The sequence below is a fragment of the Dendrobates tinctorius genome, unplaced genomic scaffold, assembly GCF_039654945.1.
Source record: "Dendrobates tinctorius isolate UK_male_01 unplaced genomic scaffold, ASM3965494v1 ptg000064l, whole genome shotgun sequence".
NCBI classification, from domain to species: Eukaryota; Metazoa; Chordata; class Amphibia; order Anura; family Dendrobatidae; genus Dendrobates; species Dendrobates tinctorius.
Genome location: NW_027361732.1, coordinates 6126343 through 6198431, shown reverse-complemented (window position 1 = coordinate 6198431; position 72089 = coordinate 6126343). Strand labels below are relative to the sequence as shown.

At 44.7% G+C, this 72089-nt stretch overlaps 1 protein-coding gene across 1 annotated transcript; it reads right to left on the bottom strand.

Moving 5' to 3' along the window:
* Nucleotides 1-33203: 33203 nt before the first annotated feature.
* Nucleotides 33204-52069, bottom strand: LOC141094600 (type-2 angiotensin II receptor-like). Its single transcript, XM_073580466.1, has 2 exons — nucleotides 52009-52069; nucleotides 33204-34368 (listed from the first exon to the last, which is right to left on the bottom strand). Exon 2 carries the CDS (start codon nucleotides 34336-34338, stop codon nucleotides 33334-33336), a length of 1005 nt encoding a protein of 334 aa, XP_073436567.1. The 5' UTR covers nucleotides 34339-34368; nucleotides 52009-52069; the 3' UTR covers nucleotides 33204-33333.
* Nucleotides 52070-72089: the final 20020 nt, after the last annotated feature.

Below are 72089 nucleotides of genomic sequence, written 5' to 3'. Positions count from 1 at the left end.
GGTACACAGGAAATATGTATTTTAAATCCTTGTTATCTTTGGGTCAATGTCAATATATTTGGACATTGGTATAGTATTATTTTATTCTTGAGCGGTCACTTGTGCATGTGGTGTAATTTTCTACCCATTTATTAATAAAGGTATTTTAACCTTACAATTATTCTGGTTGTCCTATTTTATATATCTCTTTTTTTGATCATTGATCCAGTACTTTTTCTTACTTGTTACTACCGAATGGTCTGCCATTCAAATTTTAAGTAGATATATACCACTTTATAAACATAAGTATATTGGATCTTCTGGTATATATTTACTATTGTGTTGGCCAATTATGGAAAATATTATTTAGGAAAAAAAACAAAATTAATGTGTTAGTGTGTTTAGTGTAGTTTATAAAAATGAATTGTGATGATGTCTCCGCATAATAATACTGTTACACCCGGGCCCCGTCCTTGCGCTGCGCCCAGGTCTGTCGCTGTTACACCTGGCCCCCGTCCTGGCGCTGCGTCCAGGCCTGCCGCTGCTCTCCGTTCTGAACACTCACCTCGAGCCTCTCATGCTGCTGCTCAGCGTTCTGTCCTCCCTCCTGCCTCCTCCTCCTGGCATCCTGTGAGGAGATCTGTAGCTAAGGCTATTAGGGCACGCCCGCCCGCTCTCTTGCCTTCTTAAAGGGGCGGCGCGCATTATTCAAAAAATACAATTAACCAATGGCAGCTCACTGGCTGCTATTTCTGGCCTCTCCTCCATAGGGAGAGCGCCGGAGCAACGAGTATCTATCATTGCTACATCCTGTTCTCATGCTAACCTGTCTGCGCTGCATCTGCAGTCTCTGTGCATTGTCTAATGCTCTCTGTTTCCACAGCATATCAGTATCCTGTGTTACCTGGTTATATCAGCAACCATCTGGGCCTAAGCCATCCCGTTCCGCCTACAGCCATCCGAGTCCAAGGACTGTGTGAAGGTCACTGGAACCGACTCCTTACCAACTAACCGGATCCAGAACCCAGCGCATTATGGACTCTGCTGTAACTTTTGTTATCCCTTTTGGTCCCGCTGGGACAGCTGCCACGTGTTTGGGGTCTAACTGGAGGTAGCACCTGTGTCCTCTGGGTATCCCATTCTGGCTCTGCCTGAGGGGCTTTACTACGGGTGCCCGGGGCTCACTAGTCACGCCCCCTTCGGAGCCCCCCGGACCGTGGTCCCGAGGTTCCACTTAAAAAATAAAAACGAATGTGAACTTCACTATCTCTGCCTCCGCTTCCATTCGTTACAAATACTGTCACGTTATTGCCAGAAACAATGGACACCTACCCTGTCCCGTGAGCTAGGGAAACCGTAGGCAATGAAAAAATGGTAGTTTCCAACTCCAGTTAAAACTAAATCCTTCTATTGAAACATATTAAAAAAGCAACTCTATGATTGGAGGGAAAGTGGAGGCAGTAAAGATGTTTAATGCACAGGTGCATCGTGGGTTTTTTTTTGTGAGTCTCCCCTGGACTTGAACCCACAACCTACAGTTGAAATCAGAAGTTTACATGCGCTATGTAAAAAGACACATATGCACATTTTCTCAATATCTGACATGAAATCAGAATAATACACCAACAAGCCTATCCTCTAAATCTGAAGCTGTGACTTCAAAAACACAATCAAGTGTTAAACATGCAACCAAAATGTGAACACATATTCTACTAAATAGATGTGACTATGTAGAAATGAGATCACTATGAGGAGATTTTATATCAATAATACAAAATTTATTTAGTTAAATACTAACAATATCCATGATAATAGGTCATAACAATAATTTATATGAGAATTTGATACACAGATTGAAACATCATCACAATAACATTGGGACTCACTAACATAGAACACCCAAAATGGCTGGAGGTTCAAAAGTCAAACTGACTATACAGTTGTGGCCAAAAGTATTGACACCCCTGCAATTCTGTCAGATAATAGTCAGTTTCTTCCTGAAAATGATTGCAAACACAAATTCTTTGGTATTATTATCTTCATTTAATTTGTCTTAAATGAAAAAACACAAAATAGAATGAAGCAAAAAGCAAAACATTGATCATTTCACACAAAACTCCAAAAATGGGCCAGATAAAAGTATTGGCACCCTCAGCCTAATACTTGGTTGCACAACCTTTAGCCAAAATAACTGCAACCAACCGCTTCCGGTAACCATCAATGAGTTTCTTACAATGCTCTGCTGGAATTTTAGACCATTCTTCTTTGGCAAACTGCTCCAGGTCCCTGATATTTGAAGGGTGCCTTCTCCAAACTGCCATTTTTAGATCTCTCCACAGGTGTTCTATGGGATTCAGGTCTGGACTCATTGCTGGCCACCTTAGAAGTCTCCAGTGCTTTCTCTCAAACCATTTTCTAGTGCTTTTTAAAGTGTGTTTTGGGTCATTGTCCTGCTGGAAGACCCATGACCTCTGAGGGAGACCCAGCTTTCTCATACTGGGCCCTACATTATGCTGCAAAATTTGTTGGTAGTCTTCAGACTTCATAATGCCATGCACACGGTCAAGCAGTCCAGTGCCAGAGGCAGCAAAGCAACCCCAAAACATCAGGGAACCTCCACCATGTTTTACTGTAGGGACCGTGTTCTTTTCTTTGAATGCCTCTTTTTTTCTCCTGTAAACTCTATGTTGATGCCCTTTTCATTCAGATGCTGACGGATAGTACGGGTTGACACTGTTGTACCCTCGGACTGCAGGGCAGCTTGAACTTGTTTGGATGTTAGTCGAGGTTCTTTATCCAACATCCGCACAATCTTGCGTTGAAATCTCTTGTCAATTTTTCTTTTCTGTCCACATCTAGGGAGGTTAGCCACAGTGCCATGGGCTTTAAACTTCTTGATGACACTGCGCACGGTAGACACAGGAACATTCTGGTCTTTGGAGATGGACTTGTAGCCTTGAGATTGCTCATGCTTCCTCACAATTTGGTTTCTCAAGTCCTCAGACAGTTCTTTGGTCTTCTTTCTTTTCTCCATGCTCAATGTGGTACACACAAGGACACAGGACAGAGGTTGAGTCAACTTTAATCCATGTTAACTGGCTGCAAGTGTGATTTAGTTATTGCCAACACCTGTTAGGTGCCACAGGTAAGTTACAGGTGCTGTTAATTACACAAATTAGAGAAGCATCACATGATTTTTCGAACAGTGCCAATACTTTTGTTCACCCTCTTTTTTATGTTTGGTGTGGAATTATACCCAATTTGGCTTTAGGACAATTCTTTTTGTGTTTTTTCATTTAAGACAAATTAAATGAAGATAATACCAAAGAATTTGTGTTTGCAATCATTTTCAGGAAGAAATTGAGTATTATCTGACAGAATTGCAGGGGTGTCAATACTTTTGGCCACGACTGTATATAATAGCAGGTGTTAAAGCAGTGCAAACACAACATGAACCAACATTATTTGATGTAAATAAGAACCTCAGACACCAGTGTTGATCACAGGTAAGTGTACATATATCTAATCCATATAAAGTTAATGGAATAAATCTAGTATAATCACCACTAAAGATATATCATTAATAGTCAGTCTACACATATGTTTAAATAATAGCCCAAACAGACTTTATAAAAATCCCTTCAAATAAGGGGGGAAAATTATACCTGAAGTCATGGTGCCAACAGCAATAGGTAGGTGCCCCTGTAGGAGTCCCACTCAGCAGCCTCGACGCGCATTTCTCCCTAAGCAGCTTCATCAGGAGGCGTGGCTTCATGTTAATTAGGGTACCTATAGCTGGTTAGAATTGGACGATATGGAGCAGCTGAATAGAATCGCTCAGTGACCGGCAGCCAAATGATGTGATCAAAAGAATAGACCAATTTTTTGAAAGAATATTTTTAATTTGTCTCCAATTTGAATTGAAAGTAGTATGTCATGGAAAGCCTTTTAATTTAAGGTATCTAATTATATATTCATGCAGCTACAGCCGACCAGACGCTGAATGCAGCCTTTGATCACATCATTTGGCTGCCAGTCACTGAGCGATTCTATTCAGCTGCTCCATATCGTCCAATTGATTATATCTCTCACATGTTCCTGAATTCTGACCTTAAGAACTCTGGTAGTCATACCTATATATATCAGGCCACATGGGCATGTGAGATGATATATAACAGCCTCTGTATTGCAGGTAACATGATGGACAATATTATATGTCCTGTCACCCCTATCATTTAGAAATTGTGTACATTTGGGGATAAATTTGCATACAGAACAAGAACCACATGGAAAAGATCCCCATGGCGGGCCCTTACTACCAAAGAGAAAAGGGCTCGCTCTAGGTGGAACATAATGACTTTTCGTTAACATATCGCTTAAATTGCGTGATCTCCTCCATGTAATAGATGGAGTAGGGGATAAATGATATTTTAAATCCCTATCTGTCAAAAGAATAGACCAATTTTTTGAGAGAATATTTTTAATTTGTCTCCAATTTGAATTGAAAGTAGATATGAAACGTGGTTTTATGTCACAATCATAAGATCTATTAGGAATAGATTTAGGTTTATGCGATAAAAGCAATTGTCCGTTTTAGTGGCTCTATTATAACCTTTATTAATATCCCTGAGCTTGTAACCTCTTTCTAAAAACCTACTAGAGAGATCTTTAGCCTGTTGATGGTAAATTTGCTCATTAGAGAAAATGCGACGTGTCCTCAAAAATTGCCCTGTTGGTATAGAGCGGATCAATTGAGGAGGGTGAGATGACTCTGCCTGTAGCAGTGCATTGATTGCTGTACTTTTCCGATAGATATTGGTAACCACCATACCATCTTGTCCTTTGGAAATCAGGATATCCAAAAATTCAATCTTGTTCTCACTGTATTTCCAAGTCAGATTGATATTTTGATCATTGGTATTGAGGTTACCAAGGAAAGTATCAAGGTGTGACGTGGAGCCCTGCCAGATAAAAAATATATCATCAATATAACGAGACCACGAGATGAGGCTGCCATACCCCGGTATGTCAAGGACCGTCTCCCTTTCCCACAGCCCCAGGAACAGGTTAGCATACGAGGGTGCACAAGTCACCCCCATAGCTGTGCCCTGGAGCTGTAGGAAGGGGTGGTCCTTGAACACAAAGAAATTGTGTGTAAGTGCAAAATACAATAGAGAGATAATGAACTCTGTAAGTTCACCATCAAGATTCATCATCTCAAGACAGAATCTTGTAGCTCTCATCCCGTGGCTATGGTCTATTGAAGTATACAGGGACTCCACGTCACAAGTGACCATGATCATATCATCTTCTAGATGTATCCCATCTAGCTTCCTTAACATGTCAGTTGTATCCCTAGTAAATGAGGGCAGGGTCTCTACACATTTCTGAAGATAAAAATCAACATATCTGCATATAGGTTCACAAAGACCCCCAATTCTCGAGACGATGGGTCTACCCGATGGGTGAAGGGGGTCCTTGTGAACCTTCGGAAGCAGATAAAACGTAGGTGTAATAGGGCATTCCTGAAGTAAAGAATCTCTTAATTTGATATTAATAATGCCCTTTTCAAATCCCTCATTGAGAATGGCCCGTAATTCATCCTTAAATGTATTCATTGGATTACAATCCAAACATTTGTAACAGGTTGATGAATTTAATTGTCTGAAAGCCTCTAGTTCATAGAGGTCAGTGGGCCAAAGAACAATATTGCCACCCTTGTCTGCCCGTTTGATAACCAGATTTTTCAAAGATTTTAACTCTTTGATGGCATTTCTTTGAGCATAAGTAAGATTGTCATTCAATATTTTAGCATCAAGACGTCGAAAATCTTCTTTAACTGTTTTTACAAAGATTTCAACTTGTGGACAGGCAGACAAGGGTGGAAAGACTCTAGAGGACTGATATAAATGAGTAGGCAAAGATGGGCAAGCAGGGGAGGTCTCTTCATTATGCTCTCTGGCCAGCGATTCAAGTTCATATAGAGCCTGAATTTCTGCCTCAGAGGCACAATGTGATGTGTCTAAGCTAAAATGCTTCTTAAAGATTAATTTTCTGGCAAAAAGTTCCAGATCTTTAACAACTGTAAAGTAATCAAATTTACCAGTAGGGGAAAACGATAGGCCCTTAGATAGAACTTCAGACTGTGATCTAGTTAGGAGATGATTTGAAAGATTAATTACCTTTACTGTTTCTTTCTCTGTTGTAATTTCTTGTCTCTGAAGTTGTAGACTTTGTTCCTTTTTCCCATAGGAGTCATGGGATGTAGGTCTACGTTGGTATTCTCTGGGAGATCTTCTTCGCCAGATCTTAGGCGTTTCCCTAAAAAAAGACCTCCACATTCTCCTTCAGAGTTGATAGGCAAGCTAGATCGTCTGAGGAGGCAAAATTGCAACTACAAGCATGCTTTGAATGCACGGACTGGGAGGTATTCCAGGAAACATGCTCGGGTCTGGATGAATGGGTTGATGCAGTGTCCTCATATATCCGTTTTTGTGAAGACACGTTTATTCCATCCAAATCTGTCCACTTTCGGGGAAACAACAAGCCGTGGTTTACAAATAAAGTCAGGTTGATCCGTAAGAGAAAAGAGGAGGCTTATAAAGCAGGCGATATTACTGAATTCAAGACACTTAGGAACTCGCTATCTAAAGAGATCAAGTTAGCCAAACACGAGTATGCAAAGATTCTGGAGGAAAGGTTCTCATCAAAAGATACTAGATCTGCATGGAGAGGATTAAGAGAGGTCACCAATTATAAAAGCCACCCCACTATAGTGAACCCCAGCAGAAGTCTGGCAGCAGAGTTAAATGAATTCTACTGCAGATTTGAGGCAAGCTCTACACACAGTGGCTATTCATCTCTAAGCTCCTCAGTCTGTTCATATAAAGATCATTCATTGTGCAACACCCAAGTAGTGATCTCCGAGGCAGAGGTGATACGCATCCTAAAGGGACTTAAGGTCAAAAAGGCACCTGGCCCTGATGGTGTATCTCCAATGTGTCTGAAAGTATGTGCTACCCAGCTTGCCCCTATGCTGACAAATATATACAATGTGTCACTGAAAGAGTGCGTTGTACCTCAGTGTTGGAAAAATTCCACAATTATCCCTGTCCCCAAGAAAGTGGGATCCTCTGAGTTGAACAACTATAGACCAATAGCACTCACAGCTGTAGCTATGAAAGTCTTCGAAAGAATTATGGTGTCCCACCTGATAAAATTCACGCAGAAGCTATGGGACCCGCTTCAGTTTGCCTATAAGGAGAATCGTTCGGCAAACGACACTGTCAATCTGGCACTGAAGTACATTTTGGATCATACAGATGAACTGCACTCATATGTCCGGATTCTTTTCATGGACTTTAGCTCAGCGTTCAATACCATTGATCCGAATTTACTTCATAAGAAAATGGTAGCTCTTGGAGTCCCTCTCAACTTATGCTTGTGGATTTATAACTTCCTGACAGCCAGGATACAGAGTGTGAAAGTTGGACCATTCACTTCGGACACCTTGGTCACAAACATCGGGGCACCTCAGGGGTGTGTTTTGTCCCCGTTACTGTTTTCTCTCTATACGAATGATTGCATCTCTTCAGCAGACTCAGTAAAAATCTTGAAATTTGCCGATGATATGACACTGATTGGTCTCATCAGGGGAAGTGCTGAAGACTTGTATCGGAGTGAGGTGGAAAGAATATGTGACTGGTGTAAAGCCAATAATCTTGTACTCAACACTAAAAAAACTGCTGAGATGGTTGTGGATTTTAGGAAAGATCAACATGAGATACTTCCAATCTACATCCATGACGAAGTGGTGGTTCTTAGGGTCACAGAGACCAAATTCCTTGGTGTTATCATCTCTCATGATCTTAAATGGGGGAAAAACGTGGATGCTGTTATAAGAAAAGCACAACAGAGGATGTTCTTCCTGCGTCAGCTGAAAAGATATGGTTTGTCTAAGAATCTGCTGATCTTTTTCTTTAATGCTGTCATCAGATCTGTGATTTGTTCCTCTCTGATAGTCTGGTATGGGGGAGCCACTGCGCATGACAAACTCCGCTTACAAAGGACTTTCAGAACAGCAGAGAGAATTATAGGTTCCGCCTGCCTAAAATCCAGGATCTTTATGATAAGAGTATTCGATCCCACGCATTGAAAATTTCATCCGATCCCTCTCACCCGGGACACTCCTCATTCCAACTACTCCCTTCAGGACGTCGCTTCAGAGTCCCCAAATGCAGCACCAACCGCCATATGAACAGCTTCTATCCACTCTCTGTTCAACAATTAAATCGTCATGTGTAGACTATATACTGTATCTGTCTTGTTAGATGTTACTTGTTGTATCTGTTGTTATATATTATGTTGCCTCTTTGCCACAAAGAATTCCTTGTATATATGTAATATGTACTTGGCGATAATAAATTTGATTGATTTGATTTTAGATACAGATACCGAACAGTTTCTAATCTATTAGGCCTGGTATTCCAACGATAAACTTTATTGGATTGATAATCGTTTAGATCTCTTTGGAACTTTTTTGTTTTGTTTTGTTGGATCTCTACCTCAAATTTACTCAAATCTTCCTCCAACTGAATATCAAATTTTTTTAGGTCCTCAACGGATAATTTTTGTTGCAATTTTTCACAAATTTGGTCAATATCTTTTTCAAGATTTTCTAATGTTTTTTTATCCTGACCAATCAGCAATTCTAGAAGTGTACGGGAACACCTAGTGAGTGTATCTTCCCAGAGCCGTAATGGGGAACAGCTGAATTCTAAGGCCTCTGGGTATAATTTTTTTTTGCAAATAGTTTTCCAGTGTGAGTGTAGAGTCGGTGGGCCGGGCTGGGGGGTGGTCCCTCTGGATACCGCGCAGTGACGTATAGACACAAGATGGAGGCAGATTCGGGTGCAACAGGTCCAAGTTTATTCTTTCTCTCGCCATCCGCCAGTCGGCCTCACAGCACACCGCACTTTTCTTCACAGCTTCCCGGTTACAGAACACATTATGACACCGTACTTTCTCCAGGGACGTACATATACGTACCATCCCCGTTGCACTCAATGATGCTCTGACAGCTCCGTCACTGTGGCTGCCTTAGGCCTATACACCAACAGTAATTTTACCAGTCTAACGTCATTCTAATACGGTGTCCCAGATCCGGAGCCTCGTCTATACCGCGGTACGTTGTGTCAGGACCACCCCCCTAACTTTCTCTCTCCTCAGTCCCCTGGTTGGATTCTCCTCACAGTGCACCAACTGTCGCAGTCTTCCTGTCACTTGAGCTCCCCCTGGGGACTGGAACTTTCTGGAACCCTCCTGTCAAATTTATAGCTTTCCCGGTTCCCTATAACTCTGCCCCCATGACCAACGGTTTCTTAGCCCTAAGCTGATGTCAAGTCCTATGCTCACACTCCTCCCTGCCCTCTAATGTCAGTTCAAGGTACTGCACATCACCTACACTTTCCTAGCTGTTTTCCCTTCTGAAATCTAACCAGTCAGTCTGTCCATCAGGTCACTTTCCCTACACTCCCCCTTCCTTTGTCTATTGTCATCCTCTACAATTGTCGTCCATACGTTCTGAGGCTTCTACTACCATCTGTTGTCGGACCAGTTGTTGGGCCAAACCCGCTATCCGTGGGGGCCAAACCACACCGGGAGCACCATGCTCCGAGCGGCCTACTGCCACTCGCCAGCGCGCACGCCACATGACAACGTCTTTCAAAACTGGGCTAGGTACACCTGGTTTCTTTCCCTCCAGCGTGTACCTTCCCCTACTCTCCACCTTCTGTCACCTTCCACAATCCGGTAAGCCATGATCGAGGCCTTACACCTACCAGATCATTACCAGCGCCTGACTTCTTCTTTCTGGGGGTGTCTGTGGTGTCAGGGACCTGACCTGGGACCCCTGTCCGGTTCAAATTTTCCATCTCTTTGTCTTTCTCTTGGTTATCAGTCATGGTCGGCGTCTCGGTCTCCCAGACCCTCTCAACTCGTAGACCCCTTTGGTCTCACACTCCCTTCGGTCACACAGACCTTCCCATACCCGGACCTGTTACATTTTACTTTTGCATATTATATAACAAAACAACTCTATAATAGCACAAGTACCCTTGTTTCTTTTTTTTTTCCTTTTACTATTGCTTTAAAACCATCACACACAAAACAATAAGTCATTACAGATTTTCTCCTTCTCCCCCTTCCTTTAACATAGACACTTCTTCTCTCCTTACATCCCCACTTTGTCAGGCTTAACACACTAAAAAAAAAACTTCAATTTTTATATTAACTTTTTCATTAACTTGAACGCAAACTGTCCTTATGACTTGCACAACGGTGCAACGAAACTTCGAAAGTTCAAACCACCTCCAAGTGGCCGGCAGAGAGGGGCCCCACAGCCGTGGAGATCCCGGGATGTAAGGAGTGCCCAATGAGTTCTTTCTACAGGGGCTTGTGACCTTCAGATTCAGCAATCACAGCTACCGTGTAGTAGCCACGGGGACAGTACTCTTTGTAGTACGACACCAAGTCCCCCTCATGTAGAGCCCAGCGGTGGCAAATAGAGGCCACATTAATATAAACCTTCTGGCCGGTAGCCAGATCGCATATGAACCCATACCCACTAGGTATATTCGTATACACGAGCCGTCCCAAAGATCGTGTCGCTGCCATGCCAGCCTCCCCCTTTGCATGAAGCAGGTTCCATACTTCCTGCTCCCTGGTTTTCTTCTTTTTTACCACTTCTGCGACCCAAACGGAGGGTCTGGAGTGAGCCCGAGAGTCAGGTAGGCGGGACTTGGCCGGGGATGAAAACAGGGCAGAGGCAGCTGATGATGTCTGCGGCCCAGCAGCCGCTGGGGCCGAGTGGCAGATAGGGGCAGACAGGTTTTCCGGATGTTGGGCCACAGGGCCTGACAAATAGGCCGCAGCCGGTTCCAACGTTGGCATAGCCGCGGCCATAGGGTGGACTGCATCCGAAGCTTCAGCCGGAGCCGTCATAACCGAAGTAACAGCTGGTATCGGGGAGGATGTCACAACTTGCAACAGCGTCTTCTGAAAATAGGCTCCACACCGGTGACACCGGGCGAGGCGTCACCGGGCGGGGTGTCTCGGGGCAGGGAGTGGAGGCTCTACTCAGCTCCGCATAGACAGTGGGGTCTTCCGTGGCCAGACTTTCAGGATCACAGGAGGCCGCGTGCTGCACCTGAGTGGTGGGGGCCGCTTGCGGAACCGCTGGCAGAGCCGGAGGAACTCTCACCTTCCCCGGCGCCGTGGTCTCCGTCACATCTTTCCGCGGCTGCTCCTGCAGTCTCCGCTCTTCACTCCACCATCCGGTGGGGCTGGCCTCCAGACCCAGAGGTTCCGTGCAGGGGCTCTCTGCTGGTATCTTGGGCGGCCGCCCCCGTGGGATCCGCCATGGCTCTGCTCCTCCACCCAAGACCGGACTGGCTGTTCGTGACTCCAAGATATAGATCTTCTGGCGGAGCTCGACCTCCCGCCGCCATCGCCACTCCAGGCGGCCGATGCCTCTACAACCGCAGCATCGCATCCCGTCCAGTGGGCAGCAATCGAATGGCGCCAAACAGCCACAGACGATCTTTTCCTCTGTGCCACTCCCTCTGCTGGGTGGGCCGATGGCAGGCCTCTCCACCCACTTGTCAGGGTCCAGTATGTGGGAGCGTCAGCCTCCTGGTACATATTGCTGTTCCCAAGGGTACGTAGGAGGAGGCCCCAGTCCACTGGGGACAACAGCAAACACCTGGAACTCTCCTCTGCGCTGAAGCAGCACTGCCATCTTGCTTCGGACCTGGTACCGCCCCGGATCCTCTGCTGGCAACGCAGATACGCCACAGCACTCCCAATTTGTAATCCATAGGTTGGTAATTTGTAATCCACAGGTGTTTATAATCCACACAGTGCAGTCCAAGTCCGTTCCCATTCCTCAGAAGCAGGTCTGCCGCAGAAGATATTGTATTAGCGGCGTTGATCCTGCTGACTACGCCAAGTGTAGAGTCGGTGGGCCGGGCTGGGGGGTGGTCCCTCTGGATACCACGCAGTGACGTATAGACACAAGATGGAGGCAGATTCGGGTGCAACAGGTCCAAGTTTATTCTTTCCCTCGCCGTCCGCCAGACGGCCTCACAGCACACCGCACTTTTCTTCACAGCTTCAGAGGCTGTTATATATCATCTCACATGCCCCTGTGGCCTGATATATATAGGTATGACTACCAGAGCTCTTAAGGTCAGAATTCAGGAACATGTGAGAGATATAATCAATGCCAAGAAAGAAAAGGACTCTGATAAATTGAAAAATGTCCAAAGACATTTTTATGATTTTCATGACTGTATGCCTAAGGGGTTAAAAGTATGTGGCATTGACCTTGTCTATATGGGCATAAGAGGAGGAAATCTTAAGCAAAAACTGTTGCAATTAGAAACAAAGTGGATGGCTACACTTAATACTGTTAGCCCACACGGGCTCAATGAGTCTATTAGCTTCAAGTCTTTTTTGTAACTCAGCCTAATGTGACATATAATCGTAGTCACATTTAGCGCTTTTTAAAAAAAAATTTCTAGGGTCCTGTTTTATTTTTAATTTTGTATTATATACTAATGATGATTATGATATATGTCTTTTCCGTTTTTGTTATTATATTACACATACCTTTCTGGCTATAAAGATGGACGTGACGATGCTGCCTATTTATGTCTACTTAACAAGATGGGAGAAATACCATTATGAAAGCCCTCTTCCGGAGATATCCATGGGATATTGGATTGTGTTAACATACCTTGCAATGTATTGGTTTCTTGATATTTTTTGTGATATATTGGATTGTATCCACTATGGAAGCTATTTATTGTTGTAATTTAAATGGATGTATACCCTGATTTTTATTATTCAATTATACTGATTCTCGAACCCATATACACTGCACTTTATCCATGGGAGTGCTTTGCGCTACTGGTATGCCCATTCAGACGCGTTATGGCTGTGCGCTGCCGTGGCCTGCGGTGTTGACTGGGCGTCCTGGTTGCCTCAGTGATCCGGGAGATGATGTCATATCCTCCTCTCGATCACGTGGTATGCCGGTAGCCTATGCCTATGCAGCCAGCTCATATATGCCATGGAAAGCCTTTTCATTTAAGGTAACTAATTATATATTCATGCAGCTGCAGTCGACCAGACGCTGAATGCAACCTTTGATCACATCATTTGGCTGCCGGTCACTGAGCGATTCTATTCAGCTGCTCCATATCGTCCAATTCTAACCAGCTATATAAGGTACCCTAATTAACATGAAGCCACACCTCCTGACGAAGCTGCTTAGGGCGAAACGCCCGTCGAGGCTGCTGAGTGGGACTCCTACAGGGGCACCTACCTATTGCTGTTGGCACCATGAATTCAGGTATAATTTTCCCCCCTTATTTGAAGGGATGTTTATAAACTCTGTTTGGGCTATTATTTAAACATATGTCTAGACTGACTATTAATTATATATCTTTAGTGGAGATTATACTACTTTTATTCCATTAACTTTATATGGATTAGATATATGTACACTTACCTGTGATCAACACTGGTGTCTGAGGTTCTTATTTACATAAAATAATGTTGGTTCATATTGTGTTTGCACTGCTTTAACACCTGCTATTATATATAGCTAGTTTGACTTTTGAACCTCCAGCCATTTTGGGTGTTCTATGTTAGTGAGTCCCAATGTTATTGTGATGATGCTTCATTCTGTGTATCAAATGCTCATATAAATTATTGTTATGACCTATTATCATGGATATTGTTAGTATTTAACTAAATACATTTTGTATTATTGATATAAAATCTGCTCATAGTGATCTCATTTCTACATAGTCACATCTATTTAGTAGAATATGTGTTCACATTTTGGTTGTATGAAATCAGAATAAACCTTTCCCATTTTAGGTCAATTAGGATTACCATAATTATTAATATTTGCCAAATGCCAGAATAATGAGAAAGAGAGAACGATTTAAGTAATTTTTATTACTTACGGCAAAGTCAAAGGTTACATACAGTAAGATTACTATGCCTTTAAACAATTCTGGACTGCCCATATGATGATGTCATGTGTTTGGAAGCTTCAGATGGCAACATCTGAGTTAGGCTGGGATCACACATGCGAAAAACACAGCCGAGTGTTGCATGTTAATACCTGGCACTGCCGCCGGCACTCATGAGCGGAGCGTTCAGCTGCATGTATTGCTATGCGGCCGCACACTCCGCTCCTGAGTGCTGGTGGCAGTGCCAGGTATTAACATGCGAGACAGCTGCGTTTCTCGCATGTGTGATCCCGGCCTTAATTAGAGACACACCTGTGGATGTATTTTAATGTACACCTGAAACACTCTGCTTCTTTGTGTAGCATCATGGGAAATTCTAAAGAAATCAACCAATATATCAGGAAGAGAATTGTGGACTTGCACAAGTCTGGCTCATCCTTGGGTGTAATTTCAAGATACCTGAAGGTGCCTCGTTCATCTGTACAAACAATTATACAGAAGTACAAACAAGATGGGAATGTCCAGCCATCACACCGCTCAGGAAGGAGACAGGTTCTGTCTCCCAGAGATGGATGTGCTTTGGTCTGACATGTGCATATGAACCCAAGGATAAAAGCAAAAGACCTTCTGAATAAAATGGGCTGAAAGGCCACTCTGCCAGGAAGAAGCCATTACTCCAGAAACATAAAAAAGCCAGATAAATGTTTGCAAATGCACACAGGAACAAAGACCTTAATTTTTGGAGACATGTCCTTTGGTCTGATGAAACTAAAATTCAACTTTTTGGGCATAATAACCATTGATACATTTGGAGGAAAAAGGATGAAGCTTGGAGGCCCAAGAACACCATCCCAATTGTGAAACACAGAGATGGCAGCATCATTTTGTGGGGTTGTCTGGCTCCAGGAGGGACTTGAGGGAAGATTATGTGGCAATACTGAAATTGAAGCAACATCTCAAGACATCAGCCAGGAAGTTATAGCTTGAGCGGAAATGTGTCTTCCAAATGGACAGTGACCTGTAGCATACTGCCAAAATGGTAACAAAATGGCTTAAGGATAACAAAGTCAATATTTTTGAGCGGCCATCAGAAAGCCCTGATGTCAGTGCTATTGAAAATTTATGAGGTAAGCTGAAAAGTTTAACGCTTGCACCCTGACTGGGTGGCGCAAGCGTGAATTGTGGCCCCACTGTGCCACAAACCAGACTACCCTGGAGGGGTGTGACTAAGCAGCTACCTTGGTGTTCACTAGAGCCTCTTGTCATGATCCAGGACGGGGTTTCACTTTGGCCGTCCTGGTCAGACTGGAGGTTAATTATTCTGCCTCTCTCTAGCAGAGGGCGGCTATTTAATGCTCACTGGACCTAGGTCCAGTGTCAGTAATACTCCTGCCCTCGACTGAGTTAGTTGACCTCTTGTATACGTGTGCCTTGTGCCTGATTACTTGTTGCTTGTTTGGTTGTGATCCGGTTCTTTCCCTGTTACGAGTTCTGCCTGCCCCTCTTGTACCGCACCGCTCTCTCTCATGTATGACTCTCTGCTTGTGACCCGACTGCTCTCTGCCCATCCCTTTAGTTTTGTACCGCCCTCTTGTGTATAACCTTTGGCTTTGTCTGACCTCCCGTCTGTTTATCCCTACTGTACCTTGTTGCCTGTACTGTGAATGACCTCCGTTTTGCCCGACTCTGAGTTTTCTACTTTCTCTGAAAGCAGGATGCTAAGCCCCGCCCCCTTGCAGTCACATGACCGTAGGTCCTGTGCCGGCTTGCTAAACTTCAGCGTTCAGGTCCTGTGCATCTGTATTTTCCGGCTGTTCTTGTCCCCAGGGGTCCCTACAGTACTGGTGAGTCACTGATTAGCGGAGGCTGTACGCCTGCGCTGTCAGGACCCTGATACCTCTGATGGTGAGGTTAGACTAGTACGACAGATAGCTGCCAGGTACTACTCCAGGGCGGTGTCTGGCTGTAGCAGCTGATTCCACTGGGGGACTGAACACTAATGACAGGTGCGGGCAAGTACAGATGGGCACGACTTGTACTCTGGCGGGCATGGCTGGCACTCTTGCAGGTGGGCATGGCTGGCACTCTGGCAGGCAGGTGGACATGGCTGGCACTCTTGAAGGCAAGTGGGCACGGCTGGCACTCTAGCAGGCAGGTGGGCATGGCTGGCACTCTGGCAGGCAGGCACGGGTAGGATAAGAGAGCCGCAGGTTGCGGAGCAAAGAGCAGAGCCGCAGGATGCAGAGAAAAGAGCAAAGCAGGACCGCAGGATGCGGAGCAAAATGCAGAGCAGAGCCACAGGGTGTGGAGCAAAGAGTAGAGCCGCAAGGTACGGAGTGAAGAGCAGAGCAGAGCTGCAGGGTGGGAAGCGAAGAACAGAGCCGCAGGGTGCGGAGCGAAGAGCAGAAGGAGTAGATACAAGGCTACACACTGCTGAGTCGGGAAGGAAACAGACAGGGACACGAACATGCACAAGAAACGGACTTAGTACAGACAAGGACGGATATGGGAACAAGTATAGGACAAAGGATACAGGCATGGGCATGCAGCAGCCAGGGAAGCAGAACACAAGACATAGAGCACAGAAATCGGTCTGTATATGCAGCCCCCAGAGAGGCAGAACACAAAACACACAGAGCACAGAAATAGGTCTGGGTATGCAGCCCCCAGAGAGGCGGAAAACAGGACAGGACCTGGCAACTCAGCAGCAAAGTAAAGACTGACAGAGTTTGCTGCTCAGGCATCTCCCTATGGGTGGAGATGCCTTAAGTATCCGATACCTCTTCGCAATAGGCTGGGGCCAATTTAGGGGCATGCATACTGTCTCTATAAGACCCAGGAAGTGTCAGCACCGCCACCCTAAGCATACAGCCAGGAAGTATGCAGCAATCAAGGACATGAGGCCCACTGCATGGAGCAGGCAGAGGACAGAACTCACAGCATGGCCCAGAGTGGTGAGTAAGATGGGAAGCCATGCAGTGATGCCAGCAGGGATGTTACAAAAAGGCAGGTGCGAGCAAGGCGACCTACAAACCTGGATTAGTTACACCAGTTGTGTCAGGAGGAATGGGCTCAATTTCCATCCAACTATTGTGAGAAGCTTGTGGAAGGATGTCCCAAATATTTGAAACAAGTCATTCAGTTTAAGGGCAATGGTACTAAATACTAATGAAATATATGTAAACTTTTGACTTTGCAGTGAGTAAAAAAAATGCCTTAAAACATTCTCATTATTCTATTTGGATAATATTAATAATTATTTTAATCCTAATTGACCTAAAACGGGAAAGGTTTATTCTGATTTCATGTCAGAAATTGAGAAAAACATGCATATGTGTCTTCTTATATAGTGTATGTAAATTTGTGGTTTCAACTGTATATTATTGAAGACTGGAGCTAAAGCTATGAGCCACAGGCAGAGCTAACAGCATTTTTGTATACTTGATCTGTAATGCAGGCAGTGACCCCCACAGGCAGATTATATTCATACATAGAGATGCATTGTATATAACAGTGCATTTCTATGTCCCCATATTATAGAGGGAGAATAAAAGAAATATTTTTTTAATCCTATAAAATTACTAAAAAATAGTAAAAAAACAATTACAATAATGTCATTTTTGCTGTTGTTTTTTTTTTAAATAATAAACATCACAAATCAACTAATTACATAGACATATTTGTAATGTAATATTTGTAACTAGATGGCGGCCAAATGCTATCGCATTGGGAGGGAGATAATGTCACGATGGGGGCAGGCTTTGCAGCGTTAAGAATCTCTCCCCATGTGCTCACCCACCTATCCACTCTCTCTTTCCCCATCTGCTGACGTCTCCCATCTGTGCTCTCTTATTTGACCTGTCTACCCCATGTGCTATCCCCCTTGTCTGCTGTCTCTCTCCTTCCTGTGCTGTGTTCTCCCCTCATGTGCTGTCTCATTTGAGCTGTCTCCCCCTGTGCTATGTTTCTCTCACCCCTGTTGTTCTGACTGTATACAGAACATACCACAGCTCCTGAGCAGGGGAGGAAGCAAAATACAATACTGACATTACAGCAGGGGATCGCAGAGGATACATTTTGTGAGGTAAAATATTGTTTAATAACAGTCAGTGAAATATTTTACCTTACAAAATGAATCCTCTGTGATCCCCTGCTGTAATGTCATTATTGTCTTTTGCTTCCTCCCCTGCCCAGGAGATGTGGTATGCGCCATACACGGACAGACACAGACAATTTTTAAAATGAACTTTTGTTCATGGGAAAACCCCTTTAATGTGACTGGCTTCCTCTGCCTGTAGACAAGTCGCGCATCTGCCACCGGGATTAGCCAAATGATTCACTGCGCCTGTGCGGAATTCACGCAGGTGCAGTGTGATGGTGTTCCGCTGATGGTACTGCGCAAGAGGCTGTGTGAATGTGAGTGTAAGTGTGTGAGAGAGAGAATGTGAGAGTGTGTGAGGCCGGTTTCACACGTCAGTGTCTCCGGTACGTGTAGTGACAGTTTTCTCGCGTACCGAAGACACTGACACACGCAGACCCATTCAAATGAATGAGTCTATGCAGATGTCAGCACTCAGCGGGTTTTCACGGGCCGTGACTAAAGCCGACAGCTGAGGGCTTATATTCTCAGGCTGGTAAGGGGCCATTGATCTTGGCCCACCCCAGCCTAAAAACAGCAGCCCCCAGCTGCCCAGAAAAGGCGCATCTATTAGATGCGTCTAATTTGGAGCTTTGTCCGGTTCTTCCCACTTGCCCTGTAGAGGTGGCAAGTGGGGTAATAAGGGGTTAATGGCACCTTTCGATTATAAAGTGCCATTAAGCCCGGATTAGTAATGGAGAGGTGTCAATAAGACACCAATCCATTACTAATCCTACAGTAAAGAAAGGGTTAAATAAACACAATCACACAATAAGAATAAATTATTTTAATGAAAAAATATAGCACACACATTTTTATTATCTTTATTATACTGGTAATTCCTTAGCGAAGCCATCGATCTTCTGAAAAAAGGTTGAAAATAATAAAACAAATCTATACATTACCTGTCCGGCGCTCAGTCATGTCCCACGGTGTAAATCCATCTTGGGGGTTAATACATTACAGTGGGAGCGCTGCTAATACATCCGATACCAACTGTAACTGACTGGGGAATGAATGGAGCAGAGCGCACTCAGTGATGAGCGGTGACGTCACCGCTAGTTACTGAGCATGCGCCGGCTGCTCCATTCATTCCACAGTCATATACAGTCGGGAGCGGATGTGCTAGCAGCGCTCGCTCCCGCTGTAAATGTATTAGCCCCCGAGATGGATTTACACTGTGGGACATGACTGAGTGCCAGACAGGTAATGTATAGATTTGTTTTATTATTTTCAACTTTTTTTTAGTGTAGAATCAAAGCTTTTCTGTAGTATAAAAAACACATTGGACAGAGATCGAACATCAAGCTGATGAGTGGCTAGTGCCACTGAACCTCAAGCCCAGCCTGGTGGTGTGGAATAATCTCGTAGCATCTCTGGGCCTAGCCTATTTGACGCACATCTCTTGCCTGGTGCATGTGTTGAATTTGGTGGAGCAGTGTTTCCTTAAAAATTACCCCGATCTATCAGAGCTGCTGCAGAAAGTGTGGACTGTCTGTACATTCTTTTGGCATTCTCACACTGATAGTGCTTGCCTGTCTCATGTCAACAAGGTGGTACTCCATCTATTATAGGCTGGAGAGACTGTGCAAGCAGCAGGTAATAGTGGAGTTCCATCTGCAGCACGCCTGGGTGAGTCACTCTGCGGAATAATATCACTTCATGACCAACGAGTGGGCCTCCATGTGGGATGTGTGTTCTGTGCTGCGCTGCTTTGAGTACTCCACCAACGTGGCTAGCGCTGATGACGCCATCAACAGCATTACTATTCCTGTCACAGGTTTACTGCAACAGAGAGGAGCCAGAAGACCACTGCGTCTGATTTCTCCTACTCCTGCACTGAATAAAAGCACTTCAGCTTCATATTAAATGGTGCAGGTTTCTTTTAGCAGTGCAGGGGTTAATACTGTATGCTCAGTTGAGAGCTCCTGGACGCTTTCCTGCATTAAGGCTCAGCTGTTCACTGTTAGCCACTCCCATCTCCTATATAATCTGGGCCCTGGCAAGCACTCATTGTCAGAGCAAGCTTTTTCTGCATGGCTGGAGGCTTTTGGTTGGTGGTTGCTATTTGACAAAGCGTTTGGTGGATTTATCTGTGACTGCTGCTAGGTTTTTGGTGTGTGAAAATTCCCCTCCTACTTTACGTTTACACCATCATCCACTCACCAGTAAATACCGCTGTTGTTTGTGTGAGTATATTTGTATGATTGTTATTTTCCTTTTTTAATGTTCACATTATCTTGTTTTTCTGGTTGGTGTATTATGGTACACTACTCCCCTCTTCCCTGGGTGGGGGAAGGGTACAGACTTAGGGCAGATTCAGGAGCTAAAGCAAGGTACGTGGCCCCGGTGTCTTCACCATCAGAAGTAATCTGACAGGGAAGGAGACCCTGGTCCAGGAACACCGACAATAGAGTCGTTACAATTCCACTTCTCTGCCTCCTTGAAAAAACGCTGCAGGCAATAATAGATGAGGAGGTGGCTCAAGAGGAAGAGAAACAGGAACCATTCCCACAATTATAAGGCCAGTCGTCCAAACATGGCTCGGAGGGTGGGTTCCTGTACCAACAGTGGCCAGGTACACAACTGTCCAGCCAGGGCACAGTTTTGGAGAATGAGTAGGAGAAGGAACCATGGTGGCAGCTGGGTGGCAAATAAAGCAGCTCAAGGGAATCATTGGAGCATGGCTGTGGGAATACCGAGAAGCCAGACTATACACTTCCCACAGAGGACAGCTTGTCATTGCCTCTGGGCAGCCTGGCACACGTGAGCCAATACATGCTGCTATGCCTGCGCAACGACCCACAAATTGCCCAGATTGTTACCACTGCTGATTACTGGGTGGCCACCCTGCTTATCTCCGCTGCAAGGACAATGTACCATCCTTACTTCTGTCACTGGAGCTGGATCGGAAAATGTGAGGATATATATAATCACACACTGGTAGTTGCACTACTGACAGCATTCCCACCTGACAGCGGGGTCTCTGTGGAAACACAAGGCTGAGCTGCAGGAGGAAGTTGTCAACGCAGGTGGGGCATCAGCACCACCTTGGAACAGAGGGCTAGCATGGCTGAAGTGTGGATAACTTTCCTCAGCAAGCCAAAATATAATAATAATAACAAATTTTATTTCTATAGCGCCGACATATTCCGCAGCACTTTACATTTCAACATCCGGCACCACCACCTTATACGGTCTGTATTAACAGGAGGCAGCGTTTCAACAGCGTGGTGAAAGACTACATGTTCACACGTCTCCACGTACTGAGTGATGGTTCTGCCCCATTTAACTTCTGGGTCTCCAAGTTGGACACATGGCCTGAGCTTGCCCTTTATGCCTTGAAGGTGCTGGCCTGCCCTGCAGCAAGTGTACTGTTGGAGCATGTGTTTAGCCCGGCAGGGGGTGTAATCACAGACAGGCACATCCGCATGTCCACAGCTAAAGTGAGTAAGCTCACATTCATGAAAATGAGCCAGGCATGGATCCCACTGGTCTTGTCTATACTTTTGGCTAATTATAGAAGCAGACCAGCTGCAACCAACCATGGTTATACTCTATCTCATCTTGTTTTTCTTTATATTTGTTTGTTCTATTAACCCATTAATGACCAGAAGTATTTTTGGTTTTGCATTTCATTTTTTGCTCCCCTTCTTCCCAGAGCCATAACTTTTTAGTTTTTTTGTCAAAATGGCCATGTGAGGGCTTGTTTTTTGCAGAATAAGTTTTCCTTTTAAATGACACCATTGGTTTTACCATGTCTCGAAAACAGGAAAAAAAATCCAAGTCTTGAGAAATTGCAAAAAAGTGCAATTCCACAGTTGTTTTTTAGTTTTTTTGTCACCATGTTCACTAAATGTGAAAACTAATCTGACATTATGATTCTCCAGGTCATTATGAGTTCATAGACACCAAACATGTCTAGGTTCTTTTTTGTTCAAGTGGTGAAAAAAATTCCAAATCTTGTTAAAAAAGCGCCATTTTTTTATTTTTCAGGATCTCGGGTTGGGTGAGGGCTTATTTTTTGTGTGACAAACTGACATTTTTAACGATGCCATTTTGGTGCAGATATGATCTTTTGATCACCCATTATTGCATTTTAATGCAATGTTGCGTCGACCATAAAAAAGTAATTTTGGCGTTTTGAATTTTTTTCTTGTTACATCATTTAGCGATCAGGATAATTCTTTTTTATATTGATAGATCGGGCGATTCTGAACTCAGCAATACCAAATATGTGTATGTTTGTTTTTTAAAATTGTTTTATTTTGAATGGGGCAAAACGGGGTGGTTTGAACTTTTATTATTTTTTTTTAATATTTTTAAAAATATTTTTTTTATTCTTGCCATGCTTCAATAGTCTCCATGGGAGAATAGAAGCTGCCATAACCCGATCGGCTCTGCTACATACAGGCGATGATCAGATCGCCTGTATGTAGCAGAATTGCTGACTTGGTATGAGCGCCGACCACCAGTCGGCGCTCAAAGCAATTTAGCATTGACAACCATAGAGGTCTACAGGAAACCGCTGGTTGTCATGCTGACCCATCAGTGACCTGCGATCACGTGACGAAGTCACCGATGGCAGGAATTCCAGTGCGATTGCCGGAATAGCATGTTAAATGATGCTGTCAGAGTTTGACAGCAGCATTTAATGGGTTAGTAGCACCGGGTGGATCGCAATTCCACCCGCGGCTGTTCTGGGAACATGTCAGCTGTTCAAAACAGCTGACATGTGCCGGGAAAGATGTGAAATCACCTCTGGAGCCCACATCAAAGGGAGGGAGTCCGACATCAGCGTACTATTACACGTGATGTCAGAAAGGGGTTAAAAACAAAAAAACACATAAACATTGTTGGCTACCTCCTCTTCCACCTCCACTTGGACTTCAGCCTCCTGGTTCCAGATTGTTTTTTGATTTTTTCAGCATTTTATTAAGTCAGTTCTCTCTCTAAAAAAAAGAACAGTGTTGGCTATCCTCTGCCTCTTCCACCTAGACAGACAGGTCCACCTCTACTGGGATCTCTGCCTTCTGGTTGTACATAGCTATTTCTCTTTTTTTATTCTACATTCTTTTAAGTTATTTCTCTAAAAAAAACTAACAGAAACAAAATAACACAAAAGCAGTGTTAGCTACCTCCCCCTCCGCCTCTTGCGCCTACACTGCCACATCCACCTCCACTTGGACCTGGAGTGCCCGCCAGGGTAGTGGGGATACTCGGTACCAGGCCGCTTCTTAAAGCAACAGTGTCACGGCAGCGGTGACCTGGTCCATTGCCCTGGGCGTCCAATAAAAGGGGAATATTTACAGTGGACACAGTTTATAAAGTTTGTAATAAAGTGTTTGTGACACCACCAGTGGTTTCTGGTCAGAGGTGACCAGCGCTGCAGTGCAGATCCTCTGGGACTGATGGTGGGATGCAGCAGAGTTATTATAGCTCTCCACAGGCAGAGTTTTAGTCCCAGGGCAGTTGTTGTAGTAGAGATGTTGTGTTTGATGTTGTTAGATGTAGCAGAGTTGAGTAGGTGTTGCAGAAAGAATTCAGAGGACACAGCTGAGTGCATTTCCAAAGCTTTACTCACTGTTCAGTTGCATGCGCCTGCCCGCTTGGTGCTGCGTACTCCGGGTGAGGGGCCCAGTCAACTCCCAAGTGGATGGAGAGCACCTTTCCAGCACTCCCTTCAGTGTGCCTTTCCTGGCTGTCTCACTGTGTTTATTTCTCGCCTCTTCCTTCCCAACACCTCACAGTCAGTGTACCAGGCCAGCAGCAGTGGACCTTGTCGGGTAACGTCCTCGCTGCGTTACCTTGCTCCCTTATGACTGCCTTTCTGGTGAAGAAAACTGTGGCTTGTGACTGGGGTACCTAAAGGTGCCTCTACCTCCGACTTGCTAGCTGAGTCAGATGATATCTCCATTAGGCTGCGACCCGATCCCTCCACCTGACGTCAGTCGGCGTGGAACGAGCCCCACGGGCAGTATGACCGCTGCTCCATGCCTCTAAGATCCCTTCCCTCTTTCAGGGAGCTTCCTTCTGTCTTTTTCCTTTCCAGCAGCTCCTCAGACCAGGAGCTGCTCCACTCACGTCTGTCCACTTCTTCCCCTATGGGAAGACTTCTCAACTCTAACTCTACTCTCCTGCTCTGAACCTTCAAGCTCCACCCAACTCCCAACATCCTTTACTACGCGGCAGGGTTGAGATTCTCCTCCCTAAGGGTCTATCCAGGGTGCTCTGCTGCTATAGGTTGTGTGTTGGGTGCAGGTGTTAGAGTACTGTCATGTGCCTCCACCTTACCTGAGAAGTGGGATACCACACCTCTGGGTGAGGTGCAGTACCTTTGTGGCGACTGAACCATCAGGGGCACCACAGACCTCCACATGCTGGTTCTATATTCTTATTTTTTTATTTTATGTTCTTTAAAGTAATTTCCCTTAAAAAAAAAACAGTGTTATCTGCCTCTTCCACTTACACTGCCACATCCATCTCCACCTCCTCCTCCACTTGGACCTCCACCTCCTGGTTCAAGATTATTGGTTTTTATTTTTTTATTCTATGTTATTTTAAGTCATTTTTCATCCACTTTTGTTTGTAGGGCAATTGTCCTGCGCTTACTCCCATTTTGCTTTTTCATCCCTTAAGCTCATACATACTATGCACATTTTACAGCACCAAAGTTCGGATCCCCATTGACTTCTATTAGCTCAGTATCAAGATCGGGTCAAGTTCTGATGCCAAAACCAAACTTTGGACTACAGTTCAGCCGAACCTGACAAACACAAACATCTACTGGTCCGCTCATCCCTAGGCATCAACTTTCCCTATCCTGATCGCTTATCTAATACTCTGCAATGATTTTGCATTGCAGAGCATTAGATCAGCATTTCGCACAGAGGGAGGAGACTTATCAGCTCCTGCGCTGAGCAGGAGCTTACAGGCCACTGCAACTGGGTTCGCTGGCTGCCATCATTCGGTCTGGGGTCACCATGGAAACCATCGGCACAACGCGATTAAACCACGTTGTGCCAATCGGAGCAGAGAGCACGCTCCCTCACTCTGCAATGCCGTTCAATGTCGCTGTCACTATTGACAGCGGCATCAAAGGGGTTCAAGACCCGCTAGCACCAATGATGGGCGGTGCTGCAGAGTGTCACCTCACTATAGCACTGACATCTGCATTTGATTGTACTGACACTCGGAGTGAGCCCACAAGATTGTCATGCCGTGCATGTACAGGGGTTTGCGGGAACACACCTCCCGCAGTGACGTACAAGTACGACGGATGATATGAAGAGGTTAATGGGAGGGAGGTGAAATCCTCACATATCTAATGGCAACTTATTTTCCACAAGAACAAAATAATTGGCTGTTTTACTTTGAACTGACTGATCCATTCCGTCACTGATATGTCAGGGAAGGAAGTAAGCACATTGTGGCAATTTTTATATTCCATTATAACGGATTTTGTCCACTTATTACTGCGAGACACATGTTTTAAGTAGCTCAAAAAGTCTACTAGACACCGATCCACAAGACCAATCAGACAAATTTCTAATCTAACGTGAAAAGCAGTAACAGGTAATATTAGTTAATTGTGACCTGGAACAGATATGTACCTTATCAATGGACTTTAGATCATGGACCAAGTTAGAAATCCAGAATGCAAATTTGATAATTTAGCTTCATTCAAAATGACAACCAACAAAACAATCATGAAAAACAAGTTCAGAAATCTCTAATGAATGTCCACGGTTTAAAGGGTTAGTCTCCGGTTATGTCTTGAGCAGCACACGGTCTGCACATAGCTCTGCAATCTTCTTACATCCTGGCTGCTGGGGGTTGTGCACTCCTCCTTAAATGACAGTTCTGGTCAGTATTCTTCTTCTGTGCTTATGTTACACATTAAGTTTGTGAGTACTTGTCCTGGAGTCTTCTCTGTTATTACTTTATTTATATACAGTATAATGATAGCAGTGCCTTGGATCCAGGAGCAGTGATTAGGAGAACTGCTTTGGAAATTGCTGAGGGGCTGGTGAATTTGCAGGACTAATAACAGCAGCTCAAGAGCTGAGAGGGAAGTGAGCAGCTAACTGCTGTACAGAAATCAATGGGCTGGTGAAAGATGACTGGGATCTTATGTGTTGACTCCTCAGCCTGGAATGTAGCTAATGGGTATTCTATGTCAGTGTCCTTGGAAACAAGTTAATACTCTGTAAGATAAAAGCTCTCACAGTAGAAGAATAACCGCAGATACAAAAATAAGTAAATTGCAAACTTGCTAATTTTCATGCTGTCTAGCTAACTAAAGCAATTTAATAACATGACATTAGCCCATTAAGGCATTGTGTTCTACATAGGACCTATTAGAGATCTACTATTACCCTATCTACTTTAGGTGTTAAAGGGTCAGCTGGTCCCGTAAATCAGGCCTTTAGAGGAATCACCATTATACTGGGGAACAATTTGAAAAAAAATTTCTGTTGAGTTAGGTTTTTGAGCTGATTTATACTAAAATTGGCATGCTGATTCCAAAAATGTAGTCAGTTTTTTTCTATCACGTCAAGTTTTTCCTCCTCAACTTACCTGCCATAGAAGCACAATTGCACTGATTTCTGTAATAAGACTTGTTATCTGAGTACAATTCGACTCATATAGAGCTACGTGGCAACTTGTAAGAGTAGTCACAACTGAGACAGTGTGGTGAGAGGTGTGTACAGCTCCCAATACGTCATAATTATCAATATCTTTACACAAAAAATGTATCATAGTAGGAATAAATAGGATTTGTGATAGCTTTTCTCTTTACATTGGGCGCTTAGTTGTAATTTATATATCTTTTATGATTTTTTTCTTTGTTAGTTTTCAAAGCTTGTAACTTTCCATCTCAGTGTTTTATTTACTTATGTACATATTTCCTTTGTTTCAGATCATGTCTGCTCCTTCTTCCTCTCGTCGTAAATGCCTAAACAACCCTGACTCCTTCTGCTATATTTGTGGTGTTTTCACCATTCCAGTTCAAAGGGCAAACATCAGTGCATTTGTCAAACAAGCATATTTTGCATATTTTAAAGTAAAACTCGGTGATCAAGATAAGCCATGGGCCCCTCACATAGTGTGCAAGCAGTGTGTCGAGAGTTTACGGATGTGGACCAAAGGAACACGTGAAAAGTTGGCATTTGGTATCCCCATGGTGTGGAGAGAGCAAAAAAGTCATTCCACAGACTGTTACTTCTGTTTAGTGAAAACATCAGGATTTAACAGGAAAAATAAAAGTAAAATAGAATATCCAAATCTACCGTCAGCTATCAGACCAATGCCTCATTCAGCTGAAATTCCAGTGCCAGTTTTCGAACAGCTACCATCTCTAGAAGTTCTGAGTGATGTTGACGAGCACAGTGACAGCAATGATGCAGAATTTGAAAGTCACAAGGATTCAGTTCGTAAGGGATTTGATCAGCACGAGTTAAATGATTTAGCACGTGAATTGGGCTTATCAAAAAAAGCTTCAGAAATACTAGCATCAAGGCTGAATGAGAAACAGTTACTTGAACAAGGAGCGAAGGTATCATACTTTCGTACTAGAGAAAGTACATTTTTGCAGTACTTTCGGTGTGACAGTGGTTTTGTGTTTTGCCATAATATTCCTGGTTTACTACAAGAATTAGGGCTTTCAATGTACAATCCAAATGAATGGCGACTGTTTATTGATAGCTCAAAGCGGAGTCTTAAGTGTGTCCTTCTACACAATGGCAATTTATTTGGTGCAGTCCCTATTGGGCATTCTGTCTCTCTTCGTGAAGAACATGGAGATGTAAGGAGTTATTGAGTTATTGAAATATGACACACACAATTGGATCATCTGTGTTGACCTTAAAATGGTTTGCTTCCTTCTTGGTCAGCAACGTGGGTACAGAAAGTATCCCTGCTTTCTCTGTATGTGGGATAGCAGAGCTCGAGAAAAGCATTGGGTTGAGTCGAATTGGCCTCCAAGATCTGGTCTTAAACCTGGAGATCCTAACATTCTACATCAGCCACTTGTTGACCGGAAGAATATACTATTCCCACCTCTGCACATAAAACTAGGTCTCATGAAGCAATTTGCAAAAGCATTGCCAACTGACGGCGACTGTTTTAAGTACATCATGCTGGCACTTCCTGGACTGTCCATTGAAAAAATCAAGGCTGGTGTGTTTGATGGTCCACAAATTCGACAACTCATCAAAGATGAACATTTCACCGGGACTATGTCAGATCTTGAGAAGAATGCTTGGTTATCATTCAAAGACGTCGTCAAGAACTTTCTTGGAAATACACGTGCAAGTAATTACAAAGAAATTGTTCAGAAACTATTGGAGAGCTACAAAGCGCTTGGTTGCAACATGAGTATTAAACTACATTTTCTGCATTGCCATCTTGCCAACTTTCCGGAAAATCTTGGTGCTGTTAGCGATGAGCAAGGTGAACGATTTCACCAAGATTTGAAGGTTATGGAAGACCGTTACCAGGGTAGATGGGATGTACATATGATGGCTTACTATTGCTGGAGCATCAAACGTGATTGTCCTTAATTTAAACACTCCAGAAAAAGCTATAAATGTACATTTTTAACTTAAATACTTGCATATATATATATATATATATATATATATATATATCCTTTGTAAAAAAAACATGATAGTGTTAAAAAACATATTTGTCATGCCTATTTCTTATATATTTCATTTTTTGTTCATATTTGTACTATTTAAAAAAAAACAACTTTTTAGGTACAGTAGTTTACATATTTTTGAGAAGACAAAAATCCTATAGTTCAAAAACTTGACGTGATAGAGAAAAACTGAGATCATTTCTGGATTCAGCATCCAAAAATTAATTAAGAACAGTTGTCTGACCTAACTCCTAAAAAATTGCGTTCCCTTTTGGTATAGAAATCACAATTCCAATATATATTTAACTATGTTACAGTTCTTATTGTTTCTTAATATGTACATCAGTTATTACAGGATATTAAATGTATTAATGATAAAGTGTGCAAACTGTAAAGCGCTGAGGAATATGTTAGCGCTATATAAAAATAAAGATTATTATTAAAGATTATAATAAGTAATGAAAACAGAAGGCAAGATACAGAAACTGAAATAGCACTATTCTCAAGAGTATAATTTATATTAGTTTATTTCAGGGTAGTCATTGAAGTAAATATTACAACAATATTTATATGTTATTTGCCATACTCTATGCTATGAGAAAAAAGGCTACAATTGTGCAGAGAAGAAAACTGAACCTATACAAGTAGGTATGCCCCTTTAGGACTTCTGATTTTCTAAGAGGGCTCTGGAACAAAAATATGCAAAATCGCATACATATTTCACCAATTATAAGTACACAGTGCTAAATGAAATGATGACTGTAATGTATTAAGAGGATTAAAACTTTGATGGGAGGAGTGCTCCTTTAAGTTTGTGGGTGTAACATGGAAAACATGGAAAAGTTCACGGGGTATGATTTTTTCTCACAGCAGTGTATAGCATATTTTTTTTTACATTGTCTTCTATAGTAACTATCAAAAGTCCACTTTAGGAATCTTACCAACCTCAGACTAATCATAATATTCACCATCCCATATCATTAATAGGGATAAAGAGGCATAGGCAAAGATTCAAATAAAAACTAAATATTTTATTATCAATATTAAAAAATAAATAAGGCATAAGATCGCAAGGAATATTCTCAAACAGGATAAAAATGGCTAGGGGCTGAAAATAGGGGCCAGTGATAATACCAAAAGAAGTAGCAAATGCAGTTACAGACCCCATATTAACACGTGACCTTAACAAATTAATATACTATGGTATATTTACAATAGCAGCGAAAAATTAAAGTGCATAGTGCCAGTTCTGCTACATCAAAAAACATATAAGTATTCCATTTCCTATGGTCACAGAGTAATATATGTGTATGATCAAAACATAAAGTGTATTAGTGCATACCAATAATCACTGCTACGTTGATGCATGCTCCTGTTTGAGCAAGCCGGTCAGGCAAAACAGCACTGTCAGGGTACAGCTGGGACCTGTCAGAGGCCATGAAATACATCCTTTTTTAGGTAATAATGATTAATCAACGTAGCAGTGATTATTGGTATGCACTAATGCACTTTATGTTTTGATCATACACATATATTACTCTGAAACCATAGGAAATGGAATACTTATATGGTTTATTGATTTAGCAGGACTGGTACTATGCACTTCAATTTTTTGCTGTTATTGTAAATATACCATAGTATATTAATTTGAAAAGGTCACATGTTAATATAGGGTCTGTAACTGTATTTGCTACTTGTCATGGCTCAGGACGGGATTTCCTTCTCCATCCTGGGTTTGTTGGGGTTAACTCTGCATGCCCTCACTTTGGTTTGGGGAGGGCTATTTGTACTCTCTCTGGTGCTGGGCTCTTTGTCAGTGATACTTCCGTTTTTGTCTGAGCAGCTGACCTAGTGACTCTGGTGCATACCGTTTGTACCTCTGTGTGCTTGTTCTGTGTATGATTCAGCTTGTCCCACATTCTGTGTCTGCGTGATGATTCTGTACTGCTGTTATGTCTCTGGTTCTGACCCTTGGCTAGTTCTCTGACTTCCCTCCTGTCTAAGCCCCTGGTTACAATGTTCCTGTCTGGTTTTTGACTTTGGCTTGTATTGCACCATCCTTCTGTCTCATCCCTAGGCTCCTGCGTTACCCTCCAGTTACTGATCTCGGCTTGTCTGACCACGCTCCCGGCTCCTGCTTTCATTTTCTATCCCATACGGGAGTTAACTCCACCTCCGGCCACTCCCCCAGTTGTCATATATCTCAAGTCCTGCTCTCCTGCGGCTCGCACACTCTGACTCTAGCCTACTGCTCCCTCCTTGCTCTCCTTCCTCTTTTAAGGTAAAGGAGACACTGCAAAGAAAACAAACTTTGTTTCTACTGTGGGGCTCCAGGACACTGGAGAAAGAACTGTCCTTCTTGCCCTCCATCCTACAAGGTGTCGGGAAATGTCTAGGTCTGGGCATCGGTCACGGAAGTTGCCCAGTCCTTCAGGTACACTTTTCTTCAATTCCTAAAATTCTGCTCCAGGTGGAACTGGGGGTGGACGATGGTCTATTCCCTACTACGGCATTTGTAGATTGTGGTTCAACCATTAATTTGATTGACTCCAACTTGGTGACTTAATGTAAGATAGGGACATTTAGGCTTGAGACTCCATTGAAAGTTGTGGCCATTGACTCCACTCCGCTCACCAAGTCAGGTATCATTTATGTTTCTGAGGTGTTCTTGCTCAAGGTGGGCCCTGTACATATGGAACGTATCACTTGTTTTGTTTTGGACAGTGTCATGATCCCAGTGCAGGTTTTTACCTGCACGTCAGGGGTAAATGTCTTGAGCCCAGTGCAGGCTTTGACCTGCATGCCTGGGGTTAATTATTGTGGCCTCTCTTTGGTTCAGGGAGAGCTTCTTATAGCCCTGGGAAACTCCAATCCCCGTCAGTTATACTTTTGCCTTTGGCCGAGTGTGTTGACCCCTGTGGGCCTGTGCCTGTTCGTTGTCTTCTAGCTTGCTTATATGGTTCTGACCCCGTTCTGTCCCCCATTGTGAGTTTGCCTGTTGATTCTGTACTGTGCTACCCTCTCTGTGTATTCTGTGTATGACTCCTTGCCTGTGACCTGACTATTCTTTGCTCGTCTCTCTTGTACTTTGCAGCTATCTCCGTGTATGACTCATTGGCTACATCCTGTCTCCCCATTCTGGCTATCCTCTGGTTTTGTCGTGCTATCTCGTGCTTTGACCTCAGCCTGTCTATGCCCCTTGGTAACTTTGTCTCGTAGTTACCCTGCTAGGAGTTTTCCTGCAGCTCCTAGCTCTCTGAGGTTTAGGCCCCCCCCCCCCAGCAGTCACGTGCTTTAGGTCCTGCTGGTCTGAAGCACGCACCTTCTCTGCTGCTGCCCGCTCCACAGGTATCGCTGAGCAGTTTGTCTTACTCAGGACACACACACTGGTAGTGTCATGGCTCACGATGGCATTTCCTTCTCCGTCCTGGGTTTGTTGGGGTTAAACCTGCATGCCCTCCCTTTGGTTTGGGGAGGGCTATTTGTAATCGCTCTGGTGCTGGGCTCTTTGTCAGTGATACTTCCGTTATCGGCTGAGCAGCTTAGTGACTCTGGTGTATACCATTTGTTCCTCTGTGTGCTTGTTCTGTGTATGATTTGGCTTTTCCCATGTTCTGTGTCTGCTTGGTGATTCTGTACTGCTGTTAATTCTCCGGTTCTGACCCTTGGCTAGTTCTCTGACTTCCCTCCTGTCTACGCCCCTGGTTACAACGTTCCTGTCTGGTTTTTGACTTTGGCTTGTATTGCACCATCCTTCTGTCTCATCCCTAGGCTCCTGCGTTACCTTCCAGTTACTGATCTCAGCTTACCTGACCTCGCTTCCGGCTCCGCTGGCTCCTGCTTTCATTTTCTATCCCATACGGGAGTTAGCTCTTCCTCCGGCCACTCCCCCGGTGGTCACGTGTCTCAGGTCCTGCTCTCGTGCGGCTCTCACTTACCGTACGGCTGCACGCTCTGACTCTAGACTACTGCTACATCCTTACTCCCCCTGGTGTTCGTCACACTACTTCTTTTGGTATTGTCAATGGCCCCTGTTTTCAGCCCATAACCATTTTTATCCTGTTTGAGAATATTCCTTCTGATCATATGCCTTATTTATTTTTTAATATTCATAATAAAATATTTAGTTTTTAATTTAATTTTTGCCTATGTCTCTTTATCCCTATGAATGATCTGGGATGGTGAATATTATTATTGTCTTCCATAGGTAAAGATCTGAAGCTACATGAGAAACCAATGCTTATGCATGCTTTGAGAGCTGAAGCTAAAATTTAACAGCACTATTATCCAGATGGAGTCAAGAAAATCTGTCCACCCAAATGTGTTGGTGTGAAATATACCTTTCTATCATTATAGACTTTTTGTTAAAAACTTTTATAGGGGTTGTCAGAGGCAAGGGATGGGTAAAAAAAAAATAATAAAATGTTGTATACTTAATTTAAACACCAGAGCTACAACATACAGTAGATAAAACTGGGGATCTCTTGCAGGTTACTGGAATTATGAATCATCAAAGGACAACCACTTTATGTACTATATGACCCTCTTAATGTTTTTATAAGTTGGCTTCGGAATCTGTTGCTGCCAAAATAGTAAAGGATGGGATTGATACAACTATTGGAAAAGGCAATGCTAATTGTGAATGGTATAAAAACATTGAGATTATTAATAGTCCAACAGTCAGTAATAATTCCAAAGCGAGCTAGCAATTTGAAGATGTTCATAATGTGCAGTGGCAACCAGCATATCAGGAAGGCTAGCACCATAGACACCACAACCCTTAAAATGTTATCACTTTTGGCTTTCTTTACCTTATTCTTAGCAGAATTCAGAATGATTTTATATATCATATAATAACAGATGCCTTGTATAATAAAAGGTATCACAAACCCAACCACATACTTCATTGAGTCCAAAAATATTGGCCAAAACAAGCTGTTTGATGGGTACCTCATGGTACAGACAATGTGGTGAGAATAGTACGAGTAGTACGTCTGTCGGAAGTACATTGAAGGGATGCTCATCACAAAAGCTGAAACCCAAATGAGAAAGGTAACAATTTTTGCCTTGGCAAGAGTTCGCTTGTTTAGGGACTCCATTGGGCGCACAATACCAAAGTAACGGTCTATACTGAGGCAAGTGAGCAAGAAAATGCTGGCATACATGTTTACTGATGACACTGTACCACAGAATTTACACATAGCAGAACCAAAGATCCATTTGTATTTTCCCGAAATATCTATTGCCCAGAGTGGTAACGTGGCAACAAAAAGCAAGTCAGCGATGGCTAGGTTTACAATGTAAATATTGGCCACTGACTTTTTGTGGAGGCAGCATGATAGACCCACAAGTATGATCATGTTTCCAACAATCCCTATGAGGAAGATAAGTATGTACAGTACAGGAATAAGAACGAAATGATAGGAATCAACATTTTCCAGATGTGAGCAGTTTGTCCGGTCAACGGCACTAGGACTCTGGAATATAGCATGAAGTGATCCGGTTGTTGCATTTGAAGATAACACATCCATGATCAGAGAGAAGAAACAGTGGCCCAAAACCTGAAAGAAAATTTGTTTGTGAGTGTATTTTTATGGAAAGCTCAAGGAAAGGTTCTTTTACAGCATAATATAAGTGAATGACATATTTTTATATAGTATGGCAAACAACAGATCAGGAAATACCCATAAAAGTCTATCATAGACATTTGAATTATTCTTGGTAGATACATAGACACAAGATACACTGTTTTGGGTTCTGTAATGCAAACACAATTTTTTATTGTCCAAATGACTGGAACCTAATTCACTATGGGAAAACTGATGTTAACCAAAGGTGACCAAAGCATGTTTAAAATCACACTGCATTACTAACCCCTTTCCCACCTTAGATGTATCTATACATCCAGGTCACCTGGTGCTTACTGACCTGGGACGTATGGATACGTCCACTCAAGTTTGTGCATACAGACGCTGTGCGCGCACAATTGCCGCCGGTTGTCTGCTGATTCTGACAGCTAACATGCAGCACTCAGTGCCAGGAGTGATCCCGCACCCTTAATGGCACTTTAAGCCACTAAATGCACTTTAACCCCCCTCATCACGGGGTTCGATGTCATCATGACAACATCCAGGTCACCAGAGTTAGCAAAGTTGCTTGATCAACCTCAGAGCATGACGATGTAAGTTTGACTGTCAGTGCATCAATGACAGCTTGCATAGCATAGGGAAGATCCTGCATCCCTATGCTATACAAGTGATCAGCCTGCAAAAAAATTAAAATCCCATAGAGGGACAAAGTACAAAAGTTAAAGCAAGTTTAAAAAAAATTTAAAAAATACCCATGTACTCATTAATATTTTTATGAAAAAAAATATAAACAATTAAAGTACACATATTTGGTATCGCTGTATCCAAAACAACTCAAGCCTATAAAACTGTCCCACTAGTTAACCCGTTTAGAGAACGCCATAAAAAATAAATAAAAAACAAGGCAAAAAACAATGCTTTATCATCATACCATTGAACAAAAAGTGGAATAAAAGGCAATCAGAAAGACGAATATAAATAAACATGGAACTGCTGAAAACATCATCTTGTCCTGTAAATAACAAGACATCATATACAGCTCTGGTAAAAATTAAGAGACCACTGCACAGTTTTATAAAAATCAGTGTTGTGAGTTCATTTTCCCCTTCACCATTGAGGTCGGATGAACTCCCTCTTCTGGTGAAGGAAGGTAGTGAGGCTGATTACCAAGCACCTGAGCAGGATGATGATGACTGGGTGACTGGAATTGCTGACTGGATATAAGGCAGCCAATGGCCTTCTGCCTGGCTGGTGATTTCTCTGAGGGATTCTAGGAGACCAGTCTGATTCCTGCTCCTCAAAAGCTAAGTTTTCTGCTCTGCTTTTTGCATTTGTGTTTTGGTTTTGTTTTGCCTTGTTTTTCTGGATTTCTGCCATTCCCTGCTGGGGTGAGCTGAATTCCTTTTTGCTCTGCCTTCAGAAAATACCTGAGTACTGATATAGTCTTTTTGAAGCCTAGCGTCTTCAGGGCTTTTTTCCCTATCAGTCTGTTGGCTCTTGTTTTGATAGGGTTTTGGCGGATTGCAGAGAGCAGCTTTTCTATCCTGTCCTATTTAGTTAGCTTGGGCCCCATCATTTGCTCAGCCTATCTTTCTATCTGTGTGAGTGTTTTTTCATCTTGCTTCACCGTCATTATATGTTGGGGGCTGCCTATTGCTTTGGGGTCTGCTCTGGGGCAGTTTAGATTTCCCTTTCTGTCTTTAGGCTATTTAGTTCTCCAGCTGTGATCGAGGGGTCTAGGGCAGGGGTCCCCAACCGCCGGTCCGCGGCCCAGCACCGGGCCGCTGCAGTGCCCTTGCCGGTCCGCGGACACAAGGGGAGCCAGGGGCGGTCAGTGGCGTAGCGGGGGCTGGGGCGGCGCGCAGCAGCTCTTAGCGGCGGGCAGGGAGCGATCCAAGCAGCTCCGCTGCCTGCAAGAGGGAATAGCAGGAGCGGAGCTGCAAGGACCCGTCCAGCTTCCTGCCCACCGCCCGCGCTTCCTGTCTCTGACTGACACAGAGAGGAGCGCGGCCGCTGCTGTGTCAGTGCGAGGAAGCGCGGGCGGCGGACAGGTGAGAGGAGAGAGGTGGTGTCTGTGTGTATATGTATGTCTGTCTGTGTGTGTACATGTATGTCTGTGTGTGTGTATAATGTGTGTACATGTATGTCTGTGTGTGTATAATGTGTGTACATGTATGTCTGTGTGTGTTGGTCTGTGTTTGTGTAGCCTGGCCCTGGAGGAGATGGGGACATGAGGAGAAGGCCATGAGGGGAGTGATGGGGTGAAGGCAATGATGGGGAGAAGGGAGTGATGGGGTGAAGGCAATGATGGGGAGACAGCAGTGATGGGGTGAAGGCAATGATGGGGAGACAGCAGTGATGGGGTGAAGGCAATGATGGAGAGAGGGGAGTGATGGGGTGAAGGCAATGATGGGGAGAAGGGAGTGATGGGGTGAAGGCAATGATGGGGAGAGGGGAGTGATGGGGTGAAGGCAATGATGGGGAGAAGGGAGTGATGGGGTGAAGGCAATGATGGAGAGACAGTAGTGATGGGGTGAAGGCAATGATGGAGAGACGGCAGTGATGGGGTGAAGGCAATGATGGAGAGAGGGGAGTGATGGGGTGAAGGCAATGATGGGGAGAAGGCAATGATGGGGAGACAGCAGTGATGGGGTGAAGGCAATGATGGAGAGACAGTAGTGATGGGGTGAAGGCAATGATGGAGAGACGGCAGTGATGGGGTGAAGGCAATGATGGAGAGAGGGGAGTGATGGGGTGAAGGCAATGATGGGGAGAAGGGAGTGATGGGGTGAAGGCAATGATGGGGAGAGGGGAGTGATGGGGTGAAGGCAATGATGGGGAGAAGGGAGTGATGGGGTGAAGGCAATGATGGGGAGAGGGGAGTGATGGGGTGAAGGCAATGATGGGGAGAGGGGAGTGATGGGGTGAAGGCAATGATGGGGAGAAGGCAATGATGGGGTGAAGGCAATGATGGGGAGACAGCAGTGATGGGGTGAAGGCAATGATGGGGAGATGGCAGTGATGGGGTGAAGGCAATGATGGGGAGACAGCAGTGATGGGGTAAAGGCAATGATGGGGAGACAGCAGTGATGGGGTGAAGGCAATGATGGAGAGACAGCAGTGATGGGGTGAAGGCAATGATGGAGAGACGGCAGTGATGGGGTGAAGGCAATGATGGGGAGATGGCAGTGATGGGGTGAAGGCAATGATGGGGAGACAGCAGTGATGGGGTAAAGGCAATGATGGGGAGACAGCAGTGATGGGGTGAAGGCAATGATGGAGAGACAGCAGTGATGGTGTGAAGGCAATGATGGAGAGACAGCAGTGATGGGGTGAAGGCAATGATGGGGAGATGGCAGTGATGGGGTGAAGGCAATGATGGGGAGACAGCAGTGATGGGGTAAAGGCAATGATGGGGAGACAGCAGTGATGGGGTGAAGGCAATGATGGGGAGACAGCAGTGATGGGGTGAAGGCAATGATGGGGAGACAGCACTGATGGGGTGAAGGCAATGATGGAGAGACAGCAGTGATGGGGTGAAGGCAATGATGGGGAGACAGCAGTGATGGGGTGAAGGCAATGATGGGGAGACGGCAGTGATGGGGTGAAGGCAATGATGGAGAGACGGCAGTGATGGGGTGAAGGCAATGATGGAGAGACGGCAGTGATGGGGTGAAGGCAATGATGGGGAGAGGGGAATGATGGGGTGAAGGCAATGATGGGGAGACAGCAGTGATGGGGAGAAGGCAATGATGGGGAGAAGGGAGTGATGGGGTGAAGGCAATGATGGGGAGAAGGGGGTGATGGAGCACTTATTCAAAACCTATGGTGAGTTGAGTCACATTATAAATGTTATTTAATTATAAGTATGCACTGCTACACTACAACCGTGTCCATAGCCCCGCCCCCTTATGACCAAAGCCCCGCCCCTGCCACACCTCCATCCCCGCCCTGCCGGGCCATGGAAGAATGGTCTTGCTTGAAACCGGTCCCCGGTGCAAAAAAGGTTGGGGACCACTGGTCTAGGGCACCGTAGGAACCCCCCACGGCTACTGCTAGTTGTTGTTGATAGGTTCAGGGGTCTGCAATCCGATAGCTGCCAACTTCTCTGGTTTTCTGGACTTAGCCAGTACAGTATTTCTGTTTTTGACTCCTACGGTGACTCATTCATAACAATCAGTTTCTCTACATATCTGACAGCCATTCCATTCCTGTGTCAGCTGAATTCCAACCAGAGTACGCCTCATTCTACTTGATGTGCTTCTGATTAGGTGATCACCTGAACCAAATCTTATTTAACAAAGGAAAATATAAAAAAAACCCTGCTGTGGTGTTCACAATCCTCTTGCAATACGACAAGCTGGATGGTAAAACAAGTGCTAGTAATGTCCCAAAAGTAATAGGAATGAAAAATTCCATCATGTCACTTGTCTTATCTATTGCATTTTTTCTGTGCTGTATTGTGCATATATATGTGATTCTTCAGATGTTGTACTAGTCAATGCCTGATGAAGAGACCTGAGTAGTCTCGAAAGCTTGCAATGTGTTACCATCTTTTCAGTTAGCCATTAAAAGGTATCAACCACTGAGGACTCTCAATTATGAATATTTTTTTAGGAATGAAAAAATAACTATTAACCATGCCAAAGGAGCTGAAAAGAAAAGTCTTGAGTGAGGACAAGAAGGGCTCAATTCTGGCTTTACTAGCAGAGGGATACAGTGAGCGTCATGTTGCCTCCATCCTTAAAATATCTAAGACAGCAGTCTATTACAACAAGGTCAAGCAGTAGACATTGGGGACAACAAAGCTACAGACCTGCAGATGACAAAAACAACTCTCCATGGACCGGGATGTCAGTCATCTTATTGGAATGTCACTCAGCAACAGTATGATGCCATCAAGTGACCTACAAAAGGAACGGCAAATGGCAGCTGGGGTGAAGTACATGACAAGAACAGTTCGTAACAGGCTCCTAGAGGCAGGACTTAAGTCATGTAAAGCTATAAAAAAGCCTTTCATCAATGAGAAGCAAAGGAGAGTCAGGCTGAAGGTTGCCAAAGACCATAAGGATTGGACTATAGAGGACTGGAGTAAGGTAATCTTCTTTGATGAGTCTAATTTTCAGCTTTGCCCAACACCTGGTCATCTAATTGTTAGACGGAGACCTAGAGAGGCGTACAAGCCACAGTGTCTTGCACCCACTGAAATTTGGTGGAGGATCAGTGATGATCTGGGGATGCTTCAGCAAAGCTGGAATTGGGCAGGTTAATCTTTGTGAAGGAAGTATGAATCCAGCCGCATACAAGGTTATCCTGGAAAAACAGTTGATTCCTTCTGCTCAGGCAATGTTCCCCCACTCTGAGGACTGTTTTTTCCAGCAGGATAATGCGCCATGCCACACAGCTAGGTCAATCAATGTGTGGATGAAGAACCACCATATCAAATCCCTGTCACGGCCAGCCCAATCTCCAGACCTGAACCCAATTGAAAACCTCTGGAATGTAATCCAGAGGGAGATGAATAGTCACAAGCCGTCAAACAAAGAAGAACTGCTTAAATTTTTGAACCAGGAGTGGCATAAGGTCACCCAAAAGCATTGTGAAAGACTGGTGGAAAGCATGCCAAGACACATGAAAGCTGTGATTAAAAATCACTGTTATTCCACAAAATATTGATTTCTGAACTCTTCCTGAGTTAAAACATTAGTATTATTGTTTCTAAATAATTAAGAACTTGTTTTCTTAGCATTATTTGAGGTCTGCAAGCACTGCATTTTTTTGTTATTAAGACCATTTCTCATTTTCTGAAAATAAATACAAAATTTTGTGCTTGGAAATTCAAAGACATGTTGTCAGTATTTTATAGAATAAAAGAGCAATTTACATTTTACTCAAAAATATACCTATAAAGAGAAAAATCAGACAAGCTGAAAATTTTGCAGTGGTCTCTTAATTTTTGACAGAGCTGTAGGTCCATCAGCGGAAAGATAGAAAAAGCTACAGCTCTCAGAATAAAGCGATGCAAAAATAATTATTTTTTTTTATAAAATAGTTTTTATTGTGTAAAAGCACAAAACATAAAAAAACTATATAAATGTGGTATCACTGCAATCGTATTGACCTGAAGAATAAACCTGTCTTATCAATTTTACCACACACAGAACAACATTAAAAAAAACTCTTTCATTGCTGGTTTTTATTCATTCTGCCTCCCAAAAATCAGAATAGAAAGCGATCAAAAAATGTCATGTCTGAAAATGATTCCAATAAAATTGTCAACTCATCTCATAAAAAAGAAGCTCTCACATGACTCTGTAGGACGACTTATGGAAAAAATGTAGCTCTCAAAATATGGAGATGCGTTTTTGCAATAAAATGCATCTTTTAGTGTGTGACAGCAGCCAAACATAAAAATCTCGTATTGCTGTAATCACTCTGACCTGAAGAAAAAAGTTGACACATCACTTATACCACACGAGGAATGGGATAAAAAATAAATAAAACCAATTGTTCAACTGCTGTTGATTTGTTCATTCTGTCTCCCAAAGATCGCAGTAAAGCTTGGCTCACATTTATTCTTTGCTCTACACTAAGCGCTTACACTGGGGTTTCCATGTAAATCTCTGACTTACGTGATTCAGACGAAGCCCCTATTGGAAGATTCCCTATAATGAAGCAAATGGAGGAACTGTGGATGCCACCTGACCTGTGATCCGGCGGTGTCGTCTTTTTATTAGGAGTGCATAAAAGCGCAGTTGGCCACATTTTTGTGCACTTCTGAAAAGATCGACACCATTGAACAGAGGCCAGACTGAGTCCAGAGCAACTCTGATGCCTCATTATAGTGAATGAATCCCTCGGGATTTCATCTGAATCACGTCACTCAGAGATTTAGATGGAAATCCAGATGTAAGTGCTGAGCGTAGAGCGCTGGATAATTGTGATGACAAACGTTATGTAAAATGTTCGTATGTGAGTCCCCCCTCAGGTCAATAATCTGTTAATGGAAATATAGGGGCTTCCACATTACTGGTAGTATAAAGGCTCTGGAAAAGCAAATTCTGCAAATTCTGTGCTCCCAAATACAAGTGCTCACTCCCTTCTGAGCTCCACAGTGTGCCTAAACCACGTATAGCTTCCACATGTTTGGAATTTCTGAAGCGATGAGAGTTAGCCTAATTTACGGGTGCCAGTCTTCAGAATTATGAGCTGGGAATAATGTACTGGTCACTATAAGGTACTGGTCACTAAAATGGCAGTTTGCAATTTTCACTTGGCAACATTCCTGCTGTTTGTGCAAAACACCCATGGAGTCAAAATTGTCACTACAACTGTAGATACATTCCCAAAGGGGTATAATTTCCAAAATGGGGCACTTGATGGAGGGACTCTGCTCTTCTACCAGTCCGGGCCTCTGTATAGGGTGTCCACAAACTATTCTAGGAAAATCTGCACTGCGGGAGGCAAATAGCACTCCGTCCCTACCGATTCTCACTGTGTAGATAGCAGTACTGTACAGCCATATATAGGATATTTCTACATTCAGTAGATCTTGTGGGACAAATTATGTTGCCATTTTTACCCACTTCTTGCGTGAAAATGTAAAATCTGGGGCTAAAACAACATTTTGGTGTTAAAAATGTAATTATTTTTTCTTCACTGCACAATGGTATGGTATAAAATTCTGTAACACATACATGGTGTCAATATGATCAACGCACCCTCGATAAATTAGTTGAGAGGTGTAGCTTGTAAAATGGGGTAACTTATGGGGAGTTCTGCTATTCTGTCAAATCAGGTCTCTCCCAGTGGATTATGGCACTCGCAAACCATAACAGTAAAATCTTGACTACAATATGGCGCTCCTTCCTTTCTGAGCTTTGCACTGTGCCTGAAAAGTATTTCCTGATTACATGTAGGCTATTTGCGCACTCAGGAAAAAACATTTTAGCGGTAAAAATGTAATTTATTCTTACTTCACCGCTCAGTGGTATAAAATTCTATGAGGCGAATGTGGTGTCAGTATGATTACTGCACCCCTAAATGAATTCACTGGGAAGTGTAGTTTGTAAAATTAGTTCACCTAATTGGCAGAACCCTCAGGTAAACCGGGCCCTTAGCGCGGCGCTGCGGGCGGCAGCTAAACGCTATTGACATGCGGGCCCGGCAGCCCGCATGTCAATAGTTAACAGCCACCAGCCAATCGGAGGCTGGCAGCTGACGTCAGCTGCAGCGCGCACCTCGCTGGCGTCTAACGTCAGTGTCAGTAGCCGGCTAGAGCGCGCTGCAGCGTGGAGGGACGGAGCTTCGCCCGCCGCTGGCCAGGTAAGGAGAAATTGCTTTTTTTTTGACAGCGGTGATCCGGGGGACGCGGGAGCAGATTGATGGACTGGGGCAGAATGCTGGACTGGGGCAGAATGCTGAACACGGGGCAGAATGCTGGACTGGGGCAGAATGCTGAACATGGGGCAGAATGCTGGACTGGGGCAGAATGCTGAACATGGGGCAGAATGCTAAACATGGGGCAGAATGCTGGAGACTGAGGCAGAATGCTGGACATGCAGCAGAATGCTGGACTTGGGCAGAATGCTGTAGACTGGGGCAGAATGCTGTAGACTGGGGCAGAATGCTGGAGACTGGGGCAGAATGCTGGAGACTGGGGCAGAATGCTGGACATGGGGCAGAATGCTGGACTGGGGCAGAATGCTGCAGACTGGGGCAGAATGCTGTAGACTGGGGAAGAATACTGTAGACTGGGGCAGAATGCTGGACATAGGGCAGAATGCTGGACATGGGGCAGAATGCTGGAGACTGGGGCAGAATGCTGGACATGGGGCAGAATGCTGAACATGGGGCAGAATGCTGGACATGGGGCAGAATGCTGAACATGGGGCAGAATGCTGGACTGGGGCAGAATGATGGACTGGGGCAGAATGATGGACATGGGGCAGAATGCTGGACTGGGGCAGAATGCTGGATATGGGGCAGAATGCTGAACATGGGGCAGAATGCTGGACATGGGGCAGAATGCTGGACTGGGGCAGAATGCTGGACATGGGGCAGAATGCTGTAGACTGGGGCAGAATGCTGTAGACTGGGGCAGAATTCTGGAGACTGGGGCAGAATGCTGGACATGGGGCAGAACGCTGGACTGGGGCAGAATGCTGGATATAAGGCAGAATGCTGGACATGGGGCAGAATGCTGTAGACTGGGGCAGAATGCTGTAGACTGTGGCAGAATTCTGGAGACTGGGGCAGAATGCTGGACATGGGGCAGAATGCTGGACTGGGGCAGAATGCTGCAGACTGGGGAAGAATGCTGTAGACTGGGGCAGAATGCTGGACATAGGGCAGAATGCTGGAGACTGGGGCAGAATGCTGGAGACTGGGGCAGAATGCTGGACATGGGGACAGAATGCTGGAGACTGGGGCAGAATGCTGGACATGGGGGCAGAATGCTGGACATGGGGCAGAATGCTGGAGACTGGGGCAGAATGCTGGACTGGGGCAGAATGCTGGACATAGAATCATAGAATCATAGAATCATAGAATCGTAGAGTTGGAAGGGACCTCCTGGGCCATCTGGTCCAACCCCCTGCTCAAAGCAGGATTCGCTAAATCATCCCAGTCAGATGTCTGTCCAGCCTCTGTTTGAAGACTTCCATTGAAGGAGAACTCACCACTTCTCGTGGCAGCCTGTTCCACTCATTGATCACTCTAACTGTCAAAAAGTTTTTTCTAATATCTAATCTGTGTCTCCTCCCATTCAGTTTCATCCCATTGCTTCTAGTCTTTCCTTGTGCAAATGAGAATAAAGTTGATCCTTCTACAATGTGACAGCCCTTTAGATATTTGTAGACAGCTATTAAGTCTCCTCTCAGTCTTCTCTTTTGCAAACTAAACATTCCCAAATCCTGCAACCTTTCCTCATAAGACAGGGTTTGCAGACCGGTCACCATTCTGGTCGCTCTTTTCTGAACTTGCTCCAGTTTGTTGATGTCTTTTTTAAAATGTGGTGCCCAAAACTGGACACAATATTCCAGATGAGGTCTGACCAAAGAGGAGTAGAGGGAAATAATGACTTCACGTGATCTAGACTGTATGCTTCTGTTAATACATCCTAGAATTGCATTTGCCTTTTTTGCTGCTGCATCACACTGTTGACTCATATTCAGTCTGTGATCTATTAGTATACCCAAGTCTTTTTCACATGTGCTGTCACTTAGCCCTATTCCTCCCATTCTATATACAGTGGGGCAAAAAAGTATTTAGTCAGTCAGCAATAGTGCAAGTTCCACCACTTAAAAAGATGAGAGGCGTCTGTAATTTACATCATAGGTAGACCTCAACTATGGGAGACAAACTGAGAAAAAAAAATCCAGAAAATCACATTGTCTGTTTTTTTTTATTTTATTTGCATATTATAGTGGAAAATAAGTATTTGGTCAGAAACAAGCAATCAAGATTTCTGGCTCTCACAGACCTGTAACTTCTTCTTTAAGAGTCTCCTCTTTCCTCCACTCATTACCTGTAGTAATGGCACCTGTTTAAACTTGTTATCAGTATAAAAAGACACCTGTGCACACCCTCAAACAGTCTGACTCCAAACTCCACTATGGTGAAGACCAAAGAGCTGTCAAAGGACACCAGAAACAAAATTGTAGCCCTGCACCAGGCTGGGAAGACTGAATCTGCAATAGCCAACCAGCTTGGAGTGAAGAAATCAACTGTGGGAGCAATAATTAGAAAATGGAAGACATACAAGACCACTGATAATCTCCCTCGATCTGGTGCTCCACGCAAAATCCCACCCCGTGGGGTCAGAATGATCACAAGAACGGTGAGCAAAAATCCCAGAACCACGCGGGGGGACCTAGTGAATGAACTGCAGAGAGCTGGGGCCAATGTAACAAGGCCTACCATAAGTAACACACTACGCCACCATGGACTCAGATCCTGCAGTGCCAGACGTGTCCCACTGCTTAAGCCTGTACATGTCCAGGCCTGTCTGAAGTTTGCTAGAGTGCATTTGGATGATCCAGAGGAGTTTTGGGAGAATGTCCTATGGTCTGATGAAACCAAACTGGAACTGTTTGGTAGAAACACAACTTGTCGTGTTTGGAGGAAAAAGAATACTGAGTTGCATCCATCAAACACCATACCTACTGTAAAGCATGGTGGTGGAAGCATCATGCTTTGGGGCTGTTTCTCTGCAAAGGGGCCAGGACGACTGATCCGGGTACATGAAAGAATGAATGGGGCCATGTATCGTGAGATTTTGAGTGCAAACCTCCTTCCATCAGCAAGGGCATTGAAGATGAAACGTGGCTGGGTCTTTCAACATGACAATGATCCAAAGCACACCGCCAGGGCAACGAAGGAGTGGCTTCGTAAGAAGCATTTCAAGGTCCTGGAGTGGCCTAGCCAGTCTCCAGATCTCAACCCTATAGAAAACCTTTGGAGGGAGTTGAAAGTCCGTGTTGCCAAGCGAAAAGCCAAAAACATCACTGCTCTAGAGGAGATCTGCATGGAGGAATGGGCCAACATACCAACAACACTGTTTGGCAACCTTGTGAAGACTTACAGAAAACGTTTGACCTCTGTCATTGCCAAAAAAGATATATCACAAAGTATTGAGATGAAATTTTGTTTCTGACCAAATACTTATTTTCCACCATAATATGCAAATAAAATGAAAAAAAAACAGACAATGTGATTTTCTGGATTTTTTTTTCTCAGTTTGTCTCCCATAGTTGAGGTCTACCAATGATGTAAATTACAGACGCCTCTCATCTTTTTAAATGGTGGAACTTGCACTATTGCTGACTGACTAAATACTTTTTTGCCCCACTGTATGCTTTTTCCATTTTTATTGCCCAGATGTAGTACTTTGCATTTCTCCCTGTTAAAAACCATTCTGTTTGTTGCTGCCCACTTCTCCAGTTTATTTAAATCTTTTTGAATCCTCTCTCTCTCTTCTCTAGTATTAGCTATCCCTCCTAGCTTTGTGTCATCAGCAAATTTAATCAGTTTACCCTCAATGCCTTCATCTAAATCGTTGATAAAGATGTTGAACAATACAGGGCCCAGGACAGAGCCCTGTGGTACCCCACTTGAGACATTCTTCCAACTGGATGTGCAGCCATTTACGACCACTCTTTGGGTCCGATCACTAAGCCAGTTATGAATCCACCTAACAGTTGCCTTGTCCATACCATACTTAATCATTTTTTCAATAAGGATTGTATGAGAGACTTTGTCAAATGCTTTGCTGAAGTCAAGATATACTATATCTACAGCATTTCCTTGATCCACCCAATCAGTGATACCGTCATAGAAGGAAATTAAGTTAGTCTGACATGACTTATTAGTTACAAACCCATGCTGACTCTGTTTAATCACTTCATTCTTATCCAGGTATTGACATACATGTTGTTTAATAATTTGTTCAAAGATCTTTCCTGGTATAGAAGTCAGACTCACCGGCCTATAGTTACCTGGGTCCACCTTCTTCCCCTTTTTGAAGATAGGAACAACATTTGCTCTTCTCCAGTCTTCTGGCACTTCTCCTGTTCTCCAAGAATTTTCAAAGATTATAGAGAGGGGTTCAAAAATTTCTTCTGCTATCTCCTTCAGTACTCTGGGGTGTAATTCATCTGGACCTGGAGACTTGAATTCATTTAGGCTAGCTAAGTGTTTCCTCACTATCTTTCTGTTTATAGATATCCTGGATTCTTCTATTCCCTTAATAGGACAGTGAATAACAGTTGATGTTACATTTCCTTTCTGAGAGAAAACAGATGCAAAATAGGAATTTAAAAGTTCAGCCTTCTCAACATCCTGTCTTATCATTTCATCATTTTCATCCTGTAAAAATCCTATAGCATCTTTGACTTTTCTTTTACTTTTGACATATACCCAAAATCCTTTATTATTGCTTTTGACATCTCTTGCAAGCCTCAATTCATTTTCAGCTTTAGCTAATCTGATTTGTGCCCTGCAGGTTCTGCAGACAGCATTATATTCTTCTTTAGATATGCCTCCCTCTTTCCATTTTATAAACATTTTTTTCTTCCTTTTTAGCATGTGCTTAAGTTCTGTGTTCATCCATCCTGGTTTCCTTAACTGCTTCCTATTCTTCCCTCTTTTCGGAATTGTTAACAACTGTGCTTTGAGAATTTCATTTTTCACGATTTCCCATCCTTCCTGGACATTTTTGTCTTTAAGGATATCCAGCCATTGGATCCCTCCAATTCTCTTTCTGAATCCCTTAAAATCTGCCTTTCTGAAATCTAACCTTGACGTCTGAGTCTTCACAGGTCTTCCGCCTCTAGTTATCCAAAATTCTAAAATAGCATGGTCGCTACCTCCTAGGGTCCCAGCCACTTTTACCTCCTCAACCATTTCCTCCCTGTTTATAAGGATTAGATCCAAGGTAGCAGTTCCCCTTGTTTTCTCCCTTACCTTTTGGAAGATAAAGTTGTCAGCAAGAGAGGATAAGAATTTCCTTGACCTGTTAGTTTTGCCTGAGAGAGATTCCCAACAAATGTCTGGATAGTTGAAATCTCCCATGACAACTATGTCATATTTTTTGGAGAACTTGGCCATTTGATGCATAAAGAGTTCATCCATAGCTTCAGCTTGCACAGGCGGCCTGTAGTAAATGCCTACAATGGTGTCCTTTCCATTGTTCTGTCCTTGTATTCTTACCCAAACAGTTTCCACAGAACTCCCAGTCTCTGAAGCTTCAATCTCTGTGCAGATATACGCGTTTCTAACATACAATGCGACACCCCCTCCTCGTTTATCAAGTCTGTTTCTTGCAAATAAGTTGTATCCTTCTAGTCTTGTATTCCAATCATGTGTATTGTCCCACCAAGTTTCAGTGATTGCAATGACATCATATTTCTTTTCCTGTGTTAGTAGTTCCAATTCTCCTTGTTTGTTGCCCATGCTTTGTGCATTAGTATAGAAACATTTTAGTTTGTGATTGGATTCTCTTTCTCCAATATTTTTATTAATTAGATTCTTTCATCTTTGTTCTTCCTTTCCACTTCTAATAGCAGAGTTCTCAATAGCATTTGTCAGGTGTATGGCTTTTTCTGGTCTTTTGCTTCCCTTCCCATGTTGTTCTAGTTTAAAGCTCTCCTTACAAGTGTAGCAAGGCGACTTCCAAATACATGCTTTCCAGTCTTCGTAAGGTGCACCCCATCTCTAGCAAGTAGTCCATCGTATAAGTAGTTCACTCCGTGATCCAGAAATCCAAATCGTTGCTGACGGCACCATCGACGTAGCCAGTTGTTCACCTGCAGAATCTTATTCCACCTCCTTGTTCCATGGCCATCCACTGGGAGGATGGAAGAGAAGACCACCTGCGCTCCCAGTTCTTTCACTTTCTTACCTAAGTCTTCAAAGTCTCTGCAGATGGTTTCCAGGTCGTTTCTTGCGGTGTCATTTGTCCCCACATGTAGTAGCAGGAATGGGTAGTCATCTGTAGGTCTGAAGAGTCCTGATATCCTGTCAGACACATCTTTAATTTTTGCACCTGGAAGACAACACATTTCTCTTGAAGTTATATCCGGTCTGCAGATAGCGGCCTCAGTTCCTCTCAACAGGGAATCCCCCATGACCACCACTCTCCGTTTCTTCTTCACAACATTTTTCTTTCTCCATCCAGGAGGACTCTGAAGGCGTACAAGGTTGCTGCTTGTTGGCAAAGTCTTATCCTGATGTATTTCTTCATTGTTTTCCTGCGTGAGAGCCTGGTACTGGTTTCTGAGCAGTATGGGTGCTGACTGCCTCCTGATCCTCCTGCTTCTCTGGGTCACATGTCTCCATTCCTCTGTTTCTTCAGGTGCACTTCGAATTTCTTCTCTTTCTGTAACATGAAGAGATAATTCTGCTCTGTCCAAGAACTCTTCACCTTCCTTAATGATCTTCAACGTAGCTAACCTCTCTTCGAGATTTTGTAACTTTTCCTCCAACAGGGACACAAGCTTGCATTTGTGGCATGTGAAGTTTGGCTTTTCCACTGGTAAGTCTGTGAACATGTAGCAAGAAATGCAGCTCACCAAATGGCTCCTGGCCTCTTCCATCTTGAGATTTCTTAAAAACGATGAAAGATGAGCCCAAATTTGCGCGCCTATCGGCGCAGAATGGGGCAGAATGCTGAACATGGGGCAGAATGCTGGACGGGGGCAGAATGCTGGAGACTGGGGCAGAATGCTGGACTGGGGCAGAATGCTGAACATGGGGCAGAATGCTGAACATGGGGCAGAATGCTGGACATGGGGCAGAATGCTGAACATGGGGCAGAATGCTGAACATGGGGCAGAATGCTGGACAAGGGGCAGAATGCTGGACATGGGGCAGAATGCTGGAGACTGGGGCAGAATGCTGGACATGGGGGCAGAATTGAGATACGGGGCATGATTGGAGACAGATGGGGCAGGGTTGGAGACAGATCGCACAGGATCATGGGGCAGGATGGATACGATGGAGATCATATGGGGAAGAATGAATACTCATGAGGGCGGGATGGGAGAACAAATGGCTAAAGCCAGGAATGAGACACACGGGGGCTAGGATGGGGGGTATTATTACCATAGGGGCTAATTAAGGGACATTATTACTGCAGTGATGTATTTAATTTTTTTAGGATACTGTTTTAAATGGGGGAGCAGTCCTGTTACTGTGCAGAACGACACTATGTCGCCTTTTTTTCTTCATGTCGTGTAATGTAGAAGTTGGGAAAAAATAAGTGATGTGTTCTGCAAGCGGAGCTCTAGATAACATACAGTGGGGAAAAAAAGTATTTAGTCCGTCAGCAATAGTGCAAGTTCCACCACTTAAAAAGATGAGAGGCGTCTGTAATTTACATCATAGGTAGACCTCAACTATGGGAGACAAACTGAGAAAAAAAATCCAGAAAATCACATTGTCTGTTTTTTTTTCATTTTATTTGCATATTATGGTGGAAAATAAGTATTTGGTCAGAAACAAGCAATCAAGATTTCTGGCTCTCACAGACCTGTAACTTCTTCTTTAAGAGTCTCCTCTTTCCTCCACTCATTACCTGTAGTAATGGCACCTGTTTAAACTTGTTATCAGTATAAAAAGACACCTGTGCACACCCTCAAACAGACTGACTCCAAACTCCACTATGGTGAAGACCAAAGAGCTGTCAAAGGACACCAGAAACAAAATTGTAGCCCTGCACCAGGCTGGGAAGACTGAATCTGCAATAGCCAACCAGCTTGTAGTGAAGAAATCAACTGTGGGAGCAATAATTAGAAAATGGAAGACATACAAGACCACTGATAATCTCCCTCGATCTGGTGCTCCACGCAAAATCCCACCCCGTGGGGTCAGAATGATCACAAGAACGGTGAGCAAAAATCCCAGAACCACGCGGGGGGACCTAGTGAATGAACTGCAGAGAGCTGGGACCAATGTAACAAGGCCTACCATAAGTAACACACTACACCACCATGGACTCAGATCCTGCAGTGCCAGACGTGTCCCACTGCTTAAGCCTGTACATGTCCGGGCCCGTCTGAAGTTTGCTAGAGAGCATTTGGATGATCCAGAGGAGTTTTGGGAGAATGTCCTATGGTCTGATGAAACCAAACTGGAACTGTTTGGTAGAAACACAACTTGTCGTGTTTGGAGGAAAAAGAATACTGAGTTGCATCCATCAAACACCATACCTACTGTAAAGCATGGTGGTGGAAACATCATGCTTTGGGGCTGTTTCTCTGCAAAGGGGCCAGGACGACTGATCCGGGGACATGAAAGAATGAATGGGGCCATGTATCGTGAGATTTTGAGTGCAAACCTCCTTCCATCAGCAAGGGCATTGAAGATGAAACGTGGCTGGGTCTTTCAACATGACAATGATCCAAAGCACACCGCCAGGGCAACGAAGGAGTGGCTTCGTAAGAAGCATTTCAAGGTCCTGGAGTGGCCTAGCCCGTCTCCAGATCTCAACCCTATAGAAGTCCGTGTTGCCAAGCGAAAAGCCAAAAACATCACTGCTCTAGAGGAGATCTAAACAAACAAAAAACCGAGAATAATGTCCAATGATAGAAAATATTTTATTAGATATCCAACAAAAATGTATATATGTATATATGTTTAAAATTAATAATAAGGGGAGGCCAATGCCAAAATGAAGGCACAGCCTGGGGACAGCAATAATCACTCAATTAAATGCACCTGCGATGATATCACACAATGTAAAGTGAAAAATAAAAAAATTATAATATATGTAAAAGCATATAAAAAATACTAGTGCAAACAACATATAATGAGTGCAAGCAAAAAAGGAACTGTGTAAAAATTATGTATATGTATATAAAAATAATAAATGCCAAAATAATTAATAATAAATATAATACCACAAATAAAGTGCAATGTGCCACAATGTTATAAACAAAAAACATGTGCAAAAATTCCACATATATGTGAAAGCACAAGCAGAGTGCTGCAATAATTAATAATAAATAAGCTGCCACAATTAAAGTGCAATGTGCCGTAATAATATAATAATTCAGCGCTAATAACATAAAATAATAAATAAAGATTCACAAAAATTGTGGACAGTGTAGATACCTTTCAGCTGCTTCTGTCCCCAGGATGTGCCAGCCCCGACGCGCGTTTCGGCGTACCTTCGTCAGGGGGTGGCAACATCCAGACAGGAAGGAGTTTAAATAGGGCAGATGACCAATGAGAGCGGGGGGGAGTGTATGATGACGCACGCAAGGCATCGTAGGTAACCAGGCAACCCCACGCCGTCGGCCCACGTGTATCCCCGATCGTCACAATGCAATGATGCGGCGAACAGGGACGCAGGCACGGCGGGCGGGACTCCCGGAACCCGATGCCAGCGCGCGTGCAACACGGACCGCTGTCATTGGGTTACATAAAACACATGGTACATGAAGATATTAGGCGCTCTGTGATTGGATGGGTAGGACACATGACACACAGGTCCTGAGCGCACATAGCATAAACAAAAGAATCACATGGTATGAAAATCCTATTTGATATAAAGGAAAATAGAAGCTAATACAAATATAGTGCTAACATATAATACACAATATATAATATATAAGACAAGCACCAAAAAAAAATAGCCATATACAGTTATAAATAAAATTAATTATAACAAAAAATAATAATACATAATAGTAAAAAAATATAAAAATGGAAAAATAACAATAAATAATAATAATAATAATAAATAAATATATAATGGTAAATAATAAAAAATAATAAAAAATGAGTAAATAAATAAAAAATAAAATAAAATAAATATTAAATAATAAATAATGAAAAAAAAAAAAAAAATTATAAAAATAAAAAATAAAAACTAAAAAATAAAAAATAAAAAAAAATAAATAAAAAATAAAAAAAAAAAATAAAAAAAAATAAATAAATAAAATAAAATAAAGAACAGTGATAATAATTGATAATAATGGTATATAATTATATACTCATTTTTCATTGAAGGATATATTTGAAAAAATATTTATAAAGCAAATAAATATGTATGACAAAATAGTAAGTGCATATTTAGTCAGATTCATATATATATTGATACGATAAATCTTTATTCTTTGTCCTTTTTCCTTTTCTTCTTTCTTATATAGATATATCAGCAGAAGAGTAAGGCCTTTTTCACACATCAGGTTTTCGCCGTCAGGCGCGATCCTGCGCTTTTGACAGAAACCGGATCCGGCGAAATGCAATGCCGGATCCGGTTTCCCCCCCATTGACTTGCATTTGCGCCGGATCGCGCCGGATGGCCATGCGTTTCATCCGGCTTTCGCCGGATCCGGCAATGTGTCGCGATCCGGCGTCTGGAAAAAACGGCTACTGTAACGTTTTTTGTCTCCGGCGAAAAAGCCGGACACGCCGGATCCGGCGCGTCCGGCTTTTTCACACAATGAAAGCCTATGAGCGCCGCAATGCGCCGGATCCGGCGAAAGCCGGATCCGGCGGCCGGATCCGGTTTTTTGGTCTGAGCATGCTCAGTAGCTCTGCCCACAGGAGATATATAAAAGCAAGACAATGGGACCCTCAGCCACACCCAACATGCCACCCAAGCCAAGAACCAGGAGCAGGAGAAGGCAGCAGACATCTGCAGCAGCAGCACCATCAGCACCACCCCAAATGGAGCAGCAAATGGAACATGCTGAGGAGGGGAGTCCAGCAGCAGATGAGAGACGGTAATTATCAAATCCCCCATTCCTCCAAACTAGGGCCATGGAATATCAAGATATTCATTGGCCCTTTGTTTCTCTTTATTCAACAGACGCCAAAGAGATGCAGCAGCAGCAGCAGCAGAAATGGCATCACTGGCAGCAGCAACAGCAGCAGCAATACCCACAGCCATGGAGTCTGGCCATCAACAGGACAGCACATCTTCTTCTGGGAGCCCTCCCTCGCATCGTCAGCGTTTGACGGTAAGTTTTTATTTCCAAAATCCATCATCTCTGTAATATATGTCTATTCATTGCCTTTTATTTCAAAACAGGAATCACAAGATGAAGAGGAGCTCCCAGAAGAAGAAGGAAGGGGTGGACAGACGCTTGGAGTGGGCTCACAATTGGTAAGTTTTTTGCATCAAACGCAGAAACACAACATCACACTACACACAACACATAGAAAACAATGTTCTGCAGACCACACACAGCAAACAAATGCCTACATCCAAAGACATAACATTTTTTGTTTTCTTCTCTAGTCTTCCCAATCTGGTGCTCGGCCAAGAGGTCCTCGCAGTGCCTCCCAGGGTCGTCGGCGACAGCAACGCGGCGGTCACCAGCGTGTAAGTATAAATATTTTTGCTTTGTTTTTTTGCACTTTTTATTTCATTTCTTTTGTGGAGGCTAATTATGTTATTTTTGTCTTTTTCTTTAACAGCCTTCACAGCGTGCTCCCGACTCTGACGGTGAGGATGGAGGGATTGATGTGGACCGCCTCATCGATCTCGTCAGAGAAAGGGAGCCGCTCTGGAATATGGCTGACCGCCGCCACGCTGACCTGATCGTTACCCGACGACTCTGGGAGGAAATCTGTTCTCTCCTTGTGGGCCGCTGGGAGGACCTCGATGTTCGGGCCCAGATTAAAGAGCGTAAGTATATACAGTACCGGTTGCTTGATGTAAACCAGTGTTTCCCGAACTCCAGTCCTCGTGGTCCCCACGGATCATGTGTTCAGGATTTCTATTTACTATCTAAATCCTGAAAACATGACCCCTGGGGACCATGAGGACTGGAGTTTGTGAAACACTGATGTTGTATACTAACCACTCCTTTCTCGTTTCAGGGAACAGAATTGTGAATCGGTGGCGGTCTGTGAGGGATCGTTTCAAGAAGGAGTTCAATAAAGAGATGCGGGCCCCGAGTGGATCTGGAGGACGCAGGAGCAAGTACAAGTACGCACAAGCCCTGTCGTTCCTCCGGGAAACAATGCTCACCAGAAGGTAAATATTACACACCACATGTGAAAAAAATGTTAGATGTAACTTTTTTTTTTCAGCCAGGGCCATACCATGTCAGTATTTTAATTGTTTTTTTTTCTCTTTATTCCACAGCACGGTGAGCAGCACTCGGGAGCCTGCACGATTGGACCCTTCTGAGGCGATCCCTGAGGAGACCGGCACCGAGGGACACTTCGACCGCCCCGGTACATCTGCACCTTCCCAGCCTTCCCACACATTCGACCCATCTGTCCCATCCACCAGCACAGGAGCATCGTGGCCGCCTACATTACATGAAGCTGCTGGTGAGGAGATCGCTTTCCCTTTACCCCACCCTTCTGCCCCGCCACCTCTAGTACACCTGCGGGTACTGGGCGGCAGCGGCAGAGGGGTCAGGAAAAGAGTTATGCGCAAGAGTTCTTGCATCTGAATGCATCTTTCCAGAACTGTCTAAAAGTCTTGTCAGAGCAAATCTCCGCAGGCTTTCAGCAGATCAACTCCAGCATTCTGGAGGTGAAGACACTTCTGCAAACCATGCATTCAGAAGCAAGATCTTCGCCAAACCACACCTTTTTCAGGTCTGTTGTGGAGCGCATGGCAACACTATCTCCTACCCAGCAGAATGCATGTAATGCATTCGTGCCACGGTGCTCTACAGCAGGTTACCTCCCAACCTCCACCTCCCACCACTGTAGTTCCTCCACCTGCACCCCCTCCAGCCACTTTCCATCCTCCCCTTCCTATTACATCTGCACCCCCTCCAGCCACTTTCCATCCTCCCCCTCCTATTACATCTGCACCCCCTCCAGCCACTTTCCATCCTCCCCCTCCTATTACATACCAGCAACCTCACCAGTACCAGCAACCTCCCCAGTACCAGACATCTCCCCACTTCCAGCAACCTGCCCCGTACCAAACTCCTTCCCCGTACCAAACTCCTTCCCCGTACCAAACTCCTTCCCCATACAACTTTCCATCAACATCATCTGCTCCTACAGTCCCTGCCCAACCCTCCACTCCACCGCCCACCACCTCTTCTGCCTCCCACATGTCCACCCATTCTGTAGCTTTTTCCACACCTTCACCTCTAACTGTTCCTTCCCCACCACGATCCCAGTCCTCTCTCCACACACCCAGTGTCGAAGTGTCCCGCAGCCCCTCCAGCAGTATTTCCACCCCACAGTACACAGATTTGTAATGTGTGTTTTTTGTAATAAAAATGCCCATTGGGTTTAAAACCTTTATTAAAAAAGTTTTTTGCACTTTAAAAACATTTTACGAAAAAAAAAAAATTTTAAATAAAAGTTAAAGTATCGTTTCACAATGGTTGTCTGTCATTTCTTTCTGCGGCGAACTATGTTTAAAAAAAAGGTTAAATACAGGGTATTTCAAAGGTAAAAAGGTATTCAAAACCAGGTATATAACTGTGGGTAAATTTTAGCTTTTTGCCACAGTTGTGTTCCTGGTTGTGTTTGAAGCAAAGTATTTCACCTAAAAAGTTGTGTTTATTGTTGGTGATTTCCTAACAATGTACACAACTTTTGTTAAAAGGTGAAATACTTTGCATAAAACACAACCAGGTACACACCTGTGGCCTAAAGGTAAAAATAGTAAGACCATGACAAGATAGCCAACTTTGGTTGGCAAAGGTATATACTGTTGGTCCAGAAGGTACACAAGTTTGGTTAGGGCACAAATCTTTCACACTCTGTCATCCCAGTGTACTCTGCCTTGAGGTGACATAAAGTATAGTGTAAAATTGTCCCTGAAACCGTCACAGAACTTCTAGTGGTAATATTTCCAATGACAACATCCATCTTCGCCAGTAACTTGCTCTTCTCTCCAACCTGCACTTTCTTCTCTACAACCTGTCAAAGAAGGGCTGTAGGAACATGCTATATATAGTTTTCCAGTAGCCAATCCCGTTCGGAAGGCCACAAGGGTCAATTTTAAAAACCGGATCCGGCGTAATCCGTCGAAAAACGGATAGAAAAACGGATGAACCGGATGAGACGGATCCGGTTTTGTCTGTCAAGAACAAGACGGATCCGGCAGAAAACCGGATCCGGCACATCAGGTTTTACAAAACATTCGCCGGATCGCGCCTGACACCGAAAACCTGATGTGTGAAAGTAGCCTAATGGCATCAATCAACTCCAAGATTCAACATAATGGACGAATGGCACAAGGTAATTGCTGATAAAACTTAGGACTAAAAAATGACAAATAAAAATATGTATAAGCATTATATATAATCAATACATAGTAATAAAACCATGTGAATAAATAAAAAATTAATAAATATATCACATACCCAATAAAAAAGAATAATTAATAATATAAAATATGATATATATATAAAAAGATATAAAAGAAGCTGGATGCTAAGTTTTATCAGCAATTACCTTGTGCCATTCGTATATATCGTACCATTATTATCAATTATTATCACTGTTCTTTATTTTATTTTATTTATTTTTTATTTTTTATTTATTTTTTATTTTTATTTTTATTTTATTTTTTATTTTTTATTTTTTATTTTTATAATTTTTTTTTTTTATTATTTTTTTATTTTTCATTATTTATTATTTAATATTTATTTTATTTTATTTTTTATTTATTTACTCATTTTTTATTATTTTTTATTATTTACCATTATATATTTATTTATTATTATTATTATTTATTGTTATTTTTCCATTTTTATATTTTTTTACTATTATGTATTATTATTTTTTGTTATAATTAATCTTATTTATAACTGTATATGGCTATTTTTTTTTTTGGTGCTTGTCTTATATATTATATATTGTGTATTATATGTTAGCACTATATTTGTATTAGCTTCTATTTTCCTTTATATCAAATAGGATTTTCATACCATGTGATTCTTTTGTTTATGCTATGTGCGCTCAGGACCTGTGTGTCATGTGTCCTACCCATCCAATCACAGAGCGCCTAATGTCTTCATGTACCATGTGTTTTATGTAACCCAATGACAGCGGTCCGTGTTGCATGCGCGCTGGCATCGGGTTCCGGGAGTCCCGCCCGCCGTGCCTGCGTCCCTGTTCGCCGCATCACTGCATTGCGACGATCGGGGATACACGTGGGCCGACGGCGTGGGGTTGCCTGGTTACCTACGATGCCTTGCGTGCGTCATCATACACTCCCCCCGCTCTCATTGGTCATCTGCCCTATTTAAACTCCTTCCTGTCTGGATGTTGCCACCCCCTGACGAAGGTACGCCGAAACGCGCGTCGGGGCTGGCACATCCTGGGGACAGAAGCAGCTGAAAGGTATCTACACTGTCCACAATTTTTGTGAATCTTTATTTATTATTTTATGTTATTAGCGCTGAATTATTATATTATTACGGCACATTGCACTTTAATTGTGGCAGCTTATTTATTATTAATTATTGCAGCACTCTGCTTGTGCTTTCACATATATGTGGAATTTTTGCACATGTTTTTTGTTTATAACATTGTGGCACATTGCACTTTATTTGTGGTATTATATTTATTATTAATTATTTTGGCATTTATTATTTTTATATACATATACATAATTTTTACACAGTTCCTTTTTTGCTTGCACTCATTATATGTTGTTTGCACTAGTATTTTTTATATGCTTTTACATATATTATAATTTTTTTATTTTTCACTTTACATTGTGTGATATCATCGCAGGTGCATTTAATTGAGTGATTATTGCTGTCCCCAGGCTGTGCCTTCATTTTGGCATTGGCCTCCCCTTATTATTAATTTTAAACATATATACATATATACATTTTTGTTGGATATCTAATAAAATATTTTCTATCATTGGACATTATTCTCGGTTTTTTGTTTCAGATGGTATACAGGCTACTAGATATTTTTTATCTATGTCGGATTATTCTCTTTCCATGATAAATTTTATTACAGAGATTTTGGAATTTAGTTTATCACATAATTTTTTTTATTTTTAAGGGGTCCTTCTACCTGCAGCTCCAGGGTACAGCAATGGGAGCGTCATATGCACCGGCATATGCAAATCTGTTCCTGGGGCTGTGGGAGAGGAACCTCTTTTCATCTGATGCTGCAGTTCTCTACCCAAGATCGTCGTGGGACACACTCGTGGACTGCTTCGGATCGTGGGTGAGTATTTTTGTGGTTTGTTATGTTAATATTTATTCCGTAAAAGACAATGGCTTCGGGGAACAATGTGACAAGTATTGGTAAGTATGTTACTCTATGTTATATGTACTGTATGTCTATGTATGTATTGTATGAATGTATTGTATGTAGTATGTATGTAGTATATATGTGGTATGTATGTAGCATGTAGTATGTATGTAGTATGTATGTAGCATGCATGTAGCATGCAGTATGTATGTAGCATGCATGTAGTATATATGTAGTATGTATGTGGTATGTATGTAGCATGTAGTATGTATGTAGCATGCATGTAGTATGTATGTAGTATGTATGTGGTATGTATGTAGCATGTAGTATGTATGTAGCATGCATGTAGTATATATGTAGTATGTATGTAGCATGTAGTATGTATGTAGCATGCATGTAGTATGTATGTAGTATGTATGTAGCATGCATGTAGCATGCAGTATGTATGTAGCATGCATGTAGTATATATGTAGTATGTATGTGGTATGTATGTAGCATGTAGTATGTATGTAGCATGCATGTAGTATGTATGTAGTATGTATGTAGTATGTATGTGGTATGTATGTAGCATGTATGTAGCATGCATCTAGTATATATGTAGTATGTATGTAGCATGTAGTATGTATGTAGCATGCATGTAGTATGTATGTAGTATGTATGTAGTATGTATGTGGTATGTATGTAGCATGTAGTATGTATGTAGCATGCATGTAGTATATATGTGTTATGTATGTAGCATGTAGCATGCATGTAGCATGCATGTAGTATGTATGTAGTATGTATGTGGTATGTATGTAGCATGTAGCATGCATGTAGTATGTATGTAGTATATATGTGGTATGTATGTAGCATGTAGTATGTATGTAGCATGCAGTATGTATGTAGCATGCATGTAGTATATATGTAGTATGTATGTAGCATATATGTAGTATGTATGTAGCATGTAGCATGTATGTAGCATGCAGTATGTAGCATGCATGTAGTATATATGTAGTATGTATGTAGCATATATGTAGTATGTATGTAGCATGTAGTATATATGTAGTATGCATGTTGCATGCATGTAGTATATATGTAGTATGTATGTTGCATGTAGTATATATGTAGTATGCATGTTGCATGCATGTAGTATATATGTAGTATGTATGTTGCATGTAGTATATATGTAGTATGAATGTAGCATGTATGTAGTATGTAGTATGAATGTAGCATGTATGTAGTATGCATGTTGTATGTATGTAGCATGTATGTAGCATGTAATTTTTTTTTTTATTTTTATTTTTAACTTTAAACACATTAGCCGGATGATGGGACTACTACTGTCCCATCATTGGCTAATGTGTCAATCACTGTCATGGTAGCAGGCATCGCCCGATGGGACTTGTAGTCCAATCGGACGATGCCTGCACAGACCCCCGAAGCCTGCACAGACCACCGGCAGGCCGGCACAGCCCCCCGGCAGGCCGGCACAGCCCACCGGAGCCTGCACAGACCACCGGCAGGCCGGCACAGCCCCCCCCCGGCAGGCCGGCACAGCCCACCGGAGCCTGCACAGACCACCGGCAGGCCGGCACAGCCCCCCGGCAGGCCGGCACAGACCACCGGAGCCTGCACAGACCCCCTGGCAGGCCGGCACAGCCCCCCGAAAGGCCCGTACAGACCCCAGAGAGGCTGTACAAGGCAAAAACAGGGTTTTTCTTATTCCGATACCGGAAGTCCCATAGACTTGAATGGGACTTCCGGTATCGGAATCGGCGATACCGATACTTTTTTTTAAGATCGGCCGATCCATTCCGATCCGATACTTTGAAGTATCGGACAGTATCGCTCAACTCTACTGATAAGTATTGTAGTATTCAGTCACCATGTGGTGGTAATATGTGGACCCTTTTCTATCCCGTCGCATTTGTGTGCTTTGTCGTCTGAGCGTGACATCATTACCGGCTGTACCGTTTTTACGGAGAAACTATGGCTCAAGCAGAGGTTTTCACATGCCTAATCCAGACTCTCATGGATGAGGTAAAGGAGTTGTGGTCAATGGTAGTGCAGCAGATTCAGCTTGTGACTGAGTTCTTGGTCTTGGCTCATGCCCAGGCTCAACCGGAACCTATGATTTCTCTCCCCATTCTCTGGAGGGAGAGATAAATTTACGGCTTTTAAGGAAGCCTGTAAATTGTACTTCAGGCTCCACCCCATTCCTCAGGAATGTGAGGAACAAGTGGGGATTGTAGTCTCCTTTCTTAAGGGTGATCCTTAATACTAGACCTTCACCCTGCCAACCCACTCTCCATCTTTGCAGTCGTTGGTTGAGTTTTTTTCAGCTTTGGCACTGGTGTATGGGGATCCTAATGGCATCTCCTTGGCAGAGTCCAAACTCCAAGTCCAAGCAGGGGGCCCACCGGCTGAGAAGTACTGCTCAGAAATCCGGAGATGGGCCACTGACACTCAGTGGAATGACCTTGTCGTTAGGAGTAAAGTTGAGCGACTTTGCCTTTTTTCGGGTCGAATCGGGTTTCATGAAACCCGACTTTCGCAAAAGTCGGGTCGAGCGCAATCGGCCGATTACCGTGAAAAGTCGAAGGCCGACTGAAACATGAAACCCAATGCAAGTCAATGGGGAAGAAAAGTCGGCAGTGAGTGGAGGACAGGAAACACACCTACAGTGCCCATTTTAATGCCAAAAACATCAATTCTTATTACTTAAGCTTGTCAACCTTAATTTACTTTATAATAATAGTTAGGCATTGAAAACTGGGGGTTATTTGGCTAAAGTTGTGGGGGGGTAGGGCTGGCTCCAGATTTTCGTGGGCCCAGGGCCAAAGAGTGTAACTGGGCTCCTTTAACACATGCCACAATTCATGATCCTCTGATACGGCAGAGAAATAGCGGTATAGTACAATGAAAAATACTTCACTTCTTACATCACATGACTGATATCCATTTTAAATTCTCCAATAGCTCCAAAAACGGACAGTATATTACTCCATACAGTATTATGGCCACCGCATATTGCGCCATACAGAGTAATGAGGCCCATATATTTCTCCATATAGAATCATTGGTCCCATATAATGTTCGATACAGTACATGATGAGCTCCACATAATGCTTCAGTATATGTTGGTCCCCATGGATGAAGCTCCACTGTCTTATGGGCCCAAATAATGCTCCATATATAATGGGCCCCATTTCTAATGCTCCAGTGTATAATGGGCCCTGTAAATGCTGCTCCAGTGTCTGATGTCCCCCATTTGGAAAGTTCCAGCATATGATGGGCCTCACGGATGATGCTCTAGTGTACGATTGGTCCAAATAATGCTCCATATATAATCTGCCCCATTTACAATGCTCCAGTATATTATGGGCCCCATGGATGATGCTCCAGTGTCTTATGGGCCCAAATAATGCTCCATATATAATGGGCCCCATTTCTAATGCTCCAGTGTATAATGGGCCCTGTAAGTGCTGCTCAAGTGTCTGATGTCCTCCTTTGGAATGCTCCAGTGTTTGGTGGACCCCATATATCATTCTCCAGATTATACTGTTCCCCAAAAATTGCTCCCAACCTTTAAAACAATTAAATAAGTCTCCTCGCTAGGGAATCCCTGTACTCTGGACTCCTCGTCGTCCCCATCTTCCATCTTTCTGCACTTGGACTGTTTAGGCAGAGGGCGTACAGACGTGATGTAATCGCGCTCTCTGACCAGAATGTCACTGTCAGGAAATGCGGAAGACGTCACGGCGGTGGAGCAGGGAGAGGTAAGTATTTCAACTTTGCAAGTGCTGTGATCCTGAGCAAGCAGGGGGGCCCACTCGTTGGCGACGGCATTGGCACAGGGCCCGTCATAGTACGGCGGTGTGTCTGGCGGCGGGTGACACCGGCAGAGACACTTTTGCGTACTATGAGGGGCCCTGTGCCAGTGCCGTCGCCCATGAGTATGCCCCCCCCACTTGCTCAAGGAACCTGCATTTTCATCTGCACCTTCCTCTTTGTCACCGTGTAAGGTGGTATAGTATGCGGGAAGGGGAACCTGAGTTTCATCAGGGACAGATTCTAGCTGTGTAGAGTGCGAGGGGAATGTAGTGGTCTGGGTCAATGTACCAGCAGAATCATCTAGCAGTGGCTGGGCATCAGTGCACTTGTGGCGCCCCCAGGAGTACGGTCGCCACAGTGGCATTACCTTCCTCCTAGGGAGTGTGATGTCATGCTTGGGAGCAATGAAGGATCTCTCTAGCAGTTAAACCAACACACAACACAGTTCCCATTCCTGGCCAGCAGGGAGACCTCTGAACCTGACTACTGAGGAGCTGCTCTCTGTGGTCGGGGGGAGGGAAGTTAGGGCAGTCTGTGAAGGGAAGGGGAAGTGTGTGGACGTGAGAAGGGGAGCTGGAGGATGAGCAGAGTTAAGGCTCACTCATAGCTGGAGCGCATGGTCCGGATTCCGGTCTCCGAGTTTGTAGGGACACTGACGTCCTGCAGCAGAAACCGGAGGAAGTATCAACTGTAAATGCTCTGTTCCCAACTAAGGCTTGGAGGCCCCAGCAGCGACGTGTGTGAGCCAGAAAGAAAAGGCTACCTGCCATATGAGAAAGTTCCAAAAGACAGTCAACAGGGGGAACTTCAGTGAACTCAGTACTGCGAGTACCTCAGATAAGCGCTAGAACGGAGGCCACACTACCTATCTGCAGAGAGAGAATTCCTAATTTGCTTCCATGCAGACCAACTCCTTCTCTATCTGTACTCTGGGTCCTGGACGGCACTTACCAAGTACAGGTAAAGGAACTGCACGACTGTGTCTGTCATCTTTCTCCTGCGCATGGCGCACAGCTCTGCTACATCCTGCACTGCACACCATCTACCAACTCTTTCATCTGCCCTGCGACTACGGCCCTACCTGTGCAGGGCTTCTACATCTTAGCTGCACCACAACATCTGTCCCAGAGAAGCGACACTGCAGCACTGGTCAATCTGATCAGAAACCACAGGTGGCACCACGTATCATTCACCTATAAACGTTATTCACCCCTTTGCATGGACGCCCAGGGCCACGGACCGGGTCACCACCACCGTGACACATCCCTCTGAGACACCGGCCTGGTACCGATTAACCCCACTGCCCTGGCTGGCGACCCACACTCCATGTCAGATTCATCTTGGACTGGGGAATTCATGATTTGACTTGATAACCCAGGCATGGTATGTGAGAAAGAGCTACATGGACTAATGTGAAGTGTGGCCTGCTGCATCATTCACTTTTGGTGGGGGTGAAGGACACAAGGAAAGGGGTTCTTCCTGACCAGGAGCCAGCACTTGATGACTCAGTGCTTGCATTTTTTTAAACTTCAGAAGAGGAGGGAATATTAGCTGGAGTCTGTTTCGGCAGTGTAAGCCAAAACCAGTTCCTGATCCTCCGGCTTTAAAAGCGGTTAACCTACTCCCAGAAAAGGTAGCCTTCGAGTCCTTGTGGAGCCAGACAATGACACAGGCTCAACACCTCCTGCCTTAGGTGCTATTGTGCTTTTGCCACTACCAGCAGATGCACCACCACCATCAGTACCAGCTGGCAACCTCTGCCCACTTCCACGGCCTCTTCCACCTTACTTCCTCATTTTTGGGAAAATGTACCCAAAATACCACCAGCTGTCATGATCCAGGATGGGCTTTGTCTTTGGCCCGTCCTGGATAGACAGGGGTTAATTGTTTCTGCCTCTCTCTGGCAGAGGGCGGCTATTTAATGTTCACTTGACCTAGGTCCGGTGTCAGTTATACTCCTCCCCTCAGCTGAGTTAGTTGACCTTGTGCGTACGTGTGCCTTGTGCCTGATATCTTGCTTGCTTGTTTGGTTTTGATCCGATTCTGTCCTTGTTATGAGTTCTGCCTGTCCGTCTTGTACTGCGCTACCTCTCTGTGTATGACCCTCTGCCTGTGACTTGACTATTCTCTGCTCGTCCCTCTGGTACCGCACAGCCCTCTCCGTGTACGAACCCTCGCTTGTCTGACCTGCGTTTTCCTCTACTACAGTTTCCCTGCAGTAGGTACATTACATCATCTGCAGCAGTAGGACGCTAAGCCCCGCCCCCTGCAGTCACATGATCTAGGTCCTGGGTCTCCTTACTATTTTCAGTGCCGCAGGTCCTGTCTGCTTGAACCGTCACTACTGCTGCTAGATAATAGCGGAAGAAATAAGCGGTGTGAAAACAGTCACATGTGGGTTACATCACCCAATGTTAACAGGAGCGAACTCTGCTAATTCACACAACCGCTGAACGTAGATGCCGGAGCCTGTTTAGCTCACAGAGCCCGGCCAAAAGAGCGCACAGTGTACGGCCACAGAACTCTACCCCAAGGACACGGGGTTAGAGTCCCTCTAGGCCCACTGAGCGCGCGGCGTCGCTGCCGCGAGTGCCGCTATAGACGCTGGCTATGGAGTGTGGAGGCGTGCCTAGTCACTGGTGAGGACTGATGCCTGACTCAACCTCTGACCTACCTACGCCTAAGCCTGGGCACTAGCAGGCTAGGCTGCACAACACATGCGTACCGAGAGTAGGGCTTCTAAATGAATCATTCACCAGAGACATTCATACGTGCATACATCACTCACTCCTCATAGTCTGAAAATACAGTCTATCCTAGCGCATGGCCGAGCGGCCATGCAAACCTTTTATAGCCGCGAGCGTCCGGGACCTTCCTGGCTTCTCGGATGGGCCAATCCGAACACAAGCAGGACCTGAGCACATGACCTTCGATCTGCAATGAGAGAGCACTCCATGGGCATGCTCAGTAGCCCGACATGAGGACTTAGTCCCTGGAGAATCTCGCTGCTGAGCAGCATGCATTGCCATAGCTGTGCCAGAAGTGACAGCAGCAAGCAAACCCACGGAGCTGGTCTGGGCAGAGCACTGGGACCGACGAGTTTGCTGAGCAAGCTCCTCTGGAGAGGAATGGGAGACCGCCGGAAGCAAGGCTCGGGATTCTCGCTGTGCAGCGACAGAAATCCGACGCCTAACATTACCCCCCCTCATAGAGCCCCCTCCTCTCTGAGCCTCGCTCCGCTCAAATTCTGCAATGAGAAGAGGAGCGTGGATATTCTCCACCGGCTCACAGGTTTGAGCCTCTGGACCATGACCCTTTCAAACCACCAAGTAAAACTTTTTTCCTTGCATCCCACGATGGCATTGACCTCAAACTCATCAGACGACAGGTCTGATGTCCCGGCAGATGGCTCAGAAAACTGGGACATGTGAACCGGCTTAAGGAGAGACACATGAAACGTGTCCGAGAAAGCCAAGTGTGGTGGAAGGGCCAGACAGTAGACCACAGGGTTAATCTGTTTGAGGACCTTGAAAGGGCCAATATAGCGCGGTGCTAACTTAGCGGATTCCACCCGCAGCCTGATGTTTTGAGCAGAGAGCCACACTAAGTCGTCAGGGGCGAAGGTCAGAGCAGGACGCCGGCGAGTATAAGCAGAGGACCTCATTCTCTCCTTGGAGGCCCGGATAGCATCTTGCGTGCAATTCCAAATGTCATGTGCCTCCACCGCCCAGTGTGCCACCCTAGAGTCGGTGAATGACACGGGCATGGGCACAGGGACGCGCGGATGCTGACCGTAATTTAAGAGGAATGGGGTCTGACCGGTGGAGTCGGCCACAGCATTGTTCAAGGCGAACTCCGCCCATGGCAGCAAGGATGCCCAATCATCCTGCCTGGCTGAGACAAAATGTTGCATATATGTCACCAGGGTCTGGTTGGCTCTCTCAACCAACCCATTCGTCTCGGGATGATAGGCCGAGGAGAGATTTAGTTCAATGCTGAGCAGAGAACAGAGCTCTCTCCAGAACCGAGACGCAAACTGAGGACCCCGGTCGCTGACAATCTTATCCGGCATGCCGTGTAGGCGGAAAACATGTTTAATAAACAACGCTGCCAGGCTCCGTGCTGAAGGTAGCCGAGAGAGTGGTACCAGATGCACCATTTTGGAGAAGTGATCGGTGACCACCCAAATGACGGTGCTGCCACTGGACTTGGGCAGACCCACCACAAAGTCCATGCCGACCATCTCCCAGGGCCTGTCCGCAACCGGCAGAGGATAGAGTAACCCAGCGGGCCACTGCCGAGAGGACCGATTCTGGGCGCAAAAGACGCACGCCTGAATATAGTCCCTGACGTCACGGGCCATATGCGGCCACTAGTATGTCCTCGTCAGGAGTTCAGAGGTCCGTTTGATCCCGAAATGGCCACCCACTCTGGACGAATGAGCCCAAGAGAGGACCTCCAGTCGCAGATGGGCCGGGACAAAAGTCTTGCCCGGAGGTACAGACTCGAGAGCAACCGGAGCCATGGTCCTCAGGCTCTCCAATGGGACTATCAGTCGAGGCTCATCCTCCTCCGATGACACCATGAGTGAGAAAGAGCATCGGCCTGGACGTTCTTCTCCCCGGAGAGAAAATGCAGTGTGAAATGGAATCAGGAGAAGAACAAGGACCATCTGGTCTGGCGAGAATTCAACCGCTGGGCTGTCTGTAAATAGACCAAATTTTTTGTGGTCGGTGAACACCTGGAATGGGTGGCGAGCTCCCTCCAGGAGGTGTCTCCACTCTGAGAAGGCCAGCTTCATTGCTAGCAACTCCCTGTCCCCGATGGAATAATTCCTCTCCGCCGGTGTGAAGGTTTTAGAGAAGAAGAAGCATGGGTGCTTCCGACCTTGTGAGTCCTTCTGAAAAAAGACCACTCCAGCACCGACGGAGGAGGCATCCGCCTCCAGAATGAAGGGCTTATCTACATCAGGGCAATGTAGAATGGGAGCGCTAGCGAAGTGGGACTTAATTGAGGCTAAGGTCTTGGAGACAGTCTCCGACCACAGTTTGGGATTTGCACCCTTCTTGGTGAGGGCTACCAAGGGCGCTACCAAAGTTGAGAAATGGGGAATGAATTGGCGATAGTAATTTATGAACCCCATAAAGCGCTGCACCGCTTTGAGAGAATGGGGTTCCTGCCAATCCATCACCGCCTGTAGCTTGGCAGGATCCATGGCCAAACCCTGGGCTGAGATGATGTAGCCCAGGAAAGGCAAGGACTCCTGCTCAAACACACATTTCTCCAACTTGGCATAAAGAGAGTTGGCCCGCAGGAGATTGAAAACTTTGCGAACATCTCTCCGGTGGGAGTCAATGTCTGGAGAGTAAATGAGAATATCGTCCAGATGGACTACTACCGAGGTGGTAAGCATATCCCGGAAGATATTGTTCACAAAGTCTTGGAAGACGGCTGGAGCATTACATAACCCGAAGGGCATCACCAGGTATTCATAGTGCCCGTCTCTGGTGTTAAAAGTCGTCTTCCATTCGCCCCCCTCATGGATGCGAATCAGGTTATAGGCTCCCGCAGATCAAGCTTAGTAAACACTCTCACTCCCCGTAGCCTACCAAACACTTCCGATATCAGGGGCAGAGGATACTTTTTCTTATCAGTTATGGCGTTAAGGCCCCTGTAATCGATGCACGGACGTAATTCTCCATTCTTCTTTTGGACAAAGAAGAATCCCGCTCCCGCCGGGACACCGACTTCCTAATGAATCCTCTTGCCAGATTCTCACTGATATACTGAGACATGGCCTCTGTCTCTGGGAGAGATAGGGGATATACTCGACCCCGGGGAGGCTCAGCGCCGGGCAAGAGGTCAATAGGACAGTCGTAAGGGCAGTGCAGTGGAAGGGTCTCTGCCTCCTTCTTGGAGAAAATGTCTGCATACTGCTGATATGGCTTAGGAAGCGAGGAGAGATCCGCAGGAACCTCAGAAGTAGCGACCTGTACGCAGTCCCTCAGACACCTACCCTTGCAGGATTTTCTCCAACTGAGGATTTTTCCCAAAGACCACTCTATGTGGGGAGAGTGGGATCGTAACCAGGGAACCCCTAGGAGGACCTGGTCGATACCTTCGGGCATCACAAGGAGAGACAGCATCTCCTGATGAGAAGAAGACAGTGAGAGTCTCAGTGGAGCCGTCTGGTGGGTGATTTGGGACCGGAGTGTCGCCCCATTCACCACCCTGATAGTGACTGGTTGAGATAGCAAGACCAGGGGGATTGCATGTTGTTGGGCGAAGGCAGATGACATGAAATTGCCCTCCGCCGCAGAGTCCACGCAAACATCCACAATCAGAGTGGAATAATTAAACTCTAATACTCTTTTAAACAGGAGCTTGGAGGAGAAAGTCGCCGTGTCTAGTAGGCCCCCTCCGATAACCACTAGACGGGAGCATTTCCCGACTGCTGTGGGCACTGGTTAGCAAGGTGCCCAGTCTGCCGACAGCGGAAGCAGACTGGAGGTACCCGCGCGGGCCGAACCCTGGACCCCGTGCGGGACACCTCCATGGCCTCTGGAGGCTCGGGCGACTGACCGGGAGGTTCCAGCTGTTTAGAGAAATTTTGAGCCAACTTATATCGTTGGCAGGACCTGGAGCGCTCCAACCCTCGCTCAGTGAAGCGAATGTCAATTCGGGTGGAAACCGGAATGAGCTCCTCTAAAGTGATGGGCACCTCCCTGGAGGCCAGGGCGTCTTTGACATGACCAGCCAGGCCTCTCCAGAATATAGGTATGAGAACCTTATCTGGCCACTCTAGCTCTGAGGCCAGAGTTCTGAAGAGGATGGCATACTGGCTGACCAGAGACGAACCCTGGGTTAGGGCACAGCAACTGAAGTGCGCTATCGTGCGTGACCTGAGGTCCCAGGAACACCTGCTTTAGAGTGACCAGAAAATGGGTGGCACTCTGTACCAGGGGATCCCCGCACTCCCACAGCGGGGTGGCCCACTCCAAGGCCCTGCCCGAAAGGAGGGAGATGATAAACCCCACCTTGGCCCGCTCAGAGGGAAATCGTGTAGCCAGCAACTCCAGGTGAATGGAGCACTGACTCACGAAACCCCTGCATGAAGCACTATCACCCGAGAACTTCTCGGGCAGCGGGAGGCGGGACAAGGTTGGGGCAGTACTGGCCGTGGAGACACGGGTGACAGCCTGTGTAGCTGCTTGAACGGCGACCGAGGTAACATCTGCAGCTGAGGTGGAACACTAGCGCTTTCAACCTACCCTCCAGCTGCTGGATGTACCTATGCAGTCGTTGTTCGTCTGCCATTACTAGCCAGACCCTGGCGCTAGGATAATGTTAGGGCTGGCGGAACGCACCAAATTATAAAATAGTAGTAGGTGCGTTCGCAGCCCGGGGTCCACCGTGCAGAGGTGGTACACTGCTGCTAGATAATGGCGGAAGAAATAAGCGGTGTGAAAACAGTCAGACTTGGGTTACGTCACCCAATGTGAACAGGAGCGAACTCTTAATTCACAGAGCCGCACAACCGCTGAACGTAGATGCTGGAACCTGTTTAGCTCACAGAGCCCGGCCAAAAGGGCGCACAGTGTACGGCCACAGAACTCTACCTCAAGGACACGGGGTTAGAGTCCCTCTAGGCCCACTGAGCGCGCGGCGTCGCTGCCACGAGTGCCGCTATAGACGCTGGCTATGGAGTGTGGAGCACGTGCACTGAGGCATGCCGAGTCATTGGTGAGGACTGATGCCTGACTCATCCTCTGACCTACCTATGCCTACGCCTGGGCGCTGGCAAGCTAGGCTGCATAACACATGCATACCGAGGGTAGGGGTTTCTTAATGAGTCATTCACCAGAGACATTCATACGTGCATACATCACTCACTCCTCATAGTCTGAAAATACAGTCTATCCTAGCACATGGCCGAGCAGCCATGCAAACCTTTTATAGCCGCGAGCGTCCGGGACCTTCCTGGCTTCTCGGATGGGCCAATCTGAACACGAGCAGGACCTGAGCATGTGACCTTCGATCTCCAATGAGAGAGCACTCCACGGGCATGCTCAGTAGCCCGACATGAGGACTTAGTCCCTGGAGAATCTTGCTGCTGAGCAGCATGCATTGCCATAGCTGTGCCAGAGGTGGCAGCAGCAAGCAAACCCACGGAGCTCGTCTGGGCAGAGTGCCGGGACCGATGAGTTTGCTGAGCAAGCTCCTCTGCGGCTGGAGAGGTATGGGAGACCGCCAGAAGCAAGGCTCAGAATTCTCAGAAATCTGACGCCTAACACAAGGTGTACAGTATATAGTATTGGGGATAATTTGAATCTCCCTAGAGATTTTAGGAGGCTGACAATGATGTTCTCAGTCCAAGTATAGCAGCAGGCAGCCTAATAAGCAGGACTGCTGCACACAAAAGTGTGGAAAAATGAATGCTTGGTAACTGTGCAGAGAAGAAGAAAAGTATTTTTGCTTTTTAAAAAGCAGTTTGCAGAGCAGTGTGCAAACAGCAATGCAGCTATCAGGGAGCCTTATAAGGCAGCCTAATAACCAACAGAGCTGATGCACAAAAATATATCCTCCCCGTCACTGCGCACAAACTGTTGTGTTGTACAGTGAAAATCGCTACCAGCAGAAGCAGTTTTTTTGTTCTTCTTCCCTGACTAACGCTCTCCCTTATTCAGAATCAGCAGCAGCAACCTCTCCCTATGCTAAGATCGGCAGAACTAAGATGGCGGTCGGAGTGCACGCCCTTTTTAGCCCCTGTGACACCACACAAAGCAAGCCAATCACTTGCATGCCCTTCTCAAAGATGGTGGTGACCGCTGCCCTTGTCATCGCGTTGCCCACAGTGTGCGTCCTCCATCATTGACTGAAAAAGGGCGCTGGAAGCATCATTTGAAACGCGGCATTGGCGCTCTGGTCACCGACCTCATGGCCGACCTCACGCTATGGTCGGCCATGGTCGGGTTTCGTTTCATGAAACCCGACTTTAGCGAAAGTCGGCGACTTATGAATTTGACCGACCCGTTTCGCTCATCTCTAGTTAGGAGTCATTTTTGTCAGGGTCTGTCAGCTAGGCTTCAGGATTCTATAGTACAATATGCTACTCCTAGGTTGTTGGAGGCTTAGGAACAGTGTCAGGTTGGTGTCAGGAGGTGTCCCATCCCTCGCTCCCTATTGTTAGGGTCTTCCTGTTCCTTTTCCATTCCATCATATTT

What these genes read in the sequence shown, in the direction of transcription:
- LOC141094600 (XM_073580466.1), bottom strand. Translation starts at nt 34,338, where the DNA reads ATGGATGTGTTATCTTCAAATGCAACAACCGGATCACTTCATGCTATA.